Source organism: Diplotaxodon limnothrissa, linkage group LG16 (genome assembly GCF_057381915.1).
Source record: "Diplotaxodon limnothrissa isolate DT_005_m linkage group LG16, D_limnothrissa_male_GT1.1, whole genome shotgun sequence".
Lineage (NCBI taxonomy): Eukaryota > Metazoa > Chordata > Actinopteri > Cichliformes > Cichlidae > Diplotaxodon > Diplotaxodon limnothrissa.
In genome coordinates, this window is record NC_140611.1 from 21421029 (window position 1) to 21493117 (window position 72089).

At 37.8% G+C, this 72089-nt stretch overlaps 3 protein-coding genes across 4 annotated transcripts; 1 reads left to right on the forward strand and 2 right to left on the reverse strand.

Annotated features, from left to right (window-relative positions):
• Nucleotides 1–10458: 10458 nt before the first annotated feature.
• LOC146616128 (immunoglobulin superfamily member 2-like) lies at nucleotides 10459–18488 on the reverse strand. Its single transcript, XM_085374834.1, has 11 exons — nucleotides 18422–18488; nucleotides 17421–17795; nucleotides 16887–17303; nucleotides 16353–16760; nucleotides 15033–15398; nucleotides 13854–14219; nucleotides 12648–13019; nucleotides 12163–12546; nucleotides 11629–12042; nucleotides 10754–11146; nucleotides 10459–10658 (listed from the first exon to the last, which is right to left on the reverse strand). The coding sequence occupies exons 1-11, from the start codon at nucleotides 18486–18488 to the stop codon at nucleotides 10459–10461; spliced, it is 3762 nt and encodes a 1253-aa protein (XP_085230960.1).
• A 4945-nt stretch (nucleotides 18489–23433) lies between these two features.
• Nucleotides 23434–31612, reverse strand: LOC146616129 (immunoglobulin superfamily member 2-like). 2 transcript variants are annotated; one of them, XM_085374922.1, is made up of 11 exons: nucleotides 31540–31612; nucleotides 29910–30284; nucleotides 29376–29792; nucleotides 28507–28914; nucleotides 27951–28316; nucleotides 26763–27128; nucleotides 25906–26277; nucleotides 25422–25805; nucleotides 24883–25296; nucleotides 23720–24112; nucleotides 23434–23630 (listed from the first exon to the last, which is right to left on the reverse strand). In XM_085374922.1, the coding sequence occupies exons 1-11, from the start codon at nucleotides 31610–31612 to the stop codon at nucleotides 23434–23436; spliced, it is 3765 nt and encodes a 1254-aa protein (XP_085231048.1). The 2 variants fall into 2 exon arrangements, with proteins under 2 accessions (XP_085231048.1, XP_085231049.1); XM_085374923.1 differs by lacking the exon at nucleotides 26763–27128.
• Nucleotides 31613–35574: 3962 nt separating this feature from the next.
• On the forward strand, nucleotides 35575–41228 carry klhl6 (kelch-like family member 6). The gene is made up of 7 exons (XM_085374536.1): nucleotides 35575–35831; nucleotides 35912–36077; nucleotides 37527–37976; nucleotides 38071–38308; nucleotides 38702–38904; nucleotides 40498–40711; nucleotides 40930–41228. The coding sequence occupies exons 1-7, from the start codon at nucleotides 35575–35577 to the stop codon at nucleotides 41226–41228; spliced, it is 1827 nt and encodes a 608-aa protein (XP_085230662.1).
• The last annotated feature ends 30861 nt before the right edge of the window (nucleotides 41229–72089 follow it).

Sequence of the window (72089 nt, forward strand, 5' to 3'; positions counted from 1 at the left end):
TGATTGAATGAAAATACATTTAGTGACCAAAAAACTAAAAAAATATGAACTTTTACCAGATGTAAATGAATCAAAAAGAAGAGCAAGGGCTTCACTTGCGGTCAACCTCTTCTTCTTATCAGCCATTTTGCATACATCAAAACTGCCTAAGTCAAATTGATTGTAGCAAAACTGCCTAAGTCCAATGGTAAAACTGCCTAAGTCAAATGGTAAAACTGCCTAAGTCAAATGGTAAAACTGCCTAAGTCCAATGGTAAAACTGCCTAAGTCAAATGAATGACTTAGGCAAGTATGTTTTTTGACTCTTATGAGTGTTGTGATTGGCCAATGACATAGGCAGACGGACAGGATGATGCAGCAGTGGTAGGGGAGTAAAGTTAGGCAAAAATCTCAATTTGACCAAAAAATGACTTAGGCACTTATGCTATGAAGCTAACGATAGCATGACTGAGTAAAATCAATTAAATGCTTCTAACCTGTGGATGTTTAATTTTTTATTAAGGATACTGTGGTTTACCATCATGAAGAAGTGGCTGAGGCAGTGTGTACATGTCTTAACCATTTTCTTTTGGAGTGTGGCTCCAAGGCTCAGTCTTACTGTTTAAAGAAGAGGATAATCCTACAGTAGATTCAGAAAACATGGTGTTAAATTAATAAAATGTTCATGATTCTCTCAATGCAAGTAATAAGAGCGTGTTGGCATGATTCACTTTATTTTCCGTCATGCAGGAAACAGTTTTCCCCAACGATTGCAAACACTTATTGCTACTTTTTCATAAACAGTGAGTCATGAAAATAATTTGGAGTTAATTTAAGTTTATATAGCAGTTAGACTGATATTAAAACATAGAGACCAAAGAAGAATTCTCATTTATGAAACAGGGAGTTTAATCTCTGAGGGTTGTAATCATATAAAATTTGAAAAGGCAAGTTGCACACAACACAGACAACATATTTACTGATGGTGATTCTGTGTTTATCTATATTTTACTAAATAGCACCAATAGCACTACTTACTAACTCTTTCCTTTAAATTTTTACTTTTCAAGCTCATCATCCAAACCTTCAGCTACAAGCCCAACAATATTTCCTCAGTCAGTGTAGCTGTATCAAAATCTGTCTGCGCCTTTTCCCACCTTGATTTAGACTTCTGTGTTGAATCTTCCACTGTGGGCTCCCCCCACAAAACCCTGCGGCATAAAGTGAGACAGGCAGCAACAGTTGTGTTGCAGTTCAGTATAATCGATTCCTCCTGTGCACTTTTTGAATTTATTAGTGAGAGAAAAACAATCATATTATCAGTATAATAAATTATAATCATAGCATGAATGTCCAGAGAAAGACCCCCGCCCTGCCCCCCGTCCTAATCTTAAAGTTTAGCTTTAAGTTATAGCTTTGTAACTTTGTATGTGCATCTTTCACGTTTTCTTGATTCGATTACACATCGATTCAGTTTATAACTTAATTACATAACATGACCATGTTCATACAAGGCAGCTTGAGAGATAAAGTAGTAGTGGGTATTTAATCTGATTCCCCAATCCAAGTTTGCCCCTTTTGAACTGATTTGATTGAGTAATGCTGTAGATTCATGATGCAATGGTGCCACCTGGTGGAGAACCAAAAGAAGTACAGTTTTACCCAGTGTCCTTAAATTCTTCAGTCTCTCTTTTAGTTGCTTTATTTTTTGGGATGTTTGAAAAAGAGGAGAAATGTTAAGAAAGTATTAGAAAGACTGCAATAGTCCCTAAGGAAAATTCACATTTGAAACAAACAAGGAAAGACGTGTGCAAAACAACAACACATTTATCTGGACTGTTTATATGGACTATCGTTGCCAAGTGCTGGCTCAAAGAGCGTGTTCTGATTGTTGGGGTTTTCTCTGTATTATTGTTTAAAGAAAGAAATGATAATTTATCTGGCTTTTTAGCATGTGTGTGTGTTTGACAGGACATAAATTCATACAAACAACACATCTTATCCAACTACTGGGAGCCTGGTACACGTGGGGAAATCTAAAGTCAACTTCCATCTGTGCTTCCATCCTGTTGCGTTATCAGATTTAATATTAAACATGTTCACTGTCTCTTTGTGAATTTGCATGCTGATATTTGTATTTAGCACTAATGGGAATGTCCTTTCTTGCAGCTTTGTGGTTTCAAACATTGAAATCTTGATCTGATGATGACTCTGTCAAAGGTCACAGAAGTCATAAATGATGTAGCTGTTCGGAAGTTCATGACAAACTATGCAGCTCAGGAGCTTCGTGGCAGGTTATTAAGACCCTTATTGCCAACCTGATGGTGGCACCTTATGGTGGCACTAATCGCTTTGGTGCTCACCAAAGCAATTCGTGTTCATTCTCTGCACTCCCTTAATATCTGCTGCACATTTCATAACAATGATATCAATCAATCAATCAATCTTTATTTATAAAGCACTTTTCATACAGAAAAAATGCGCTGGTTATGTGGTTATTGATTATAATGATTCTGTTTACTTTGGATCAAGGGCGTAGATTTGGTTTTGACATTGGTGGGGACGGATAATTCAACCACCGAACCCTGCCCTGTTTCTTTTTTTTCTTCCTTTTTGTGTTTGCTTCTTGATTTAAAAAAAAAAAAAAAGAAAAAAAAAGGAGAAATGTACTTGCCTACATATGCTATTCTACATGCTTTTAAACCATTTAAAATTACAATTCATAGTTTTATATGTGAATTATATAATGTTAAATTACTATTAAATAAATGACTGACTAAGTATTTTAGGCTTTAGTTTACTTCAGCCATATTCCATATAAATCTGGTATCATACAAAAATAAAAACAGCTTCATATACAGTAAAAACAATAAAAGAATATGACTTTAAGGACTTAACAACATTACTTCAGTTATAGTACACCAACATCTCTGATACATTAGCAGTAAGGCTTGCCACTGATAAAACTAAACAGAGCTCCTTGAAAGGCACAGCCAATCACATTGGCCATATTTGTCACATGACGTAGGACTCCAGTAAAGAACGTAATTTAGCTCTTTCTGCTCCGCTGGGTGAATGAGACGCTGACAGATCGTTTTTCTTTTCTTTCTCTAGGTTTTGTTTTTCTTTACTCGAAGATATCAAATTATTGGTGGGGACAATTCAATAATCGCTGGATATTGGTGGGGACACGTCCCTTCCGTCCATGCCAAATCTACGCCCTTGCTTTGGATAATCACAGAAATCTCTCCATAGGATTCAAATGGTTCAAAATGCAGTTTCTCGTGTAATTACCAGAACCTTCTTAGGTGAGAAGAATATCCAAAAGTATCTTCATGTGAACTGATGATTTGGATCTCAAAGTCTGGGTTTGAAGGCTTCGTCATACGGAATTCAAAATGTTTGTCAGTGTTTTCACTTCTGAAGCCACTCACACTGCAGGTGATGTAGAGGGGAGAGCCTAACACACGATACAGAGGCCCAGCTTGTGCTTCAGTTTTCACTCTGAGTAAAGCAGAGACAAAACACAAATGAAGTCATCTGAATCCTGAAACTTTGAAGTGTCACTCATGTATTTATAAGTATTAAAGTATCATATACTGTAGGTTATGGCACACTATATAGACTGTGCATTGAACATCTATTGATATATCAATTTTTGCAGGTATAAAGAATATTTTCAAAAAGATATATTTAATTGTAATTCTGATTAAAAAAATGTTTGCACATTTTGTCAGAAATGTCATCTGTATCTTGGTCACAATTTTTCTATTTCTGAAAATTGGGAGTTCCTGTTATAAACTATATGAGATAATGTGTACAAGTCTAGACAAAGACCGAGCTTGTCAGGAGTATAGTGACATTATCTTGTTGTTTGGTTTCTTTTTTGCTTGTTTTTTTCCTTACATTCCTTACATCTATTTTCTTCAACCAATCCTATTGTTGTTCGTTTTTTGTTTTCTTTTTTGTTTTTTGTGGTATGTTGGCTTGATTCACTTTATTTGATGTGGGAAATCATTTTTCCCCAAAGAAAGCAAACACTTTTTACAACTTCTTCATGAACGAGACTTTTAAAGTAATTTACAGCCAATTTGTTTTCATGCAGCAATTAAACTGATATTAAAACTATGGAGACCAAGAAGGAATGAACATTTATCAGTGAGTTTACTCTGTTTTTGCTAAATGACATTTTATAAAATTTGAAAATCATTTTGCAAAAAGCACAGATGGCATTTTAGAATTATCATAGACATTAACCTTCATTTACATCTATTTTTACTTATTGGACTTTTATAAATTGGTCATAGTTAATATTCTGACATTTCCCATTACTCCTCATGATCATCAACCAGGCTCAAATGCAACTACAGGAATTCACTGCTACTTACCACAATGTAAAAGTTGACCCAGGCAGATCATCACTCTGACCCTCCAAAGAGACAGCAGGAAACGGCTCATCGTGAACCTTCAACTTCAGGCTCAACACTGTACGTCCTCCGCTGCGATCAAGCTCTTGGTTAATGCAACTGTGTAATCTGTGTAATCGCTCTGTCTGTTCACACCTTGATTTACCTGCACTTCAGGCTACGAACCCTCTGAAACCTTTCCCGCTGCAAATGGGAAAATGTAATTCTGTGTCCCGTTGAGGAAGACGGCAAATATTGTGATTTGGCCTGTTCAGATCGCTCCTGTGCATTCCCGAACTCAATAAAAGGATTCGTAGGATACATATCCAATGAAATTGCCAAGCCTGTGGGACTGGACGTGAGAAAACGTACGAAGAAGTGGAAAAACTGGAGGGACAAAAAGGAGTGGGGATCAAATAGAGAGAAGGGCATCCCAGACCAGCTCATAAATTGACCATTGCAAGACTTAGCATTAAATATAATAAATCAAAAATAAAACCTGCTGGACATTTTCAACTCTGAATGTAAACTAAATCAACGACTTTGCTTGTTTCCAGCAGGTGATGCAAGTTTTTGACAAATTCAGAGAAAGATAATTTTCCCCAGTCCCCCTGTCCTTGTCACAAAGATTGTACCTTTGCAGCTACTTCCTCTCTGACAATAAATACAAATACAAAAATAATTTGTAACTTTTAGATTTTTTGGATTCGATTATTCGTCGATTCAGTTAAAAAACGTATTTACATCCATGATCACATTCTTGCAAAGGCAGCTTGAGAGAGAAAGTAGCTAATTATGCTGCTTAGAACCACTCCATCTAAATTTGGCCCCTTTCTGCAAACTCTGCAAGCTTGAATTTATTTGTTTGAATGATGCTGTATATTAATGACGCAATAGTGCCACCTGGCGGAGAAGATAAAGACATGCAGTTTTAACCAGTCATATTCAAATTGGCAATTCAATAACCAGGCTGCTTGAAAATAGAGGGGAACTTTACTTTTAGATGTAGAAACATGAAGTGCTCATAAAATAAAGACAATAACGTTTTCAATTTTTGTCGGTCTCTCCTCTGATTGTTATTTTAAGGATGTTTGAAAAGGCATAAAGAGCTTTAGCAGCCGTTTCTACTTTTAAAAACCTTGGCACTGTGGCAGGCTGGCAACCTTTCCAGGGTACACCTCGCCCTGTGGTGCCTGGGAAAGGCTCCAGCCCCACAACTTTTGTGATAGAAACTTATTGTGTTTTCAAGGATAAGCCCCCCAGTACATCAGATCAGAAACTTTATTGTCATTGTCATGAGAACAACGAAATTAAGAATGGTCCCCGATCATTGCATCATCCCTAGCAATATCAAAATATAAATAAAACAATAAAATTCAATAAATAAAATAGATAGAATACTTAAAATACTAATAAGATATAACAGTAAAACATTCACATACATTCCCACACACATGCTTCAGACCGTGCATAGATTAACACAAGAGTGGCGTGATGGACATTTTTTTTGTAGTATTCAGATGTGTTATTGCAGTTGGATAACAGCTGTGTTTGAGTCTATTAGTCCTTGCTCTGATTGCCCTGTACCGTCTGCCTGAGGGCAACAGTTCGAACAGGGAGTGGCCAGGATGTGAGGTGTCTTTTATGATGTTTTGGGCCTTTTTAAAACAGTGGGCGTTGTGTAGAACTTCCAGTGTGGGGAGAGGGCAGCCAGTGATCTTTTGGGCGGTGTTAATGATCCCTTGGAGTACTCCTGTCTACTTTCTTCATCTAGTGACTATTCCCCTTTTGTCTTTGCTAACCGCTTCATTTGAATACTCTCCTGTACTTCCTTATTGCACCACCAAATCTCCTCGTCCTCTTTCCTTCTTGGCAGTTTCCCTCAGCACTTCATTTGTGCTCTCCCAGTTATCTGATAACTTTTTCCTGCAACCCAGAGCGTGTTTCAACTCCTCCCTGTACTCTGTGCAACATTCTTGCTTCTTCATTTCCCACCATTTAATCATTGAAGCTACCTTCATGTGCTTCCTTTTTCAAAATCATCCTACAGATTACTATCTAATCTTTCCTTGCTGCATTCTTACCTGTAAATGCATCATTTCTGTTACTGTTACATGAGGAGAAAACTTAATCTAAGGACGGCAAATCAACAACTGTTTGTTTGTTTTCAGCATTCTCATTCCATTACTTTTGTTAGTGCTGCTTTGTAATTCATCATGATGTTACTGAACATGTCATAATTAAATTGAGATACTTCAATTGAGTTGAATAAAATTGATCAGTTTTAACAATAGCTGAAAGCTAAAGCTTAACCCCCCCCCCCCCCCCCCCCCCCCCGCTTTGGAGGAATGTTTTTCTTCAGATTGATTATTTTTACTTTTGATATTATATACACAATTTTCTAGCGAAGTGATGAGTTTTAATATTACTTTTGTGCCAGCCCCTTTGTGGAACAGCACATAGCTTGTTAGCTAATTAGAAACACGAGTTGTGCCTTACATATGAGAAAGGCTGAGAGCGGATCATCATTTCTGTTTACTTGGGAGGAGGATGTGCGAGTGAAGACATCACCTTATTGGTACAGCTGTCTTTGTCACAGGTAAGACAGCCATCCAATCTGGTAGCATGGCATAAATGCAAATCCCCCATTCACTTTCTAGCTTCATACTCATGATCCTGTCTGATACTCTTAACCTCCACAACACCATGAGTACACTCTTCCTTCAAGAATACCCTACCCTATTTGTTTTCCTATCTGCACTATGGTAGAACACTTTGAATCCCTCTTCACTGTACCTGGTTTTGCTTCCCTGCCACCCGATCTTCTGCACACAGATTAGCTTCCTCCCTTCTCTTAATTATATTAGCCAGGTCTCTATCTCTATACCAGCCATATCCCCCACATTTAAATTCCTTAATCAGGGCTCCAACCAATCTGGTATGGAAATCTCATTGTGATGATCCACATGTTTGATTTGGCAAAACCTTTTTTGTCAGATGCCTTTTCCATACTCAGCCCCCTCACCCACTGTTTATCTGGACTGTTTATATGGACTATCGTTGCCAAGTGCTGGCTCAAAGAGAGTGTTCTGATTGTTGGAGTTTTCTGTGTATTATTGTTTAAAAAAAGAAATGATCATTTATCTGGCTCATTTGTGCTTTTTAGCATGTGTGTGTGTTTTACAGGACAGAAATTATTTCATATGAACGCCAAATCTTATCCAACTACTGGGAGCCTGGTTCACGTGAGTAAATCTGTTGTGGAGACATTTTACCAAAAATGTCCCCATGGTGTTGCTAGAGAGGTCACAGGATCAACAGAAGTAAAAGTGAAAATAAAATACATTGTGTCACCGTGCCATTCAGGTATGCTGATAAACCAGATACTGTAGAGTATAACTGTTGAGTGTACAACTGCCAGTTTGTCATGTAAACGAGTATGAACAGAGACTGGTTTTTGTAAGAGTGTTCTTGCCAGACACTGGATGCCTACTGCTATTAAATCACTGATTTCACTACAGCATTTGTGTGTTTTAAGTTCACAGCAGTGCTGTTCCTGTATTTAGAAAAGTTGTAATAGAAAAATGGCTGCACAATTGTCATAAATCAACTTTCATGGCAGATGAAGGCCGGTACATCAAGCTGATGTCAAATTAGGTCTGGAATGAGTCCGACAGCAATAACGATAACCAGCTCAATGTGTTCAGTTACATGCAGGCAAAAAGTACAAGTTGAGAAAAGAGAGGGATTGTACTGTAGATGTATGAACTGACTGTTTATTAAAAACTCAAACATTGGCATATTAAAGACAAATAACATGAAGACGGAGGTCAAATGGCTGCTGCTGTGGATGCGATTTTGCCTCTGCTAGCCTTTACTGCATAGTTACAAGCATTGCCTCCCAAATTCAGTGTTTCTTTGTTTGCACTGACAAGCATTGCCATGGAAACACAAGGGAGTGAAATTAGACAAAATTTTCAAGGGTAGCTGTACCAAGGAGCCCAGTCCACCAGGCTGTGAAAGGATGATAAAACCCAAGACCAAAGGCAGCACAATATCATCTCTCTGGGGCTGAGAGAACTACAGTCTGCCATAAAGTTCCTGAGTGTTCTTTCAGTCTCTCACATCTTTCAGAGAAACACTGCAAGTTTTACCTCAACTTGTACACAATCACCACACATGAGCCTCCCTCCATATGAGAGTAATCTGATGTCTATGGCTGTTCCCTCAAAAGCAAAAAGTAGTTTCTATTCCATTTTCTTACACAGGTTGCGTGTTAAAGATTTATAGAGCTGATGAAGGGAAAAAAATTGAGTCAGGAAAGAGGAGGAGAGAAAGAAGGAGAGTGTGAGACAGATGGAGGAAAAGCATTAAAATTTTGATTGGATTTATACAGTTTTGTGCCAGTGCAGCAACCATACAACCAAGGCAAATAACAGCAGACACTCAGAATCTCACTAGTACTTATACAAAAATATATGAGAATATATATACAGTGCATTGCAGTCTGAGTATTTGCAGAGCAACACATTTTATTTTGGTATGTTAGTTTATCAAAGTGCTGATTTTATTCTTCAAAAGTATTCGTATTTGTACTGAAAGTAAACCGGTAGAGCTATTTCATGGACTGTTATTGGCCAGAGGTCACCAACAGGCAGACTGCTATCCTATACAGACCTACAGCCAAAACAGAAGGTTATGATCTAGGTTCGGTGGCTGAAGAAATGCACAGACCAACTTGATGCGAGTTAAGCCATCCCACGTGATACCAGTCAGCCAATCAACTCAGTGCATTCCAGGTGGTAAACACTGACTCTACAGTGCAGACAGAATGAGTAAGGTACACATGAAAAGACAGTAGACAGAAGTGATGTAAAAAGAAGAAAGGAGAAATACAGATGACTGCAATGAGTAATGTTAAAAAAAGATACAGGTGACACGAAGAAAGGAAAGAAAGAATAAGGAACAAATGGTGCTCTGCCAGTAGAAAAGTAGAGTGAAAATAGACCAATGAGTAAATGCTGGGGCTCTCCTGATGCACTTTGTTAATCTTGAAGATGATGTGGACCTGAAAGAGCAGATTGTGTGAGATGACCCTTCCACTTTTAGTGCCCCTGCGCATTTCAACTATATTTGGCTCCACACAAAAGCGAGGCAGTTTTCTTCACAGTTAACATAATCAAAACTAGATATAGTTCTCAATTCATCAATGAGCACATCCTCATGTGTGTGAGGATGGCCCTGATTACATCCAAGGCTGACAGGACTAAGATTTACACCAATGTACAGTGATTTGTATGTAATTTTAGAGGACTCACAGTCGTGTGCTCCAATCCACACACAAATACAAAGCAATCTGACCACATGTTAAACTGTTTTACAAATGAGTACATGAAAACCTAAATAAATACTCATCATTCACGCACAAGTTAAGTTCTGCTCACAAATGGATAATTTTCTCTATAAAAACCCTTTCTGTGCATACAAATGTCAGAAACTACACGTAACACCTCTCCTCGCTCACAAAACCTTGAATACGTGTGCACCACTCACCTGGTACTCACAGATGATGTCGCACGCCCACGTGGGGTTTTCAAGCAAATTTTATGCTGTCAACTTTGCACAGATCCACAAATGTAAGCTGCCTGTATAGATGATTTTTGTTTGTTTATTTCAAATAAAGTGGACACTTGTAAAGGCAGAAAGTAAAAGAACAGTAAAGTAAATGTAAAAGTTTATTTATGTAGCATATTTTACAGACAGATGTCGCAAAGTGCTTCACAAGAGAGGTATCAAAAACACAATACAGTCATAAATACATCATACAAGCCCTGGTCTAATTAAAAGATTTTCGAAATAAAAATGTCTTTAGCTGCTTTTTGAAGGTCTCCACCGAGTCCAAACGCTGTACAAAGGAAGTGCATTCAACAGTCTGGGTGCAACAGCTTGGAAAGATCAGTCCCCTCGAGTTCTGAAACAAGTGTGGTGGACCACTTGTCTAAAACTAGGTGGAGTCCAACAGAAAACTTTTGCATGTGTGCGTTTAAAAAAAACAAAAAAAAGTTTCTGCTGTTCAGTCATCTCCACTTCGACTGGTGTTCATAGGCACTGATTCACCCCAGAGAGATGGCCCTGACTTGTTTCCCAGTGAGCCTTTACTTCTGCACATTGTGACTACGAGTAGCAATAGGACTAAAACTAAGACGATGAGAATTACAATAGCTATTATTATATAAGTCCTTGTGCTACATTCAGAATCGGCATTAGCATCACCTGCAAAGAAGAAGACAAAGAAAGGTATTTCCACATCTTTTGATATTTACTGAGAAAAATGACGTGTTAAGGGAAGTGTGTCAAGACATGCCTACCTTCTGTGAGAACACTGACATTGAAATGCCCTGACTTTTCCACTGCAACTTTTCTCCACCCACGAGACAGAGAAGGCAGCCACTCCTCTACCTCACAGAAATACAGGCCACTATTTTCAGGACCAGGATTCAAGAACGTGAGGCTGAATTGGCTGGGGTCAGGGTGGTCGTATCTCAGGCGAACATTCTCCCCAAACCTGTCCTGTAGAGTCGAGTTTCTGTAGACTGTAAATATGGGGCGCTGTTTCGTTTCTATTTCTTTCTGCCAAAACCATGTGACCTGGAACTTGGATTCATGGCTGGATTGTTTGTTGATGTTACAGGGGATAGTCAAATCCTGGTTTCTGCTTGTATTCATCTCTGCTTCCTCCTTTGGAATAGAGAGATTGTTTTCTGTGAATACGCACAAGGATAAAACTTTTGTTTAACAAGGTATCAGACCTGATAAGACCTGATAATTCCATTTCTTGAGAAACTTGATGTAAACCCTTTCAAAATGTTTTTCTCCAGTTGTTTTATAAATGTATTCTCACCTTACCAAATATTTAATTCTAACTTTTAGATACTTCACAGTATAGACACAGTTCTGATCAAATCACCAATGATTTACTAATGTCAGCTGTCTCTAGGCTCTTAAACATACTCGTGCTCCTTGATCTGAACTCTTCTTTCGATATAATCTCTCATTACAAATAAAGAGATTAGAATGCGTTAGTAATGTTACCTTGGGTGTTAAAGACTTATAGGGCTAATGAAGGAAAAAAAAAATCAGGAAAAATCAGGAAAGAGGAGGAGAAAAACATCCATGCAAACATAAGCTACAACATTAAGAACATTAACATTCCAACAGAACACTTCTAAAACTGTGATCATACCTGTTACTTTTACACTGAGTTTGATAGCACCACCACTGTCTGAGGCCTTCAGCTGCCAGTGAGCTTCATTATCCAGCTGGTATTGATCCACTTGGCACCAGTAGGTTCCACTATCCTCTTCATGGGCTTTCTGAATACTTAGGTAAAAGCTTTTCTGAGTGGGTCTGGACAGGCGTAGCCGCTCCTGCAGGCCTCTGGTGTCATTGTTCTCTGGGTAACTCACCAGGCCGGTGTGATCAAGCTCCACCAGGGAGGCTTTCTTCAAAGAAGAACTGTGTGCAGCATAATGCCAAATGACTCGATAGAAAACCGAAGAACCAGAAGCTCCTGAGGTGATGCTACAGTTGAGCTTGACTTCTTCTCCTTCTTTGGCAGTCAGCTGCTGCTCTTTCTTATCTAAACGAAGGTTGGGGGCTAGAAAATAGAAATAAGAAGATGAAGTTATATATTTCTAAATGGCATGTTTCATTTATTTTTGTGCTTATTGTATATGGCATGTGAAGTAATAAAGTAATGAAAAATAAATGTATTCACCAGGCTCAGTAATTGTTAGCACTGTGCTTTTGGACACTGTTGAGAGCAGATACCATTCACCACGAGGATCTTGAAGCCACTCGCCCACTTTGCATGTATATAAACCTTTATCTGAGATTCGAGCTTGCCGAATAATCAGTTCAAAAGTGGGTCCTTTGCTGCGCCTCATGCTGATTCGCTGACGCAGGTCCACCTGGGATTCCGTTACTATGGAATTCCGGTCCAAGCTTACAATGGTCTTATTTCCTGCATTTTCCTCATGCAGCCAGGTGATCGAATAGAGTGATGATTCAGACGTTTTTTTGACGATGGAGCATGTTATTGTTATGTCAGTGCTTATAGTTCTTGTCAACGCAGGAATAGGTGACACATCAAGCCTGCTTACTAGAAAAGGAGACAACATTTTCATTATTTTCTGAGGAAACAGGGACAAAAATGACTCTTTCTATTTAATGATGCCCCAAAATGGCTGCAGCTGGCAGTACCTGGGTTGTTTACTATCACAGAAAGCTGATTGGATGCTTTCAACTCCTTGTGCACATTCTTCAGTAAGACAGACACATTACACTGGTAGCTTCCTCCTTCTCTGTGGCTGGTACCAATGACCAGCAGATAGTACATGACTTCAGTTTTTCTGCTTTCTACTCGTAGCTGGTAGTGGTTCTGATCTGCAGACCAACTGATGGTGCCATCAGGAGAAAGTGTCAGGATGGTGTCTGGTGTTTTAGCCTCACGTTGCACGCTCCAAGTCACTGTTACCGGCATGTGTGGACCTTTGACCCGGCACATCAACTCCAATTTTTCTCCAACAATCACCCGAGTCTTGCGACTGATTAGAGACACTCCCATCAGCGTGTCTGACACAAAAATCCAAAATGGTCAGTGACAGCAAGTAAGAAAGGAGAAGCTGGTGATCAAGCAATCATTAGTGTTAAAGAAAAAAAAATCATGCATCATTTCATCTTTTAAAAAAGAAAAGGTTAGCTTGAATACACAAAAATGACTTTCATCCAATATGTGTCATGACATCTATGTCTCAAGCTTATAAATGCATGCATTAGCCAGCTTTAGCCATATATTTATGCAGCTACGTGTCATTTTTAAAAACTGTAAGCGAAACCTAAACCACATTTGCCCTAAAACAAAATATTCAGTCAAACACAAACATTCTAAGGATAGCTTTTTTTGCCTGAAAGCCTGGCTTGGCAAAAAACCCCATTTGTGCATGTGGTTTGTTAATGTGTAACCTACCCGCTGAGTGTTAATGTCTCCTGTCATATAGTTATGAAAATGCAAAGAAATTAAAATAATTCCTTTTACCATCCTGCCTATTAGTCTGATATTCAGCATTGTTTGCCTATTATAACCACTACCCTCCTTTTCACATATGCTGCTCACCGTTGCCTCTATAACTTATATGTCCAAAGAAACAGCTAATCCTGAGCTGCCCCTGTGATATACTCATTTGTAATTCTGTCCATCATCAAGATGCAATGAAAACATTAGCATCATCAAACCTGTTTTGACAGAGCCAACAAATCATACTTCACAGAAAGTTAAACCTTCCCAAAGTGGTTTTAGAAAAGCTCAACAAATCACACCACTCAATAAGAACAAACACCTGTTACAATGAAAGTAATATCATATGTCTTGAATAGTTTGTACTACACAAACACACAGACACATCTTACCTATAGAAATCACTGTCACAGTGGTAGTTTGTGTCTGGTTGTGAGTGTTGCCATTAGGTTTGCGCTCAGACACAGCACACTGGTACACTCCTGAATCAGACAGTGTGACCTCATCAAGCGCTAGGGTGAAGTTGTCAGTAGATGGACGCATCACCTTCACTTTGCGACTCATGAACTCCTCTGCTATCTCTGTAACACCCTCCTCATTTATACTGATGATGTCGGTGAACGAGGCCGTTGGTGTTGATTTGTGTTGCCAGGTGACAGAGAGCTGACCTTGAACCCCATCCACTTTACAGGAGAGATGCAGCCCGCCCCCTTCGGTGACATTTACAGCCTGCTGCATTTTGACTGTCAGCCTGTTTTCTGTGAGGAGATGAGGCAACAGACAAATAGTACTGCTGTGTTTGAGAAGACAAAATAATTTCCCTAACAGTAAAAAAAAAAAAACAGAAACAAAAATATGCAACCTAACACTTTGTTTAAGCCTTAATACCAACAGATTCAAATCAACAATGTAAAAAGGAAAGTGAAATAAACCCTGAATAACTGAGTGTGTGTGTTCACTATGACAAACCCTGGGGCTGAAATGCTACAACAAATAATATTCAGTCAAACATTCTGAAGACAGTTTTGTTTTCTGAAAGTCGCACTCACAATTCAGCTAAGAAACACACAAAACAAAACAACTTTTGCTTTTTGTTAATAACTGTGCAATCTGATTGTTGAGTGTTGAGATGTGGAAACCTAAAATTTTGACTCATGACAATGCAAAGAGTAAATCCACTAAACAACATGATTTTGCTTTGCAGATGTATTCCATCTAGATTTCCTGTGGGGAAATGTAACGTTTGATTTAATGTTGTTCAGTAAACAAAAGAAGGGTTCCCAAAGTATTACATTAAGACTCTCAATATCAGTATGTTTTGGATATTTGTCTGCCATTTTCTTGTAATATGTCACTACGGATTAAAGTGCTTAATGAATATATCTGCAAGTAAACAGCTAATTACTCAAACTGACCAAAATCCATATATTTACTTTGTTATTCCTTCTGTAATATTTGAAGTGTAGTTTAACAAAGAAGTGTTAGAATTTATGATAGAAACACCTGTTACAATGAAGGTAATATCATATCTTACATAGTTTGTACTACACAAACACACAGACACATCTTACCTATAGAAGTCACTGTCACAGTGGTAGTTTGTGCCTGGTTGTGAGTCTTGCTGTTAGGTTTGCGCTCAGACACAGCACACCGGTACACTCCTGAATCAGACAGTGTGACCTCATCAAGCTCTAAGGTGAAGTTGTGAGTAGCTGGACGCATCACCTTCACTTTGCGACTCATGAACTCCTCTGCTATCTCTGTAACACCCTCCTGACTTATACTGATGATCTCGGTGAACGAGGCCATTCGTGCTGATTTGAGTTGCCAGGTGACAGACAGTTGACCTTGAACCCCATCCACTTTACAGGAGAGATGCAGCCCGCCCCCTTCGGTGACATTTCCTGCCTGCTGCATTTTGATTGACAGCCTGTTTTCTGTGAGGAGATGAGGCAACAGAAAGAGTTAATAACATTCGATAAAATTAACCTAGTGTATGGGAACTTACAGGTTCCTGGTGCTGAGGTAACAAAAGGCTGTGCACCAGGTGTGGTAGGCCTTTGTCTTGTTCAGTGAACGGGGTTGATTAAATACCGGCCTTATCTTTGTGCAGTAAATGTACTATCAGCTAGATGAGTCACTTTAGCCGATTAATTACTAACCTGGGGCTGGATGTTTCTTTTAGAGCTATGTCATAAACTTAAAACAAAACAAAACAGTGTGTTAGTGAAGTACCTCTTGACCCATTTTGTTATTTTATTGATGCAAATTTATGTTAAAGCCCTTCCTCAGAACCTTAACCTGTAGCTGTGGGGATTTACATGTTTAATTATTGAGCATATTTGTAGCAATGCAGTCGTGTATGATGTGTTAATGCTATGCGTGATTCTAATTATTCCTTGCTTCTGTTTCGAATTCCAGTCATGTGCCAATTATTATCCACTGGAGTTTTTAAATGGTTCCTATTTAAAAAAAATTGTTTTAGATATTGTGTTAGTGATTTTAACCCTGGTCCTGCTGCTATATTTAAGGTTTCCTGGTAGCAGCCGGTGTATTCACTGGAAGTGGTCGGGTGTTAGGTCGGACCTGGTGAGGTGATGGAATTGAGTGTAGTGGGTTTTGGAGTGTGATAACTGAGTTAATACATAATAATTTTAATAGTGCTTCACACTGTGCCACAACCTCTGTGTGTGCCCGTGTCCAGTGAATTTTAGTAGGACCAGTGGATGTAGTCAATGAAGCTACTTATAACAACAGCTGAAGTGGATATTTTGACTGCAGTGTTTGTCACAACTTCTTCACTCCTCTCTTTGGGAGCAGACAAACAATGTAAAGGTACAGTGACTTAAACCCCTGAATAACTGAGTGTATATGTGTTCACTTTGACACACCTGTGGCTGAGACGCTGACCCGCTGTGGGCTGGAGTCTTTGGGTTCTCCCTCAATAAAAGTATCATCTTGGCCTCTCTCTTGAGGCCAGACTGTACAGATATACTCTCCCTGGTCCTCAGTTCTCACAGGCTTTAAGATGAGACGGTAATCTCTGTTCCCGCTTCGGGCGGCTCTGAGCTCTCCATTTTTCTGTCGAACACTGTACTCCGGTGCCACAGTGAGAACGCCTGTGGGACCAATGCGGGCCAGCTCCACACTTCCCTTGAGCCATGCTACAGAGAAGAATCTTTTCTCCACGTCCTGTGTGTTTATATTACAGGACAGCATCAGCTCCTGCCCCTCCTGCAGCGCTGCCGGCTGTGCTGAGATTTCCACTGCCAGAGACGGAGACGATGGCTCCACCACCTCTACTCAAGACAAAAAATGAAAACAGTGAGACATTCACACAGGTGTCTATAGGATAAGTAAACATTAATGTGCTGACCAATATCAAGATGTGTTATAAATATAGCACGACTGAGTAAAATTCCAACCTGTGGCTTTAACTGTCAGGGTCATTTCTTCTGCATTCTTCTGTATGATGATGTACCAGGAGCCATCAGGATCTTGGATCCACTCCTGAGCCTGGCAGTAGATCCTACCTTGGTCTGATGGCTCAACCTCAGCCATCTTTAGGCTGTACGAGGCCTCTCCCCATTTATCTAAGCGTATGAGACCTGCTTGGTAACGCCTTTCAAACCCCTGGCCTGGGCTCAGTGTAAAATCTCTATTCAGAGAAATGATAGGCTGAGCGTCCTCCTGTCCATCTTTATGGAGATACCAGGCAACAGACAGATGGGTGTGCTGGCTGGTGCTGCTAGAGGCCAGGCATGTTAAAGTCAGAGCTTCACCCTCGTTTAAGCTCAGTGGTGTGGAAGCAGATGATGAGACACTCAGGGAGTCTTCAATCACTATGAAACCACATCAGAGAAATCAAAAGTCATGAATGCTCTGACATCATCTGTACCATACCTACATGAAGACACATTCAAGCGTTATGACTGAAAATCAGGATGGTGATTGATTACCTTTAACGACTGTCTTAGCAGAATACTCTCCATCATAAGCACCTTCTAAGTTGACTGCAGTACATTCATATTCCCCTTCATCAGTTTTCTGCAGGCTTTTTATCTCGAAGCGGACTGAGTTTGGTGAGAGGCGTTTCAAAGCAATTTCATTTTTTCTCACACGGGTTAGGTGAGAAGAATATCCAAAAGTATCTTCATGTGAACTGATGATTTGGATCTCAAAGTCTGGGTTTGAAGGCTTCGTCATACGGAATTCAAAATGTTTGTCAGTGTTTTCATTTCTGAAGCCACTCACACTGCAGGTGATGTAGAGGGGAGCGCCTAACACACGATACAGAGGCCCAGCTTGTGCTTCAGTTTTCACTCTGGCCTCTCCTGAGTAAAGCAGAGACAAAACACAAATGAAGTCATCTGAATCCTGAAACTTTGAAGTGTCACTCATGTATTTACAAGTATATTTATAAGTATCTAACATATACTGTAGGTTATGGCACACTGCATGAATTGTGCATAGAACATCCATTGATATACAGGTGCACACAATGTTTTCAGAAAGATTTTGACATTTTTTATTTTTTGAGGTCTTATTTCCCTGTGGAAATATGTTTGTATGACATTTATGATTAAAAGAAAATGTTTTGTCAGATATCACCTGTAACGGTGTGTGCTGTTGGCTCGATTGGCTTTATTTATTTCATGCAGGAATATATATTTTTCCCCACAGAAAGCAAACATTACTACTTTGTCATAAAAGTGATTCGTGAAAAGTGAAAATAATTTGGAGGAGCTAATTTTCTGTAGCAACTAAACTGATATTAAACTATGGAGACCAAAAAAGAATTAACATTTATCAATCAGTGAGTTTACTCTGAGGTTTCTGCTAAATATAATTTCATAAAATGTGAAAAAAACATTTACAGACAACACAAACAACATCTTGGGTTTATCTGAGACATTAAAATTAATATTATGGAACTACAGGAATTCACTGTACTACTTACCACAATATAAAAGTTGACCCAAGCAGAGAATCACACCCGCCCTCCAAAGAGAGAGCACGAAACTCATCGTGTGCCTTCAACTTCAGGCTCAACACTGTACGTCCTCGGCTGCGATCAAGCCCTTGGTTAATGTGTACTGTGTGATCTCTCTGTGCCTTTTCATGCCTTGATTTGCCTGCGCTTCAGGTACGTTACGAACCTCTTTGAAACCTTTCACGCCGTAAATGGGAACATAATGACGTGCAATTTCTTGGAAATGTTATTGCGCGTCCCGCTGAGGGAGACGGCTACTATTGTGATTGGCCTGTTCAGACTGCTCCTGTGCATTTCCGGTGTTCTGACAAAACGTCCTACTTTGGCAAAACGTCCTACCGCAAGTAGTTTATGCACATTTCTGCTGTCACAGATTCATTCCAGCACAAATGTAAGTAGGTATAACGGTTTGCCACTTAACTTTGCCCATCAGAGTATGCTTGTAGCTCATAATTATAAAGCCAGGACGGTTTGCCACTTCATTTTAGCCGTTAAAGTATGCTTGTAGGTCACATTCACAAAGGTAGCATGATTTGACACGTAATTTACCTGTCAGAGTATGTGTCTAGCTGTTATTAACAAAGGTAAGATGATTTTCCACTGAATTCTAGCTGTAAAATGATGCTTCTAGCTCATATTCACAAAGGTAGGATTGTTCGCCACTTAATTTTAGCTGTTAAAGTATGCTTGTACGTCACATTTACAAAGGTAGGACGGTTTAGCACTTAATTTTACCCATCAGAGTATGTTCGTAGCTTATATTCACATAGGTAGGATTGTCCGCCACTGAAATTCGTGTTGTGCGCATGCGTAGAAACAACGGGTAGGATGGATTCCCAGAACACCTGGCCTCGTACATGTCAGTGAATTCCTGTCGGGAAATTGCCAAACAGTGTACGAAGAAGTGGAAAAACTGGAACGACAACTGGGCTTCTTTTTTTTTTCTTGCTTCCCCAAAACAAGTGGGGAGAGAGAAGGGCAAAACTGACCACCGCTAGACATTACAAATACATGTCTTAAAAATAAAACCTGCTAGACAGCAAGTCGCTTCCACCTCTGAATTCGTGCAAACGAAACTCATGTCTTTGCGCGTTCCCAGCAGGTAATGCACGTTTTTGACATTGACATTTACATCCTTGATCAGATTCTTGCATAGGCAGCTTGAGAGAAAGTAGTTAATTATGCTGCTTAGGACCACCCCATCTAAATTCGGCCACTTACTGCAAACTTTGCAAGCTTGAATGTGGTTGTTTGAATGATGCTGTATATTAATGAGGCAATAGTACCACCTAGTGGAGAACATAAAGACGTACAGTTTATCCAGTCATATTCAAATCGGCATTTTAATTTGCAGACTACTTAAAAATAGTGGGGGACTTTATTTTTAAATGTTCATAAAATTAACAAAATAACGTTTTATGTGTTTGTCATTCTCTACCCTGATGCCATAAAAAATATTCTTAGGTATGTTCAAAAAAGGCATAAAGAGCTTCACAGCAGCAGTTTCTACTCTTAAAAACCTTGGCACTGTTGCAGACTGGTGGCCTGTCCAGGGTACACCTCGCCCTGTGGTGGCTGGGAAAGGCTCCAGCCCCTCCAGGACCCTGAATTGGGCATGCAGATGAGAATGAATGGATGTATTCAACAGAAATGCTAAGAAAGTATTTTAGGTAGGAGACTGTATTAGTCCTTAAACAAAATACACATTTGTGAGACAAATACAGAAAGTAGTATGGGGAAAAAACATTTTATGAAGTGAGTATCAATCAGAAAACATCCATCTATCCTTATTACCGTATTCACCATATTAAATTCTGGTTAAGAGAAAAGAGACTTGAAATGATGAAAGAAAATGTATTCTAGTGTAAACTGTTCAGGACATGTGTTTAAGAATAAAAATATTAGAAATTCACTCTGAATGAGACAGAATAGAAACTGCAAACAAACCAGAAATGCTCTGTAGGCTAAACCGTGAAGCTTCTACAGGCCACATGCCAATCAGTGATGTTTTTAATTAGCAGCAAAAAAAGAAAACCAGCTAGAGATGCAAAGTGTTTTTACCTTTCCCTGCACTGCCATGCTTCGTCCCTGTTTGAATCAGCATGGATTATAATCATAACAGAAACTAGGGATCTATAGAAGTAATATATGGCACAGATTCCCAATTTATTCACACCTCCTATGGAACAATACATAAATAACACCAGGAGTTTTTTCCCAGTTCAAGTTGGCACATAATTAAGCAGAAGCCTGCTAATAATGGGTGAATTGCATGTAGTATCATGTATCATGAAACCTTTTCTTAGCTTCATTAGGACTTTGAGTCTTCTTTTGAGCTATAGACTGAACAATATGATATTCCTACATCTCAATTAGATTATCTCTTTGTCCTAAAGTCCTATTTTGAGACTTACAGTGTTTCACAGACCTGCATGTTTCATTGTCACATCAAGCTGCTGCTCAAAATGCAGGTGAAAGACACACTTACAGAAACATTGAAAGAAATAAGGGTTAAGTTTTCCAGAATTATAGATTTGATTAACCTCTTAAGCCCCAACGCCCCCTGATACGGGGGCAAAAGGCAGGAGATCAGGTAGGCTTGGGGTTTAAGAGGTTAAAGAAAATTGGGGGGGATGGAGATCTTGGCTGTGAACCAGAGGCTATGGAATCAGTTTGGAGCCACCCATAAGGACCAGCGGGTTTCCCCGGACATCTTCTGTTCCTTCAGGAAACTGCAGTCACCTTCTATGAGTGCTCACACGCTGTTGTTTTAGCAGACTTAATGTTTAACATGTTTGCAGTCTAAATGTTGGGGAATATTGCTGACATTTATATTTTGGACTAATTGGAATTTCTTTTCTTGCAGTTTTAGGATCTTGAACACTGGAATCTTGAGCTGATGATGGTTCTGGACTCAATATCGAAGGACCACAAAACTCAGTAGCTGTACTGAAGTTAACAACCATCAGATCGTCTTTATTATTATTGCCAACACGATGGAAAAGAAATATTGCATCCTGTTGTTGGAGCTAGATGGAAACCTAGGGGTTCGTCAACGTTATCTAGACATTTCACCCAAAAAATGCCCTCATGGTGGTGCTAGAGGTGAGGCCACGGGATCCACAACATTACAAGTGGCACTAATATTCTTCCTGGCACTTTGCCATTTAAGTGTGCTAAACAACCAGACAGGCAGCATGCACAACTGACATATGAAATCTACTCATTGTTTGTGTATGCAGGTACGGACAAACAGAGTCATTGTTTTTGTAAAAGCAGTGTTCTTTCAGTGTCATTTCCCACGAAAAGAAGGGGAAATGTGTAAGCCTACTGCTTTAATATCACTGACCTCTATCATATAAAATTATATAAAATCATATCCGTCAATGCAACATTTGTGCAGTGATTTGCCTCCCAAATTTTTTGGGGTTTTTTGTTTGCCCCGACAGTCATTGCCATGGCAACACAAGCAAGTGAAATTACAGTAACGTTTAGGGGGAGGCTGTACCAAGGAGCCGAGTCCACCACTTTGTAAAATTCAACCAATTCAAAAATTCAAAACAGCACATCTCTCTGAGGCCGAGAGAACTACAGTCTGCCATAAAGTGCTCTTTTAGTCTCTCACATCTTTCAGAGCGACGCTGCAAGTTTTACCTCAACTTGTATACAAACACCACACAAAAGCCTTCCTTTTCTTTCAGCTGTTCACTGAAAAGGAAAGGCAACAAATTGATTCAATTCTAGTCTTTTGCACAGATGGACTGTTAAAGATTCATAGAGGGTGATGCAGGAAGCATTGAGTGAAATAGAGAAAGAATGACAGAGTGTGAGACAGCACACATATATAGTACATTGCATCCTATGTGCCCCTGCATAGCCACACACTATTATTGTTTATGTCTTTTTATATTTTTTTTATTTTGACACATTGACACGTCAAAGTGCTGACTTTATTTTTCACTTTGAAAGCACTCACATCAACATAAAAGCAGTCCTTCAGGGGCAGTAGACCTGCCCAAGCCTATAACTTTTGAAAAAATAAAATTCATAGAGGAATACAATCCATAAAAAGTAACACTCAACTTAACAGCCAGTGGGACAAATGCAAGATGAATAACCATGAATTAAAATGCTTTAAATGGCTGACCAATACCTATGTCCACCATATGTGTGCAGTTCATTTTTACAATCCATTGATATTCAGTATCTTATCTAATGATGAACTGTCAAGGTCTATTCTTTAGATGGCTTTTATCTTCAGTTAAAAATTTAAATCAGAATTATTGTTTCAAGCCACAGCAATGAAAAAAATGTAATACTAGATTGCATGTGACAAACATAAAAAAAACGAGACACACACACACACATATATAACACTGTGCATCATGGCTCAGATGCAAATGAGAAATACTGTCATCACCAAACAATTTCGTAAGCTTTAGAAAAACAATTTTGTAACGATAGCAAAAAAGGGAAAAGTTTGCATTAGTAAGTATCTTGTGAAAATTCTTAAGAACATTGTGGCAATCAGTATCTAACATTTAAATGTCTGCCACATAGACAACTCAGCAGGATTTCAAGACCACACAGTCATTCTGAGCATTACCACAGCACTTCCCGGTTGAGTAATTGCTGAACTAGTTAGACATTCACCACAATTTATGCTTATAACTGCATGAAAACGTGCTACATTGCAACGTCTTCGCAGATGTGAAGCCACAGACTCACCACAGTTCAGCTGCTTGTGCATTCGGGCCTTAAAAATGAGCAGAAGTATCTATAAAATGAGAATTGCCTTTCTAAATGTAATTTCATTAACTCCTAAAGAAAAAAAATCTTCCTACCTGTACTAAAAGTAAATCAGCAGAGCTACTTCATGGAATGTTATAAACAAATGAATGGACACAATTATTTAAATGGAAAATTTTACATATTTTTGCATCATATCTAAAAGAAACCAAAAAAAATGTCTTTGCTGTTCAATCGTCTCCACTGGGTTTGTTGTTCATAGGTACTGATTCAGCCCAGAGAGATGAAGATGAGTTTTTTCCTTGTGAGCCTTTACTTCTGCACACCTTGAACATCAGTAATAATATAACCACCACCATAATGATGAGAACTGCAATAACGATTGTATAGGTTGTTGTGTTGCATTCAGATACGGCATTAGCATCACCTGCAAAGAAGAAGACAAAGAAAGGTATTTCCAGATGATCTTGTGATATTTACTGAGAGAAATGACTAAGTGTGTTAAGACATGCCTACCTTCTGTGAGAATACTGACATTGAAATGCCCTGACTTTTCCACTGCAACTTTTCTCCACCCATGAGACAGAGAAGGCAGCCACTCCTCTACCTCACAGAAATACAGGCCACTATTTTCAGGACCAGGATTCAAGAAGGTGAGGCTGAATTGGCTGGGGTCAGGGTGGTCGTATCTTAGGCGAACATTCTCCCCAAACCTGTCCTGTAGAGTCGAGTTTCTGTAGACTGTGAATATGGGGCGCTGTTTAGTTTCTATTTCTTTCTGCCAAAACCATGTGACCTGGAACTTGGATTCATTGCTGGATTGTTTGTTGATGTTACAGGGGAAAGTAAAATCCTGGTTTCTGCTTATATTCATCGCTGTATCTTTCTTTGAAACAGAGAGATTGTTTTCTGTGAAAAAGGACAAGGACAAAACTTTAGTTTATTAAGGTAACTAATCAGTGAGACCTAATGAAATTCAGTTATACTGACACACAAGGGAGAGCTTGAAGAGATGAAACAATCAACAGCAAAACAAGAGAGGTGCCCAGAAGACAACTGAGAAGAGTGGAACATTTTGTCAAGGTTTTGGGAATTACATTTGATTCCTTTTTTATAGAGTTAAATTAGATGATAACACTAAATTATATATGGTTGATACAAAGTTACAGCAAGAAGATTAAAGATAGTCTATTGTTCATTTCTAGCTCCATCTTCATTCAGTGAGGGGACTAGAAAGACCTTTGCATGCTTCACAGTGCAAACACATCTTGATTTGAGTCATATTTGGCTGCCCACTGAAGTTCATCTAGTTCCATTAAAGGTCTCCAGTCACAAGTGTGGATGGTTGGGGCTGCTTTACTCACATCCAAAGCTGTGTGCTCTCATATGGCTGTTCTGGGGATGTCAACTCTCTATGACTTTGTACAGACCCAGATTTAGAAAAGGCCTGAAGCATGAGCTTTTGACTTGAATTTAAGATTGAAACTTAAGTCTTGTTTGATGTCATCCACCACTATTAGGGTCAGATGGATTGACACAGAACTTGTAACTGAGGGAAACACATCACCCACTTCTTAATTGGTTTAAAATGTGCTTACAAGTATCCTTAATTCATACACCTCACAAAATAGCTAGACTATTAGGAGCCCAACAGAACACTTCTAAAACTGTGATCATACCTGTTACTTTTACACTGACTTTGATAGCACCACCACTGTCTGAGGCCTTCAGCTGCCAGTGAGCTTCATTATCCAGCTGGTATTGATCCACTTGGCACCAGTAGGTTCCACTATCCTCTTCATGGGCTTTCTGAATACTTAGGTAAAAGCTTTTCTCAGTGGGTCTGGACAGGCGTAGCCGCTCCTGCAGGCCTCTGATGTCTTTGTTCTCTGGGTAACTCACCAGGCCGGTGTGATCAAGCTCCACCAGGGAGGCTTTCTTCAAAGAAGAACTGTGTGCAGCATAATGCCAAATGACTCGATAGAAAACCGAAGAACCAGAAGCTCCTGAGGTGATGCTACAGTTGAGCTTGACTTCCTCTCCTTCTTTGGCAGTCAGCTGCTGCTCTTTCTTATCTAAACGAAGGTCGTTGGCTAGAGAATGGAAAAAAATTAATATGAAGTTATATATTTTTAAATGGTCTGTTTAATTTATTGTGGTGCCAACTGTATATGGCATGTGAACATGTTTCTGAAGTATGAAAAATAAATGTATTCACCAGGCTCAGTAATTGTTAGCACTGTGCTTTTGGACACTGTTGAGAGCAGATACCATTCACCACGAGGATCTTGAAGCCACTCGCCCACTTTGCATGTATATAAACCTTTATCTGAGATTCGAGCTTGCCGAATAATCAGTTCAAAAGTGGGTCCTTTGCTGCGCCTCATGCTGATTCGCTGACGCAGGTCCACCTGGGATTCCGTTACTATGGAATTCCGGTCCAAGCTTACAATGGTCTTATTTCCGGCATTTTCCTCATGCAGCCAGGTGATCGAATAGAGTGATGATTCAGACGTTTTTGTGATGATGGAGCATGTTATTGTTATGTCAGTGTTCATGTTTGTTGTCAACGCAGGAATAGGTGACACATCAAGCCTGCTTACTAGAAAAGGAGACAACATTTTCATTATTTTCTGAGGAAACAGGGAAAAAATTACTCTTTTTATTTAATGATGCCCCAAAATGGCTGCAGCTGGCAGTACCTGGGTTGTTTACTATCACAGAAAGCTGATTGGATGCTTTCAACTCCTTGTGTACATTCTTCAGTAAGACAGACACATTACACTGGTAGCTTCCTCCTTCTCTGTGGCTGGTACCAATGACCAGCAGATAGTACATGACTTCAGTTTTTCTGCTTTCTACTCGTAGCTGGTAGTGGTTCTGATCTGCAGACCAACTGATGGTGCCATCAGGGGAAAGTGTCAGGATGGTGTCTGGTGTTTTAGCCTCACGTTGCACGCTCCAAGTCACTGTTACCGGCATGTGTGGACCTTTGACCCGGCACATCAACTCCAATTTTTCTCCAACAGTCACCCGAGTCTTGCGACTGCTTAGAGACACTCCCATCAGCGTGTCTGACACAAAAATCCAAAATAGTCAGTGACAGCAAGTAAGAAAGGAGAAGCTGGTGATCAAGCAATCATTAGTGTTGAAAGCAAAAAGGAGATGTGAATACATGGCTACAAAACCACAACTGGCTTCTCAGTCTACACAATATGGCTATTGTTATGTCACCCTTCATTTCTTACGTAAAAGCAAAGAACATTGCTTGTAAATGTAAAGTTTGGTTTAATTGCAGGGGTACAGTAAACAAAGGAAGGATTCCCAATGGTGACAAGATCTCAATATCAGGTTTTGGATATTTGTCTAGCATTTTCTTGTGATATATCACTATGAGCTAAAGTGTTCAATGGACATATCTGCAAATAAACAGATCAATAGCCAAGCAGATCAAAATCCACATATTTACTTTGCTAATTTATTATTAAACAAATCAAAACACTCAATAAGAAGAAAAACCTGTTGTAATGTAGGTAACAAACACACAGACACATCTTACCTATAGAAATCACTGTCACAGTGGTAGTTTGTGTCTGGGTGTGAGTCTTGCCATTAGTTATGCGCTCAGACACAGCACACTGGTACACTCCTGAATCAGACAGCGTGACCTCATCAAGCACTAAGGTGAAGTTGTCAGTAGCTGGACGCATCACCTTCACTTTGCGACTCACAAACTCCTCTGCTATCTCTGTAACACCCTCCTCATTTATACTGATGATCTCAGTGAACGGGGCCGTTGGTGTTGATTTGTGTTGCCAGGTGACAGAGAGCTGACCTTGAACCCCATCCACTTTACAGAAGAGATGCAGCCCGCCCCCTTCGGTGACATTTACAGCCTGCTGCATTTTGACTGTCAGCCTGTTTTCTGTGAGGAGATGAGGCAAGAGACAAATAGTACTGCTGTGTTTGAGAAGATAGTCATAGAAAAAGTAATTTTACAAACAGCAAAAACATAAATAAGAAAACTAACACTTTGAAACTACAAGTGAGCCTTAATAACAGCAGGTAAAATCAACAATGTAAAAAGGAAAGTGAAATAAACCCTGAATAACTGAGTGTGTGTGTTCACTATGACAGACCCTGGGGCTAAAATGCTACAAAACATAATGTTCAGTCAAACATTCTGAAGACAGTTTTGTTTTCTGAAAGTCGCACTCACAATTCAGCTAAAAAAAATACATAAAACAAAATATTTTTTGCTCGCTGGTGATAAATGTGCAATCTCATTGTTGAGTGTTGAGATGTGGAAATCTAAAATTTTGACTTATGACAATGCAAAGAGTAAATCCACTAAACAACATGATTTTGCTTTGCAGACGTATTCCATCTAGATTTCCTGTGGGGAAATGTAACGTTTGATTTAATGTTGTTCAGTAAACAAAAGAAGGGTTCCCAAAGGATTACATTAAGACTCTCAATATCAGTACAGTATGTTTCGGATGTTTTTATGCCATTATCTTTTAATATATTACTATGGGCTAAATGGTTTAATGAATATATCTACAAGTAAACAGATTAATAGTCAAGCTGACCAAAATCCACTTTTTACTTTGCTATTTCTTCTGTAATATTTGAAGTGTAGTTTAACAAAGAAGTGTTAGAATTTATGATAGAAACACCTGTTACAATGAAGGTAATATCATATCTTACATAGTTTGTACTACACAAACACACAAACACAGCTTACCTATAGAAGTCACTGTCACAGTGGTAGTTTGTGCCTGGTTGTGAGTCTTGCTGTTAGGTTTGCGCTCAGACACAGCACACTGGTACACTCCTGAATCAGACAGTGTGACCTCATCAAGCGCTAAGGTGAAGTTGTCAGTAGTTGGACGCATCACCTTCACTTTGCGACTAACGAACTCCTCTGCTATCTCTGTAACACCCTCCTGACTTATGCTGATGATCTCAGTGAACGGGGCCGTTGGTGTTGGTTTGTGTTGCCAGGTGACAGAGAGCTGACCTTGAACCCCATCCACTTTACAGAAGAGATGCAGCCCGCCCCCTTCGGCCACATTTACAGCCTGCTGCATTTTGACTGTCAGCCTGTTTTCTGTGAGGAGATGAGGCAACAGACAAATAGTACTGCTGTGTTTGAGACGTTAATAATAAAATAATTAAATTTCACTAACAGTAAAAACAAATAAGAAAAATCACCTTGTGTAATCCTTAATAACTACAGATAAAATTAACAATGAAAAAGGGAAAAGAGTTAAACCCGGAATGTGTTCACTTTGACACACCTGTGGCTGAGACGCTGACCCGCTGTGGGCTGGAGTCTTTGGGTTCTCCTTCAATAAAAGCATCATCTTGGCCTCTCTCTTGAGGCCAGACTGTACAGATATACTCTCCCTGGTCCTCAGTTCTCACAGGCTTTAAGATGAGACGGTAATCTCTGTTCCCGCTTCGGGCGGCTCTGAGCTCTCCATTTTTCTGTCGAACACTGTACTCCGGTGCCACAGTGAGAACGCCTGTGGGACCAATGCGGGCCAGCTCCACACTTCCCTTGAGCCATGCTACAGAGAAGAATCTTTTCTCCACGTCCTGTGTGTTTATATTACAGGACAGCATCAGCTCCTGCCCCTCCTGCAGCGCTGCCGGCTGTGCTGAGATTTCCACTGCCAGAGACGGAGACGATGGCTCCACCACCTCTACTCAAGATAAAAAATGAAAACAGTGAGACATCTACACATTAAATCATGAAGGCAGTTGTCTAACATTAATGTGCTGATCAATACATGTAATTTAATATAGCATGTATTTAGTATTTAGTATTTATTTATTTATTGTCATTGTCAGAGAACAATGAAATTGCATTTGGGGCTTCCGTACAACCCGTAAATAAAATAATGAAGAAAATAATAAATACCCCTTAAAACCCAAGTGTAAATATTTAACCCAGTGTGACTCCAGTGCAATAAGACAATCCTTAGCAACAACATGAGAACCTGACAAGTAAGTTCAGTGCTATTAAGAAGTTGGATATGGTTATTGTCTGTGAGAGGGGGGCAGAGAGTTCAGGAGCCTCACAGCCTGTGGATACAGGTGTTCTGGCCTGTATAGACCTGTACCTTCTCCCATGGCTAAGCAAAATCAATGAAATGCTTCCAACCTGTGGCTTTAACTGTCAGGGTCATTTCTTCTGCATTCTTCTGTATGATGATGTACCAGGAGCCATCAGGATCTTGGATCCACTCCTGAGCCTGGCAGTAGATCCTACCTTGGTCTGATGGCTCAACCTCAGCCATCTTTAGGCTGTACGAGGCCTCTCCCCATTTATCTAAGCGTATGAGACCTGCTTGGTAACGCCTTTCAAACCCCTGGCCTGGGCTCAGTGTAAAATCTCTATTCAGAGAAATGATAGGCTGAGCGTCCTCCTGTCCATCTTTATGGAGATACCAGGCAACAGACAAATGGGTGTGCTGGCTGGTGCTGCTAGAGGCCAGGCATGTTAAAGTCAGAGCTTCACCCTCGTTTAAGCTCAGTGGCGTGGAAGCAGATGATGAGACACTCAGGGAGTCTTCAATCACTATGAAACCACATCAGAGAAATCAAAAGTCATGAATGCTTTGACATCATCTGTACCATACCTACATGAAGACACATTCAAGCGTTATGACTGAAAATCAGGATGGCGATTGATTACCTTTAACGACTGTCTTAGCAGAATACTCTCCATCATAAGCACCTTCTAAGTTGACTGCAGTACATTCATATTCCCCTTCATCAGTTTTCTGCAGGCTTTTTATCTCGAAGCGGACTGAGTTTGGTGAGAGGCGTTTCAAAGCAATTTCATTTTTTCTCACACGGGTTAGGTGAGAAGAATATCCAAAAGTATCTTCACGTGAACTGATGATTTGGATCTCAAAGTTTGGGTTTGAAGGCTTCGTCATACGGAATTCAAAATGTTTGTCAGTGTTTTCACTTCTGAAGCCACTCACACTGCAGGTGATGTAGAGGGGAGAGCCTAACACACGATACAGAGGCCCAGCTTGTACTTCAGTTTTCACTCTGGCCTCTCCTGAGTAAAGCAGAGACAAAACGCAAATGAAGTCATCTGAATCCTGCAACTTCAAAGTGCCACTTGTGTATTTATAAGTATTAAAGTATCTAACATATATGTTGCAGGCATGTTACAAATGAATGATAGAATGAATACACAATATTTTCAGAAAGATTTATATATTTTTTTATTTGTTAAGTTATTTTCTGCAAAAATATGGTTTTTATGACATTTCGGATAAAAAAAGAAAAAATGTTTGCAAGTTTTGAAAAAAGATATATTCACCCTCCAGGTGATGGCCACAATCAGCCATGTGACTGTGTTTTTTGTTAGTTCCTTTTTAAGGAAACTGTGGGTTCCTGTCACAAACTGTCTGAGGTAGTCTTACAAGTCTAGACGAAGATTACGAGGATAGGAGTGCTATTCAGACCGTGATAGAAATCTAATTAAATCAAATAATGTGTACAATCGTCTTCTTTTCATCCAAGTAAAAACTGCTTGTTTTCTTGAGTCACTTTATTTTCCTTCATGTAGGAAATATTTTTTCCCCAGAGAAAGCAAACATTTTGTCAAGATCTGCAGCCTGCAGATGATGTGAAACTGAATGAGGACCCCAATGCAGGAGACACTGACAGGCAGGAACAAGTTAATATAAAGTGAGCTTTCTATTAACACTGATCGTAAAGGTATAAAATAAGAGAAACCAAAATTGAACAAATTAAACTGGGAAATACGAGGAAACATGGAATCTAAACGACAGGAGGGCAGCTGAGGAAACACTCAGACTACAAGGGGGATAATATATAATAATATAGCCTATACACAAGGGGAATATTGAACACTTTAAATTCCACACTTTAAAAACAAAACACTGGGTCAAAATCCAGACCCATGAAACATTTATTGCTACCTATTTCATGATGCAAATGATGCATGAAAATAATTCGGAGCTAATTTGTTTTCGTGTAGCAATTACACTGATATTAAATATAGAGACACCAAAGGAGATGAATCAGTGAGTTTAATCTCGGAGCTTTTCAAAAATCACGACGCAAACAACACAGACAATATTTTAGCTTTACCAAAGACGATGAGCTTAACATGCAAATGTACTGATGGTAATTCTATATTTTTATTCTATTCAAAATGGACATACAGTGTGTTCTTACCAACAGCTTACTTTAACACAGTTAATATTCTGACATCTCCAGTGAATCCTCGAGGTCACTGACTAGAATCCACTCCAGCTAAAGGAAGCCAGTGTACCACTTACCACAACGCAAAAGCTGACCCAGGCAGAGAATCAAACTGGACCTCCAAACCGAGAGCAGGAAACAACTCATCATGAACCTTCAGCTTCAGTCTCAGCACTTTACGTCCTCGGCATAGCCTCTGTGATCAAGTTCTTAGTCTGTGTGAAAATCTGCCTGTGTCTTTTCACACTTGTTAAAGTGGTTTATGTTTCCTGTCGGTGACCTAGAGCAAGAGGAAGTCTGAGATATTTCCTGCATACTGCACATTATTCATGACTTTTGTGTATGTGTAGAGGTGGATTGGTGGAGATCAGTAACATCGCTCGTTTTTTTTCCATCCTCGATCGAAACATTGGATGGTTACACGCGTGGTTAGACAACCTTAAGCCGAGCGGGCTCATAAGTGGGTCACCAAACCGTTCATTCTGTTCATTTCTATGTAGCGTTTTCAGAGGGAGAAACGTTTTGTCACTCACCCAAGCGATTTCTTCAGTCTCAACTTTTGCATAATGACTGAAACTTGGTGCTAGTTTCAGTCATTGTGCAGAGCTATACTGTTTACAAGGTTGGGGGGAAACCTGCAGTCAGCTGCGACTGAGATGAGACTTCCAGATGGACGGAATGAACTTTTTGGGAAAACATATGTAACTTTTCGATTATTCATCGACTTCCTTTAAAATATATTTTCATAGCATGATCATATTGTTGCATAGGCGACTTGTGAGATAACGTGGTTGCGGTCAAGTTGCGTTGCTTAGAAACGACCCTTTAACGGTCCCCATCTGAGTTTGACCCAGTTTTTGCAAACAGTGAATGCGTCTGTTTGAACATTCCTGTAGATTAATGACGCAATATTGCCATCTGGTGGAGACCAGAAAGACGTACAGTTCTACACAGTCAAATCAGCGTTTCAACATTTAGACCGTTTAAACATGGTGGAAAACGTTTGATATAATAGAGACAAGCTAAGAAAGAGAAGGGGTAAACATTTTATCAAGTTCATACAAACAAGAAAATTTAATGATGTATGCAGAAGAAATACAGGATTTAAGAAGCCCATAAGTGATATTTCAATCCAGAATGACTATTGTGAATTCAAAAACAGTGGGGGAAAATGATGCCATGATGTAGCTTATTAATAACTAATAAAGTATTTTGTTATAATCTACACTCATCCATCACTTTGTTAGGTGCATTACTGTGCATACGTTTTAAAACACCCCTCATTTCTTTAACAACATCCCAAAGTGGCCAATATTATGCTGATGGTTGTTGTGGTATATACTGGAAAATGACAGATAGGTGCAGGAAGGTATTCATGTGCAAAGATAAATGGTAATATTGTATTTAAGGTCATAAATAGAGTTCTGCCTTTTTCTCCATTCTGTATCAAGATGATCCCTGCTTTAGTAATGTACAGGTCTGGGCTTTGGGGAGGCCAGTCCATGACTTTTACTGCATTGACAGTGAACTTTTTGTTCATAATTCCATCAATTTTAACAATTTTAGATTCCCAACACCACTGGCTGAAATTCAGCCCCAAAACCTCCACAGTGTTTTACAGATGTGTGTAATGACACATGTATAACACTTACTGTTTTACAGCTTTTAACCAAAAATTTCAAATTTGGAGTCATCACTCTATATGACATGTTGCAACTGATTTTCAGTTCAGTTCTTGTGTAATTTGAAATATCTCAGCCTTTTCTCCCTGTTTCCTTTCCTTAAGAATGGCTTCTTGACATCCACCCTTCAAAGATACCATTTCTGATGGTGTTTCAATGAACAGTAGATGACTAGGTGAAGGGCCAGATGCATTTTTCAGGTTTTGTGGCAGGTCCTCCAGGTCCTCACCCCTGGACTTTTTTCTTGTTAAGATATGATCTTCAAATAAGGTTCATTTGTGTCGCAAGTTTTAGTCTTGTCCTGTTTTCCCTAAAGGTTTTAAAGACATACTACACAATATGGTGAGATATGGAATATGGTATATGATATGGTATATGATATCTCTTTTAGAATCACTTTGTTGGTGCAAAAACAAAATTTTATGCCTGTTAAAAGATGTTGTCTTCAACTAAAGCAAATGGGGACAAATAAAGCATTGTTGTGTAGACACAACACTGATTGAAGTTCCTTTTTTTAATGCTTCAGTGATTCATTGAAGTCAAGTGGCTCAACAAACTTGTCAGAAATGCTCTGAAAATGGTCAGATACAAAGACTGGGCTAAAAATGAATGGAAAAACATCAACATGTCGAAAAAAAAAGGAGAAAAAAACTTTTAAAGAGCTGAAGAAGGACTATATAACCATTGCTTAAAAATACTTGAACAAACAAACAAACTATGAACAAACCAAACAAATCAGAATGAGAAAAAATATGATCTGAGTAACTTTGAACATGGTTATAGTGTTTCAGAAACTGCTAATCTGTTGGGATTTTGTCACAAAATCATCTCTAGCATTTACAAAGAATGGTCAGAAAACGAGAAGAGATCCAGTGAGACATCAACCACACATTTTTTGTATGTGAAAATGTATTTTTTGATGGCAGGGGTCAGAGGAGAATGTCAGACCTGCTTTGAAATGACAGGAACAATTCGTTACAACCAAAATAGGCATAAGAGCAACTTGAACGCATAACATATCAAACGTGTCAAGGTTCCACTTCTGTCAGTGAAGAACAGGAAACTGAGTCTAGAGTTTACAAAGACTGAAGATGGGGAAAAAAATGCTGTCTGGTCTGATGAGTCTGCTGGTAGCTAGAATCTGGCATAAACAACATGAAAAGATGGGTTTATCCTACCTTGTATCAACGGTTTACACTGCTGGAGGTGCGATGATGCAGGAGAGATTTTCTTGGGACAGTTTGGCCCCTTTACTACCAAATGAAAATCATTTAAATGTTGTAGCCTACCTGAGTATTGCTGCTGAACATGTCCATACCTTCATGACCACAATGTGACCATCTTGTGATAGCTGCTTCTAACAGGATAGTGCCATCATGTCAGTATGAACCAAAATTTCTGATGAATGTTTCCAACACCTTGTTGGATCTACAGGAAGAATCAAGGCAGTTATGAAGGCAGAGAGGAGGTCCAACCCAGAATGAGCAAAATGCATCTTACTCAGTTACCAGTGAGTTTATCTTACTACTTTGCATTTGAATGACTGCACAATACCAATACATAAAATGTATATTGGAGGGCAGAGTGCTGCCTTTTTGTTGTCAATAGTAATTAAGGACAAAAACATAAAACAATGTGGGGTTTTTTGTTTTGTTTTTCGGCTTTTTGCTGTGTTTACCAAGACACTTTTACCGTCTCAGGCTTCTAAATCTGGTAAAATGTCACAATCTAAGGCTCCTCTTCTGATGAATCACAAACTTACGCAACCACGGAGTTCTTTAGACTGGCATACGTCAAAATGGTCGTGAATGAATGCCTCTAGGGGTTTGAGGGACTTTCTCACGTATGGGAAGACAAGCACGTCATCTTTCATGATACAACCTGATACAACCTGCTGGTTTAGACATAAAAAGGTAGCCTTCTAGTTAAACTTGGACTTATGGCGCCAGTGTGATGGCGTGATGCAAGAAAACTCAAGATGAGGAGTTCACAGGAGCGTTCCGCTTATGTTTGAGATGAAATACTTTTATCCCACCTAAGTTAAGCTGCTGAGCAGACTTCTTTCTCTTTTTTCTTTTTTCTTTTTTTTGCACTCATCTTTTTCATAGAAGAGACCTGCCATCATTGTCTGTGAAAAAAACAAAACAAAGAAAGGCAAAAAAAACTGTCTAGCTTAGAGAGAAATTTACTCAGCTGAAGACGAAGGGGAAGTGTTATGCATACGCATGTCCCTTACAGAACAGGAATAGGAAGTATGAAGAAGACAGGAAAAAACACAAATCCACTTCTCAAAGCAAAAGAACTGCTGCAAGCGTAAACCACACATGTTTGTTCACTTTCTATGTAGGCTACGTGTGCAGGTGTTTCTGGAGGTGGCTGCATGCTGCTCTTCTGCAGAAAGGGAGTTTTGAAGCTCTGCTGGTTTGAAAGATGAGTGACACACTGGAGAGGACTACAGACTGTCCTTTGCCGCTTCTCGCTGAGGAGTCCAACGTGAACGAGGAGAAAGGGAATGTAACAGGACCAAGTGAGTTACGTTGGGAAGATGGAGGTCTGCCCATGGAGCTCCAGAAAGGGATGGAAACCCTACGAGTGAACAGAGAATTGACTGATGTGACACTGCGCGTTCAGGGTCATGACTTCGCTTGCCATAGAGCGATTCTGGCGGCTGCAAGTCACTACTTCAGGTAAATCATCATCTGGTCTTAACTGTGTCGTGATCTCGGGCCTACTTGTTTTACTCACAAATTATGGCCGGTCTCTACAGGGCAATGTTTTGCAGCGGTCTCAAGGAGAGTCATGAGGAACGTGTGGAAATGAAAGGTTTGGACAGCGGGACGATGCACTGTCTCTTGGAGTATACCTACACCAGCCGAGCTCTCCTCACACACTCGAATGTCCAGAGAATACTCGAGGCTGCCAGTCAGTTTCAGGTAAAGCAGCTTAACTGATCTTTGTTGCTCAATCAGGGTTTTTGTTTTGCAAAATCATTGTCTGGTGCCAGGTCATTGACATTTTTAACACCAATGTAAAGATGTAGTGAAATCAAACAGCGGAGGCAAAAAAGTTCTACAAATCGAGGTGTGAATTTAGACTTTAAAGCCCAAGTGAACCATTTTTTACAAAGACATTTGACCTTAACATGTTTTTCACATAAAGGCAGCACAGCTTGAATTTAAGTCCATAAAATAAATCAACCATAAAATTTATAATTAATCTGACTGAAAGTTGTTTTAGTCGAGTTTAACTTGAAAAAGGCTTTTGGAAACGATCTCTTTCAATGAATTTTTAAACCATCAACACCATCGGTTCATACAAACTTTTTTATATCTGTTACATTTTAACCACCTGCATGTAAAGTCAGTTGGAACAAATAGGCCATCAAAGGAATGAAGACGCCTCGTGCTGAGTTAGCAGCAGAAAGCAAACCATTTATTTCTAATCGGGATGATGGATTTGGTGTTGTGATGTGGAACTGTAATTAAATTTTTGAAACTGCTATCAGCTTCTTACTTCAGTTTTTTCCTTGCGTAAAGGGAACAAACACATGATTGAATGAGAAATTGGTTTTGCTAAGAGGGAAGTGAAAGTTGGTCAGTTGTTTACACTCAGGATCATTTTTCCATAAGGGCTTAAATTAACTACACAGCTGTGCCACACTGCAGAGGAGGCAGGTGTTTGTGTTTGTGTGCTTCTATTTTTGCAAAAACGCTTTGGGTGTTAAATTTTGATGATAATTTCTTCAGGCACTCTTGCTGGATTGTCAGCGTAACTAAGAAGCAAGGTTAAGATCACGTTAAGAGTTAGGGTTAAGATTATCGTATGAGGCTAAATTTTATTTTATTTTATATCCTTAAAAAAACTAATCGGGTATCTCATTTTATACTGGCTTTGTGAAAGAGCTTTGTGAATGCTTTTGCTGCAAGTGATAGATAAAAATATCCACAGCGAATCTGTTGAATTTCAAACGCAGGTTTTCAAAAGCTTATATAAATTCAGGCTATGGCAATTAGATAAGCAAAGTGGGCACTGGGGAAAACTGTGGGCCTCTTTAGTCCAAAATTCTATTACTGTCCACTGTTGGATTGTTTTCTTGCTGCAAATAAGAAAACAGTTGTTTGGTCTGACGCTGACAGACGTCTGAGGACTCACTGCATACAAATGTTTGACTGTGTTATACTTTAGAAGGCATTTTTTTGCAGAAAAAGTCCCCCATCGCTTACAAAGGAAGTGCACTGGGACAGAATTGATTTACAGCCAGTTTACCAACAAGAAAATTCTAAGCCCTTAAAATCCAACTATAGCTGTAATTGCCAATTTGGAGCAGCTTAATCAGCTACAAATAGCTTTAACCGATGCCTTTGTTCTTTTTGTCTCTTTAGTTCCTTCGTGTGGTAGATGCATGCTCTAGCTTTCTCAGCAAGTCTATGCAGCTAGACACCTGTATTGGCATCTTAAATCTGGCTGACAGACATGCCCTGTCAGCCCTGCGCGCCAGAGCTCAGGACTATATTACTTCTCAATTCTCTCAAGTGGTCCAGCAGCAGGACTTCCTGGAGCTGCCAGTGGAATCTCTGGAGACTATCCTGCAGAGGGATGACCTGGATGTGAAATGTGAGGAGTGTGTTTTTGAAGCACTCATGCACTGGGTGAGAGCCCGGCAGGATGAACGCTATCCCTCACTGGCCAGGTTGCTTACGCACGTACGGTTGCCGCTGCTGGAGCCGGCATACTTTGTTGAGAAAGTGGAGTCAGATGAGCTGATACGACGGTGCAGCGAAGCTTTTCCTTTGTTGCAAGAGGCCCGAATTTATCATCTCTCTGGCAGGGAGGTCAGTATAAACCGCTGGGCATATTGTGTTTTATTGTTGTTAATCACTGTTTGTCTCATGTCCAAGTTTCATATATGTTTGACCTTTTTAACAGGTGGTCTCAGAACGAACCAAACCACGTGTGCAGCACTTTCTGTCAGAAGTATTCTTGATCATTGGAGGCTGCACCAAAGACGAACGCTTCATTTCCACTGTCACATGTTTGGACCCTCTCAGACGCAGCCGCCTGGAGGTCGCCAGGATGCCAATGACAGAGTTAGAGGACGAGTCCCAAAATAGAAAATGGGTGGAATTTGCTTGTATCACTTTCCACAATGAAGTATACATATCTGGTGAGTGAACATATTCTTTTTTTCATAGAAAGGCTTCACTTGTGAAATTGTGACGATTGCTCCTTGTTGTTATTACCCGTGAAGTGTGCACTTCACTGGTATTCAAATGTAATGAGAATTTAGGAATTTATAGTATGAACAAAACAAAACAACAGGAAGTCGTGACATTATTTCTGCTCTAACAGTTGCTGTGGTTTTAGGTGTTTCCCAACGCAGGAACTGACACGCAGACTGTAAATGCTATGACTAGCACGCAGGATTTCTCCATCTTTAAACAGCATGATAACTTATGCAGAGTTATTACTAAAGACTTGGTGATATGTCAGTATTTTGGAATGAATGCAATATTTGTACAGATAATCACAGTTTTCTCTAATGGTCTTGTTGCTGTAGGAGGTAAGGAGACACAGCATGATGTCTGGAAATACAATGGTGCCCTGGACAAGTGGATCCAAATCGAGCCCCTGTCGACTGGGCGCTGGAGACACAAGATGGCAGTTCATTGTGGGAAAGTGTACGCACTGGGAGGGTTTGATGGAGTTCAGAGGCTTTCTAGTGTTGAGGCCTATGATCCCTTTCATAATCGCTGGATGCAGGTAAACACAATATATGTACTGTATATATGTGAAGCGTATAGTTTGTAGTTCCTAATAAAAAGTAAGCAAAAAGGAATTACCAACAACTTCAACCTGCGCAGCATTTTAATGCATTTTAAAAGCATTTTAATTCATGTTTTCAAATCTGTTTTATTTGGACAGTCTTGTTTTTATCATGTACTCTGGGTGTTGCTCCCAGTTTTCTGCACCACCATCTTCGATGAGCGATTTCTCATCTAATATATTCTTCTTTAACCTAGTGCAGTATATACAACTCCAGGTCCCCTCAAAAGTTGGGAAGGTGTGGAAAACATACATAAAAACAGAATTTGATTTTTTGCAACTCTCATAATAACACGTTTTATTCACAACAGAACACATAAAACATATTGCATGTTTAAACTTATGACATGTAAGATCTTGAGATAAAAATAAAATTATTTGGAATTTCACAAAAGCAACATATTTGATGAAAGCAACGTGTTTTTAAAAAGTTGGGGCAAGGAGATTTGTGATTGTGTAGCATCTCCTCTTCTCTTTACATCAGTCTGTAAATGTCTGGGAACTGAGGACACCAGTGTTGGGATGTTAAGGAAAAAATTTTCCTCCACGCTTGTCTGATAGAGGGTTAAAGCTGCTAAACAGTGTAGGGTCTTCTTTGTCGTAATTTTCATTTCATAATCTGACAAATGTTTGCAGTTGCTAAAAGGTCTGGACTGCATTCAGGCCAGTTCAGCACACTGACTCTTCTACTGTGAAGCCATGCTGCTGTAGGCTGCAGTTTAGCATTGTCTTGCTGAAATATGCAATAATTTCTGTGAGAAAAGGCTATCTGGAAGAGACACTTTGCTCTAAAACATGTGTCAATCTGTGTAAGCTGCCATTTCCAGCCACTATTGCCCCCAGCATACCATCAGAGATGAAGGCTTTTGAACTGAGTGCTGATAAGTCAGAGGTCACAGCGCCCATATGCTCTAAAAAGAATTTCAAATTGGAATTTGTCTCTTCTATTTTCCATTTTGTTGCAAAATCTTCTTCCAGATTTACATTTTACAGCATTTGTGGACTTTTTAGACAACTGTTGCTCAAACTTAAAATAAACAAATATTTTTTGACAAAATAGTAAAATCTCTCAGTTTAAACATTAAAATATGGGTTTGTGCTATTTGTAAATCATTGCAATGTGTTTTTTATTTACAATTTACATAGTGGCCCAGTTTTTTTAGAACTTAGGTTTTACTATACCTCACGTGTCACATAAGTTACTTATGTTACTTTCGAGAGTTCGGCTTTTCTGCTATTATCGGCATTTGTATTCTATGTGTTTTCTTTTCCTGTTCAGAAATTCCATCCCATTTAACTTTTGATCCTATGCCTGTTGCCTTCCTATTTTATTTACCTCAATAACTGACTTATCTCCAGCCTGAAAGTAAAGTTTTCAGTTTTGGACTTTCACCTGCCTGTGGTGTTCTATCATCAGTTGCAGCTAACATCATTTTTAAGTTAGCGTCTTTTGTTTAGATCTTTTAGCTTTTTAAATTGCCTTACTGTTTTGATTCAGACATACTTATATACGCCTCTTATTTACTGCAGGTGACACCTCTTGCAGTAGGTGTGAGCTCATTTGCTGCTGCAAGCTTTGACAGATGGATCTATGTGATTGGTGGTGGGCCGAATGGAAAGCTGGCCACTGATAAGGTCCAGTGCTGGGAGCCAGGGACAGGCGGCTGGGAACTGAAAGCACCCATACCCATTGAAACTAAATGCACTAATGCTGTTACATTCAAGAACTGCATCTATGTAGTTGGTAAGCTGTCAAATCCCACTAAGTACATTTACTTACTTAATGTTAATGGTATTTATATGTAACTTTTAGAATATTGCAGGAATATTGACATGAGCCTTTTCCATCACGACTGCTTTTGCTTTTGATATATTTAATGTATTTTCAGACTTTTATTATGATTCTGCGTACTGATATAGTATATTAATTTGATATCTGTCCAATTCTCTTTGTGGTCTCAGGTGGTGCCATGCATGCCATGTACTGCTACTCTCCTCTATCTGATTCCTGGACCCTTGTGACTCGTCTGGGGGAGAGGGCAAGCTGTGCTATCGCTGCCTGTAACAACAAACTTTTCATCACTGGAGGAAGAGATAACAAAAACCAAGTCATCTCCACAGTGATGTGCTGGGATGTCGCCCGGGGGGTTTTGACAGAGGAGTGCGTTTTACCAATGGGAGTCTCGCACCATGGCAGTGTGACCCTCATGAAGTCCTACACACATATACACAGAATAACACCTGCCTCAGAGAGCCAATGACACAGGCGTCTGTGAACAGGACTTATTTTGGTGCTAAGAGTGGTTGTAGGATTATGCATGAAGAGTAAAAACATGTTCAAAGATAAGAAATATGTTTGGGGGTTTTTGCATGCATTACAATGTTTACTTTATCTTTGTTACCGTTTTGTAATATATTAATGACTATGATGTTTTGAAAACATTGCGTTTGTAGTTAAGCTTTCTCAGAAAAGTGTGGATTACAACGTCACAACAGGTCAAAATAAGTCTACAAACACAAAAACGAAAATTAAACATTTGCTAAATCATTATCTTATAAGTTTCTTATTAACTGCCAGAGAAATTTAAAGTTGCAAATGAAGGAAAGAGCAATGCAAAAGCAATTAAATTAACTTTTGGATTTTCCTTTTATGCTTTCAATTAGCAAACGAACTCTGAACTCTACACTTTAATGCTGATTTATTAAATGCAATGGTATTTGAACGCAACACAGGTTACCTGCGTATTAACAAATAAACTGACATGTCAAACAGAACCTGTAATCCATTTCCTTGTGAGTGCTGCCATCAAGTGGTGAAAAGTACTCATGTCGTTATTAAGAGTTCCACACTTTGTGAAAGTCAAAACAATGCGACTGTTAAGACACGAAAACAGTCAAAGACATATATTTTTAAAGACGAACTATTGGCCGTATTTATTTCCTGGTTCTTCTTTAACGGGCCCTGAAAACCACCTGCGTTTCATTGTCACCGTTGTCGCGCCAAGGTACCGGAAACATTTAGATGGGGTGGTGCTTGTCCTACCTTTACTCTGCACCTGCGTGTTGTTTTTGTGGGACTTCGCAGCCAGTCCAACTGCAGGTTTCGGTTTAGATGCAGGTGCTGTGAAGAGATTGGTAGGCTGTGGGCCAACACAGACTTGTTCGATAAGAAGAGACTGATTTAGCTGGCAGAAGAAAGTGAAAGTATCTCTAAATAAGGGACACCGGCGACATTACTGCCTTTTCAGACGGTTTAGAAATGATTTATTGTTATTTCCTCGCCGTTTGGATCCTTACCTCCTCGACAGGTGAGTTTGAATAGCCGGAACTTGATAGGTTCGATACTTTTCTGTGTGTATGTATACTACTGGTGACCAGACCTCGTCACACAGGCCCGACTGAGGACACCGGGCAGAGATTAAACACGGTGTGCCACAACCACTTGTAATTTACAGTTTAACATCGTTTATACCGTGAAAAACAAGCTTCACAGGAATGTTGCTTACATTAATGTGTAGTTATACACATTAACACAAAGGCCAGCTGCTTGCAAGTTGTAAAAGCAGCAATTGGCACTAAATCAGAGCAGTTAAACGCGAAGAAAACGTTTAAACGTTTAATTAGTATGCGATTTGGAGACTATGCGCACACTGATTTGTTCATACTGTATGTCATATTAAGTGTTCAACGCCCATGATCCAAACCTATTGAGAAAGGCGAGACTCAGGTATGGCTGCTATTTCCTACTGTTTTTTTTGAATGTTTATCTCCTGCCCAGGGTTGTTGTTTTTTTTTTAAGATCGACTAGTCTGCAGGTATGAAACATTTTGGGCATAGAGATAACAAACGTCTGTGGAGTGACTGTGATTTGTGTAGCTAAAATTTGCTCCCACCCCCACTCCTGGTTACTATGTATTGAACTCAATTTTTTACAACTTGTTTTGTTTCTGACCTTCTGAAGTGAAAAATACACCAATACATTAATCACTGTGGAAATAGAAAGAGATACTTCTTAGTGTTTTTATGTTTATTGCAGTGGTTGATATATTGAGAATGTTAAGCTTAACGACCTCAATAGCCTCTCCTACCCCTGAATGCTTCACTGCTCCTTTAAATTGGATGTCATCACGTTTTCTGCATCTCAATCCTGAACTGAGAAAAACTGAGGATCTTGTGTTTGGCCTTAACAGCTTCTCTATGGAGGTCAGCAGTGGAGGTCCTAGCCTGTTTGGCACCGTGAACACTCCCTATGCGTCCCCCCCCCCCCCCCCCCCATACACACACACACACACACACACATACACACACATATGAAGAGAGAGAGAGTATGCATAGTATGCAAACGGCTACCAATCAGCCATCATAATTTGTCATAAAATGAGAACAGGACAAATCAACAATTGACAATGACTAATTAATATTCAAATCTGTAATATAATGTATTGTTTGGAGTTTGGTCTGTTACTGTTACTATTTTTACCATTTCTTCTTGGAGCAGGTGTAACCCACATAATTTCCTTAGGGGTTATTAATAAAGTATTCTGATTCTGATTGTTTCAGGATGACCTGCCATTATCCAATGACACATCTGCTTACCTGTATCTTTTGCTCGTTTCTCCTCCTCTTCTTTTCTCTTTTTTCTAAACTGAGGACCTGATGGTTTTGAACTTTTCTTGTCCATCTTGGTTTTAATTTTGCACTCAAGTATGAACACCCATCCCTCAACCCGAGGATCACCACAACATAACCTAATAAACCTACACCTTAGTTCACAGATTAACTTTGTCTAGGGCTTATTTCTGAGGTTTTGCACAACCCAGGATTCAAATCATGAATACATAATGAGCTTGGATTTACAACACTATGAATGAAATGTTTTCTATTTGGAAGAAAGCCGTCCTCCCCTTTCGATGGGTTGTGTGTGAGACTTTAAAGCATCAAACTATAAATTATAAATTTTAAATTGTTATTGATACCTTTACCCCTAGTCCTAAAGTGTATATACTGTACTGTATGTAGCGGAGATGACAATAAAGTTTACTTTGACTTCAGCAGCGAGCAGGCGCACCGAGGCCTCTCACGCTCACTTTTTCGTATAGAATTTCGAAAAAAAACATCGGTGCAAATTATAAGTCTGTATCATAATGTCTGGTGTTTTCGTGTTTGTTGGTTTGTTTTTATTTTGTTTTATTTTGCGAGTTGGTTATTAGATACTGCTCCAGCCAGCCAGAGAATCCCCCTGCCCCGCCCTCTCCTCCCTGTGCTGCAAGCAGCAGGCGCACCTCGCAAACGAAGGGCGCCCTTACTCCCAGCAAATGGGCGATAGAAAACTGATCGGTGCCTATGCCATTCCCAGTATGCGCTGGCATGACATCGGGGCAGCATGAGTACGAGCAATTGTTTTTTGTTTTGTTTTGGGTTTTTTTTTTTGCCGATGTCCGTGATGCCGCCCCCCACCACGATGCCGCCCCGTGCAACCGCCCGTGTCGCCCGTATCAACCGCTAATGGAGGTCAGTCTTTAGATCAGTCCAGAACTTTGGTATTATTTTTGACCAGGATTTTAATTTTTTAAGTCTCACATATTGAAACCCATTCAGCCTCATTTCTTTCATTTAAGAAACATTAGACATTAAGCATTCCAGTATTAGTCTTTTAAAAGTTCCTGATTTCTTAAGCAAAAGTATTTTTGATCTTCCATTCTTATCTGGTGTCTGGTTTCGTTTACATTGACAGAGCAATCTTTATGGCACATAACACGTCCTTACATCTGTTTTTATAGATATGTCCATTTTTTTTAGCTTCCTTTCACTGTAAAATGTTTAGAAGTCAGCGTGTAAACTTTGTAAAGTTTACACGCTGACTTTTTTTAAATAATATTATTTAATAAATCTTGTTTAACTCTTTTAACAATTTATCTTTTGAACGCCATCATTGACTGATACTTCTAGTAAGTACTATTTAAAAACTTTCATTGAAAGGTATTAAATAAAATATTTCAACTAATAAAATGAGATTCAATTATATATGGATCATATAAAATCATATACAATTGTATTACACTGTACTAGCATCTTGGTGTTTATTGCTGAAGTCTTGACACTGAGCTGTCACCATGCATGTACTGGTCATACTAGTCTAAATTATTTGTATTTTGCATCTTTCTTCACTTTTCTGTTTTCTGTTTCTAGTTTCTGGGCAATCAACACAATATGTACTCCTGGGTGAGACAGTCACCTTCAGGACAGATTTCACACTCCCCCCTGATGACATTCTGTGGAAACATAATGGGAATAAAGTGGTACAATTTGATGGCAATGAGCAAACTGAATACAACCCATTTCAAAAGAGGATCACTCTCGACTGGCACTCTGCAGACCTGGAAATCAACCAACTGACACACAGTGATAGTGGACAATATCAACTGGATGCAGCAAAGAAAGATGGTTTGAATCGTCTTAACTTTGAATTGAAGGTCTTAGGTAAGTTCATTTTATACTACCTTTTTAACAACTAACAGTGGCATCCAAGGTCAGTGCAGTTTTTTGATTTGTTGAACAGAAGAAACAGATCACTGATGAATATATATTTTATTATTGTGTGTAATATTTAAAATTTTAACTTCAAAAGTTTTTTATAAAAGTAATTTCAACAGTAATTTATAAAAGTAATTTATAAAAGAAAAAAACTTGAGTCAATTTATAAAACAAAGCATCAGTGGTGTGGAGTTTCTAGACTGTACTGATTGTACATCACTGATTTCAAATTAAACTATTTAGCTGTTTTTCTTTTACCTATTCTGGCAATTTATTCGTTCTATTTATAACTACATTACATTTCCAGCTGAACACCAATTTGTTAACTCTGCTTCTGACTTTCATAACTGTAAAAAATACGATACATATGCTTTTATTCTGAAGGATTATGAATGCAAAGCTTGTATTTGGTGAATGTTTTTTGTACTGTTGCACTGTACCTTAAGCATAAAAGCTCTTGGTGCTTCCACCAAAACATCCCACAACTCATCATGATAACAACAGCTTATCTCTTAATTAGTCACTTATTATGCGTTTTATTCTCCTCATATTTGGTTCAGAGAGACTCTGCCCTTTAGAAAGCTTTAGTTATTTGCTAAACAGCCTAACACAGTATATACTTGATTTACATTGGATTATAAGTCCAACTATTAATGTTGAGGTAGTGTCATATACAAGCTGCTATTATGCATTTTCAAACCAGTCCAGCCTTAACTTCCTCAGCCTCAAACCAAATACTGATAGATGAGTTTACATTTCAAACTCAGCGCCATTATTAAACAAACATCAGCTTGAAATGACTTAGCCCTTTTCACACTTGGATAATTGACAGTAACACGATGATTGTATTAATTCATGAATGCAATATAGTTCATGCAATATATATATTGTTGGATGATTTGTTTTTAATATATTTTAATTTCAGATTTGCTTTTTTGTATTTATGTATGTATATAGACAGAGTAACCAAGCCCACCATAACCTGTAACATGAGCGATGGCAGCAGCTCTGACAAATCTGGAAGTGAAGCCACACTGAAGTGCTCTGCAAAAACATCACAATCCTTAAACTACGAGTGGAGCCAACCTGGAAAAATTCAACCTGGCCAGATATTATCGATACCTCTAGGGACAGAACATGATGATAAAGTATACAGCTGTACTGCGAGCAACCAATTGTCCAAAGAAATAGCTACATTCACTGCAAAGGATTGCTACCCTGGTAAGGTTTTACTAATTAGCTCTACTATATGTTTATAATTAATGTGATGGAATAGGGCATTTAACCGGATTATTTTCTGAAACTATTTTATACAAACTGCTTTAATCAGTGTGTTACGACCCTTGGTCGGGTTTATCCCACCAAAGGCCACTGGTTTGAAACAACACCTACACTACTGCACTGATAATAGCAGTAACTTTAATTTCAAAGAATGCAGTTTTCTGTTAACTTTACTGTAATATAAATAACAATAAAACTGGACAATGATGTGCAGAGGGCACATCCTACTGTGTTATCAATTTTATTAATGGAAAAATACATATTTTATTAATTGCATTTTAAAAAATGTATATACATATCCATTTGGTCATTGATAAGGGAGACTGTAGAGTTCATGTTGTCTAAAATCTCTGGTTTTATGGAAATATAACTGCATTGGAACTGTGTATGGCTGTTAGAGAAGTTCTTCTATTTGGATTTCTGTGTTTCTGTGCAGTTGGAGCCTCAGCTGGACTCATTACTGGACTGGTTATTGGCGGGATAGTAATACTCTTGTGTGTTTTGGGTGCAGTGTTCTGTGCAGTAAAGCATAAAGGTAAAATAAAGCAACAACAAACAATGAAAACTTATTGAGAGAATGAGTCCAAAAATATTAACTTATCATGACATGGAGATAACCAAGTGATACACAGGATATATGTTAGATTCAGAGAATATACTGTGTATTCTGTGTTTAACCTAAGGTTAACAGACTTGACTTGATAGTGTAATACATTCTCTGGGACTGATGTTATTTTATTATTTGGAGATCAAAATACTAATTGGATATTTAAAAATATATTTATATGGAGTACTGTTGAAAAGCTCCACATTTTAGTCACTTAAACCTTCATAGTGCACCATAAGAAATAAATCATTCCTTGTTTATTATTATTTCTCTTCTTTCTTGATTCCAGCATGCTTTGCAAAAAAGGAAAAAACAGACGTGGAACAACAGCCACATAGTAGTAAGGACAAATGTCTAATCTTGAGTGTGTGTGTTTGTTTGTTTTTTGGTTTTTTTTAGCTCTGCATATTTTTTGACATCATGAATTTAATGATTACTTCTACAATTCATTGACATGGGACAGTTAAGCAGTGTGCAGCGTGCTGTGGTGTTCTGAGCAACAAACAGACCTAAAACCTGTTATCACTTCAATATCACCTATTATCTTTGATTTTAGAGGAATTTATTAATACCATACATTTTACATGAACTAACTCAGAAAAAAAGTAGGTTAATTTTTTCTTTAATTTATAAAGGAAATTAGGAAATGATAAATTAAACTTTCTATCACTAGACTAATGGGGATACTCACCTGATTATTTCAGTATTGTTGAGATAAAATTAAAGAAGTTACCTGGAAGAAAATTAGTATTTTTCCTTTTTAATTTTAATTTTGGTTTTGTGTTAATTGTTAATTAACATTATACACAAAAGGTCTTTATTCTGGGATGCATTTCTTTCTTATCAGTAAGTTACTTTTAAAAAAATGTTCATCTATTTCAAATTATACATCTAATCATGCATCTGATCAACCATCAGAGCCTCTTCTTCAAAGAGAAGAAACAATACCCTCTTCCCAACCGCTTCGCCGTTTGGCAGAAATTGTAAAGAATCACAATTTTGATCACAATGATGAAAAACACAACGAGCTGGACCTGGGCACTAGAGAAAGTAAAGGTAAAGGTTCCTCACTGTTTTTCCAGTTCTCTGATTTTGAATGTTTTATACACCTATTTTGGGCTGTAAGCAGACTTGTCTACTAGTTTTTTTTTACTGTTTCTATTAGATTTAGAAAGTGTTCTTAAATGCTGTAACAAAGGCAAAATCTTATATAGGTATATAAAGACAATAGGTTGTCAGGGGTTTTAATAGCAGTGAAGAAGCTCTCAGTGTGTGTGTGTGTGTGCGTGTGTGTGTGTGTGTATGTGTATGTGTTGTCTTTTTGGTTCACTAAATGTATTCTTTACTTCAGCTGAATGATTAAAAGAAAGTTAATTAAAAAAAACATTTTTAAAAGTAGAATTAGAAATAGTATGAAAAATAAAACTTCAACAGAAGTGTATGGTCTTAATGTGTATGGTCATGACTTGGTCTTACTCTTTATTAGTGATTAACTTTTATTTAAAATATTTTCAGGAAATGGCATATGTACCAAACTAGTAATTAGTAACACTGTAACAGTTGCAGACTATCAAAATTCCTCAGCTTAGTTAGCTGTAGCATGCTTGCTGTACATGTCAATGTACTGAGTGTGGGGATCCTGCAGTTTTAACAACCTTGCTGTTGATGTCTCAGTTCACATATATACACTTTTCTCCCCTGCTAAGTTCAGTTTTTCAGTTTGTCACCTTATTAAATACATAATTTTGTGTTAGGTACTTCATTGCAGTATGATAAACAAGCAGGTCACAGTTAAATGGAACAATTCTGAAAAAAATGGCAGCTATAATAAGACACTTACTAAATACGCAGCTGATGCACCTGGAGTACAGCTAATCGTAACCTAAAATCTCAAGTTTATTAGTCTAAGCCATCTTAATGCCTCCTAATGCTGAAAGCCACATAAGAATGAGAGGTTTTCAAGATTAGTTTTTCAAAAATATTTGTTATTTATAATCATTGTTTAGTGGTATGATATTGCAGTAGACTATTTTTCTGTGTGTAATTCATTCCTTACAGTAAAGAAGATTGTTAAAAAAACTGAACAAGGAGGTACAGGTAACTTCGTTTTTTTCACTTATGCTAATTGATCAAACCAGTGAAATATAATAAACAACTTTTTTGGAAAAACAACTTGTTTTACTCTCTCTCACTCTCTCTCTGGTTTAGAATAACCCACATTTCCCTCCAAACTATTTAATCCTATGACCATCTTTTAACAGACTAGTACTTTTTTTTTTTACTTTTCCCCCCCATTTGTTTCAGTGTCAGAGGGACAAGAATATGAGGAAGCAAATAATTTTATTAATTATGGTGATGGTGCTTCTGCAGCCCAGCCAAGTTCTCCTTTGATCAACAAGGAAGCTGTTGTTGGGAGAGATGTCAACTCTGGAAAAAAGAAAGAAAATGAATCAAGTGGCTCAGGTGAAAAAAAAGTGTTGTCCACCATTTCTAAACAGATAACTTCAGAAAATAGTAGTAATAACGTGTATTTCTCCCTGATATACAAAGAATCACTTGTTGAAAAAGATACCAGAATAGTTATGAGCAAATTTTAAAGTTTCTAAAAATAACAGTAGATAAGATAATAAGATTTGTCACAGGAAAAAAAAAAGGTTTTAATTACACTAAGAATTTAATTCTTCAGAAATTCCTTTGTGTATTTTCAGTTATTATATCGAAAACGTTGATATTATCGCTGTATCATATTTTTGTCAGTTTATATATTTGTCTCGGTAAAATAACTTGTATATTGTTTGGTTGACACTGGAGGTCTTTTTGTTATCAAAAAATTTGAAATACCTACCAGCATTGAAAATAGTTTGTTACTCTTTGAACCAGTCATTATCCTTTGATGATTACAATAGCGTTTCCTAGTTTAGATGGGAAAATGTCTTTAACATTTGCTTTACTTGGTTTATTTTAATATATTTATTTGGAAATGGCTTCATTGTTTTCTTGACCCATTTTTAGACCTTATTGGATAAAGACTGGTTTAGAATAAACCAAGTTACCTTCCAAATGTAATTTATTTAATCCTATTGCCATCTTTTAACAGACCAATCCAGTTTTTAAACTTTTTTTTTTTCATTTGTTTCAGAGTCTGAGGAAGAGACATTTGTAACTGCACCGGAGTATCCTAATAATGCGGATGGTGCTTCTACTAACCAGCCAAGTTTACCTTTGCTCAACAAGACAGTTGTTGTTGGGGAAGATCTCAACTCAGATCAGGTCACTGGAGAAAAAAAAGAAGAAAATGAATCAGATGACACGATAAAGAAGAAAGAACCACCGACCATTCCTGAAAAAACAGGTGCAGAAACCACACCAATAACCTACTTTTTGGTTTTTCCTATTACAGAAAGCGTCACAGTTTGAAAATGACTTCTTGAAAATAATCAGCAACCATGTATCTAAAGATAACAGAGAATAGGATGGTGTAGGTGTCCAGGAAGACACAGAAAAGGGAAACTGCCTTTATATAGTTGTCTGTAGCCTTGGAGCGCCATAATGTCAAAACTATTCAACACCAATACCTTTCAATACTCTTCTGAAATTATACATACAGTCCCTCATACAAAAGATCAGGACAGAATAGGCAAATCGCCAGACAGACAGACAGACAGCAGCATAGAAGAGGCAGACGAACATGAATTTCTTGACATTAAATCCAGTGAAGCATAGAAAATATAAAATGAGCTTTTTAATAGGATTAAACAGGATTTAATAGGATTGAACAGAGTAAATAAACTGTACATTTTAGAAAATGACATCAGACAGTATTTGTATTAAATCATCAACAAATAGTATGAAGAAACAAAAAATTATTTGACACTCAAGTCCATAAGATTTTTTGTGGCCAATGAGATGTTATTTTGCAATTTTTGCCTCTGCATACCACCACAGTGAAACTTCAATCAAACAGTCAAGATGCAGGGCTCTAGGCTAACTTTCTGCCACGGTTGTACTGGTGCACCTTACTTTTTTTCTTAGGCGTGCCAGCACAAAAGTTAGTCGCACCCAAAGTTTTCAACCATATCGCTTAACACCGCAGGTTTACATGTGGACTTTTTTTGGGGGGGAAATTGCTGAAGCACAGCTTAATAGTGGTTGTTGTAAGCAAGTATCAGTTTCAACTATAAAGAGAAGACTTCAAGCTACAGGTTTGACAGGACGAGTTGCAGCAAGAAAGCCAGCAAGAAAGACACACACACACACACACACACACACACACACACACACACACACACACACACACACACACACACACACAGCATACATGCATAATTTTACTGTTTTGAAAAAAGGACAGCTAAAAGGACAGCAGAGCTAATGCTAACTGAAGCAGCCATTGCTGAGTAAATAGAAACAAGTTTTATTAGCTGGTCAGAGATGTCTCAATGTCCTTTTATGGTAAAAGACAGTTTAAAAAGAGAGATTTCGTTGATGAGATGCCACAAAAAGGTTGCACAAAAGCAGTTGTTATTTATAAACAATTATTGATGGTATGATGTTGCTAAAAATTAATTTTTCGGTTTGCAATTAATTTCTTACAGGGATTGTTAAGAGGCGTATCTCCAAATATGAGGCCAAACAAAAACCGACAGGTAACTTTTGCTTTTTCTCTTCTACTGATTGATCACACCAGTAAAAAACAATAATCCTAAAATACTTTACCCAACTTTTTGAGAAATAGTTTGTTCATTTAATTAACAGCTCTAACAAATTCTTATTTTTATTAATAACCTTTTCTACTTAGATATCACATTAACCTTAAATTGATGCTTTGGAAACAAAATAGTAGTATTATTTGCTTCCGTTATTCCTTTTATTCAAATGATCTTATAGAAAAGTTCTTTATGTATTCTATTTGAATAACTTTGTAGGTTTTTTGCATATCATTGCAAAAGCTACATTTACTCACACAATAAATATTCAGTTAAAATAATGGTTTACTGTGTTTTGCGGGTCAATGAAAGGCCAGAGTACAGTGTCACTTCTTATCATAGACACCACAATTTTAGCATTTTTATTTTATTAACATTCTAAATTAATTGTTTGTGTTTCCTGGTTTAAAGAAGAAAAAACACACAACACAGTAACTTGATCCAGTGGTCATGCTTGGAGAAGTACAGTAACACTGATTAGTTTCAATAGAGAAAACTTGATTAATACAAGCATATGTTGCAAATAACTTTCTTGTGTGTTTTCATGTAGTTTTCTCTAATTTCTTTACCCACTTTGAAACCTTGAGTTTAAGGGCTGTCAAAAATAAGGTTCGTGGCTAGAATCGACCCAGCAAAGACTCCAATCTGAGTCACTGGATGTCTTTGGAAAATGTGGAGGTGGTCATAGATTTTGGACTTGTAACTGTCTTTACATAGGTTGTACAGCTTTTCCTAATGATAAAGACCTCCCCCATGGCCATTCATACTACACTAAAGTAGTTAATTAATGGATTAAATGATGGAAAAGTTCCTGTTTTTTCTCCATCTACTATAGACATGTCTGTTTTTTTGCAATTGATCCACATTGCCAAATAAATAAATAAATAAAATAATAATGAAGTAATTAAAATTAAAAAACAAAATCACATTTTCTGTGAATTAACAAACATTTTTAGTTTTGTAATTACACAAAAGCTACTAAACGTTTTCTGTAATTTTACTGATTTATTTATTCATTCTGAAAGATTCTTTACCATGTAGGGAAAAAATGATACCTAATGTTTAATTTGCTCCTCGTTTTAATTAAGATATGTAGAATAACTTTAACAAATCTGAATTTAAGAAATAGTCATTTCAAAGCAGGTCAGTCTAGTGCAGGTTTTAAATCCTTCTTTTTTTGGTACTTTTTTTCAGACTCAGAGGAAAAGGCAGATGAGACAGAACATCTTGCCACTGAAGCTACTATCTTTCCTTCCCCTGCCCAGTCTATATCGCCAATCCCTCCAAGCATGACAACTGCTGATGAAAATAAGGAACAAAAAGAAGTTGCCATCGCAGATCAGGTCACTGGAGGAACTAAAGAGGAAACAAAAAAGGAAAATGAAGAAAATGAATCAGGTGACGTGAGAAAAGAGGACGAGTCTCCCGCCATTTCTACACAGACAGGTACAGAAACAACAGCAATAACCTTTTTGTTCTTTTTTCCCTGGTACAGAAAGACAGACTAAGAGTTTGGAAAAGACACCATAAAAATAATGAGCAAATATGGCTTTTAAAATAGAAATGAATGAGCTGATGTAGGTGACATTAAAGCTTTTTAACAGTGCTTTCTGAATTTTGTGCCAAAGTACAGTGTCATAGTACCTTAAAAAAACTGATATAATACTCAGCATTTTAGATTATGCATCCATCTGTGAGAAACACTACTAAAGATTCAACATTAGCAGTTTCATTTAAGAATGTTTAAGCACAACTTGAACCAGTGGCCACACTTTAGGAATAAGAATGACATTGCTTAGTTTTAATAGTCAAAAGTGTATTTATAGAAGAACATGTAACAATTTAACGAGTGGCTTTATTCAGTTAAATGTATATATTTGAATGCAGTCCACTTGCTTTTATGGGAAAATCTGTCATGACTTTCTTGACCAGACCTGTAGAAGGAAACTTCTACAGGGCTTTTCTGCTACTAGTCTTCTCCACTGGGAGAAGACAAAGTCTCTGAATGTGGTCATTTGAAAGAACACAGTGGGGCTACAGAGTTGAATCTTCAATCATCCCCTGCTTCTGAATTTTTACTGTTATATGTTTGCTAATTAGTCCTAAATAAAAAAAATAAGCATAATCACCTCCTTCTTACTTAAAGCAGCCACATATGCATTATTCATTAACTTATAAAAGTTTAAGCTAATTGTTGTAAAGATTCAGACTGTTTAGTTCTGGTGCAAAGGTCAGCATTTTGATATCAGTGTGTGTGGGGACTGACTTGTATTTGAAGTCACCCTCAACTGGCAGTTTAAGGAACTGCAGTTTTTGGCACCTGGTTTCAATTATTTAATACTGGTAGTTTCCTTCTACTAACTGGGGAATGGAAGAAGGAAACTTCTACAGGGCTTTTCTGCTCTATCTGAGCACTCAAAGCACATTACACATCTTAGCTTATTAACAAATTTACACAAGCAATTTTTAGTCTGCTGTTTCTGTGTAACTGCTTTTTATCTAACCTTCACACACAGAAGCAGCATTTGGTGACAGTTACAATGAACTTTGTATAAACTTGTATAAGCTGGATTTTCAGCTCCTTGTCTGGGTGCTGTGTCTTCCCTTCCCCATGTTGGTTCCTGTGGTTCAGTGTGGGGTGCAGATCTGTGGGGGTCTCTCCTTCCCCCTTTCGTCCTCTCTTTTATGCCTTGGCTAGCTGGCCTCCATGGTTCAGGACAGGGGTCCTCCCTGCATCCCTGCGTCTGGCTCTCTGAGGCCCATGCTGCCTGGGTGGGACTGGGATGTGCTCACTGCCTTCTTTTGGGTCTCTCAAAAACTCTCACGTCTATACTGCAGTTTAAAATGAAAAAAATAACCCTATGACTATCAACCTAAGCTTTTGTTTGGTTCTCATTAGCAATGAAAAGTTATGATAGCAAACATGTAAAGGATTACACATTAAAAACAAACACATGTTAGCAATGCCTCTGTACACCACCACAGTGAATTTCAAATCTAATATATGACTGAAGTGCAGACGTTTGATTTAAATTGAGTGGATTCGATAAAGTATTCTGTTAACTATAAGTATTAATAATTATTCTATCAACTGTCTATTAACTTACAGCCATTTTTATACATAGTGATGCTTTTTATAATCACTGATGGATGGTTTAATGTTGCTACAAGTGTATTTTTCTCTTTCCAATTCATTTCTTACAGTGGGTGTTAAGGAGCGTGTTAAAAACATTCAGCAACTGGCAGGTAATCTTTGTTTTTTTCCTCTTACACTAATTAAAAACCACTGAAATAAAATCATCCTCAAATACTTTAAACAGATAAACTTTTAGCAAATGCATTGTTTATTTAATTAACACCTGTGACATTAACACATTTTCATTAATGGCTGTTGCTTTTACTTGAAACTATCATTAATTTTAATTTGTTGGTACGTCACAGCTTTTTTTTTCTTCAAAGTTATATTAAATAGTAACCAATTTATAACATGAAAACAAGCATTTACATGAATAAAATAAGTCATAAACCAAACTAAGTTTTCAGCAGTCTTGTTAAAAATTTGTTTCTGAATCCCAATCCAGGTTTTTATGTTGTTTAATCTCCAGAAAGAAATTCTTATCTTTGTTTCATTCTTTTGTTTTTCCAATTTAGAAAAAAACAAAGATGGACCTCATGTGGTCACAAGAAATCCTTCTTTTTTAATCGATAAAGGACAACTGGATAAGAAAGTCAAGAGTGGTCAATTGGAAGAACATACTGAGGCCACACAGCCTGATCTGCAAACACAGATTCCTTCTAAAGGACCAGGTTTGAAAATTAAACTATGCCAGTTAGATTCAGAATAACTTTGCACATGAATTTTTCTGACTCATTTCTGAATGTGCAATAACATAATTCAGTTTAGGGATTATTTGCCAAATGAATGTCTTTTTCTTTTACTTTATTATATTACATTGCATTGCCTGAGTTTTTATTTGTATATATATATATTTTGATTTTGTGTATTTTTAATAATCTTATAGGAAATTTTATGTAAATTCTATCATCCAGGTATCATATTTGTTATCAGTTTATGTATTTAACTTGTTAAAATAGTGTTGCATATTGCTCGGGCTTGGAAAAACTACTTTTACTCTCAAAATAAGAATTTACACCAAATTGAGCAACACCAGGTGCTCAGTTGAGTACAGTGCCAGGAATAATCACTTGAACTCTTACAGATGTTTAGGTGTTGGTGAGCTCACCAGCGCATGTCTACATTTTAAGGTCGTTGATTTGATGATTCCTAAAAATGTTTGTTGACTTTCTGATAGATTTGCTTTGGTATTTTAGCTTAATTGTGGCCTCTATCACTTGCATCATCATCATCATCATCTCTTTAAGCCTCATATTGAGAGTTTCAATGAAACAAAACCAAATACAAATTCAAGGCTTAGAATTCCAGAGCTTGTATCTGTGTCATGCAATAGCAAACTGACCTCACCTGGCCATGAAACTGCTTGTCAGTAAGTTTTCCAGGTACTTTGAGCCTCTGAAAAATCAGGGACTTGTGGACCTGGCTGTTATTGGTCAGACTAGTGAAAGACAGTAATCCTCAGATGTTTGGGATAACTATGGCAAATGGGTGGTTTCCTTAATTAATCTTCTTCTTTCAGCTACTCTATTTAGGAGTCGCCTTCATGTATGATCTGTTCACTTACTACAAATTCCTATTTTCATAACTTTTTTTAGAGTACAACATTTTGCTTTTAGTTTGAATCTTTTTCTTTTTCTTTTCCAAAAGTGAATTTAAATAATAATCAGTTCATTAAATTAATTGAAGTATTTTATACATAAACTAAGCCGTTAACCAAACGAACTTAACAATACTACTAGCTACTAACGTCCAACCTCCAAGGTAGCTTCCATATGGTCTAATTTTGTAAAAAAAAATTTTTTTTGTGTCAGATTTAGAAAACGACAAAGATAAGCCCAAGAAAATTTAGCCCTCCATTCTGTTTTCCTGATGCAAAAAGTGCAACAGCAACATTTTTATTTCACAATAAAAAAAAGCAATTTTTGAACCAGTGGTCTTGCTTTAATAACAAAATTTACATTGTTTAGTTTCAATAGTCAGAACTAAAATTACAAGCACATGTCACATTTGAAAAAGTGCTTTTCTTTCAGTTACATTTATTTCTTATTCTAATACTGTCCATCCTTTCTTGGCGAATGCTTTCTTGACACATTTTTAAACATTAGTAGAGTAAGACAGGTTCAGTTTAAACCAGTACACTCGCCAAATCATTCGATTTTCTGCTATTTTTAAACAGACTCATGCACTTTTATGAATGTATTTATATTCTCTTTAAATGTATTTTTTGAACCAGTGGTACTCTTTTTTCTTTTTTCTTTTACGTTTTTTCAGAGTCAGAGAAAATGGAGAATGAAGAAGCAAAGTTTGCTGATGAAAGTTCGACCCAGATCATACCGCACAAGCCACCTGCTGAAGAACAAAAGCAAGATGTAATCTCAGATCAGGACACTGAAAAAACTATAGAGGAAACTGAAAAGGAAAAAGAAGAAAAGAAATCAGATGGCATGAGAGAAAAAGGAGAGCTACCAACAAGTTCTGGTCTGACAGGTGCAGAAACACCATCAATGAACTAAATTGCACTTCTTTTTTCTTACATGAAAATATCAGGAATTTTAAATGTGTAGTTGAACTTCTTTACACTGACAGAACTTGGAGTTTCACTGGTCTGGCACACTTAAGATCAAAGTGGCCTGCATATGGCCCATGATGTAAAATGAGTTTGACATCCCTAAAAACATCCAAAGCAGACCAGACTAGTGTAGTTTTTAAACTTTTTACTGTTTGTTTCAGGCTCAGAGCAAGAGACAAATGAGGAAGCACATCCTGACACTAAAACTAGTATTCTTCCTTCCCCTGATGACGTGAGAGAAGAGGACGAGTCTCCCACCACTCCTGCACAGACAGGTATAGAAGAAAAAAACAGTAACCTTTTTCCCTCCAGGCACAGAAAGACTACAATTTGGAAAAGACACCATAAAAATAATGAGCAACTTTTTTCTAAAAACAAAAATGATTGAGATGGCGTAGGTGACCTTACATATTTATATATTTAAAGATTCAATAATTTCTTTCATAGGCATGTTAGCAATGCCTTTGTAAGCATTTCAATACAATAAATCAGAGTATTTATATTTAAAAAAGCTTTTGAAAAGCAGCAAAGGTATGCCTAATACAAATAAGCCTGCTGTGCCTCAAAAGCCATCTAAAAAGACAACTGATGTAAATCCACTAGGAGAAGACAAAGTCTCTGAATGTGGTCATTTGAAAGAACACAGTGGGGCTACAGAGTCGAATCTTCAATCATCCCCTGCTTCTGAAAAGCCAGGTTTGAAATTATACCATGTCAGCTAGATTTAGAATAGTCACAGGAATAAACAGTAAGCAAGACAAAGCCAGATGAGCTTTTGAACTTCATCTTTTGAAACATGAGCATATATATTCGTACATGTACATTTTTACTGTCATATGTTTGCTAATTAGTCCTAAATAAAAAATAAGCATAATCACCTCCTTCTTACTTAAAGCAGCCACATATGCATTATTCATTAACTTATAAAAGTTTAAGCTAATTGTTGTAAAGATTCAGACTGTTTAGTTCTGGTGCAAAGGTCAGCATTTTAATATCAGTGTGTGTGGGGACTGACTTGTATTTGAAGTCACCCTCAACTGGCAGTTTAAGGAACTGCAGTTTTTGGCACCTGGTTTCAATTATTTAATACTGGTAGTTTCCTTCTACTAACTGGGGAATGGAAGAAGGAAACTTCTAAAGGGCTTTTCTGCTCTATCTGAGCACTCAAAGCACATTACACATCTTAGCTTATTAACAAATTTACACAAGCACTTTTTAGTCTGCTGTTTCTATGTAATTGCTTTTTATCTAACATTCACACACAGAAGCAGCATTTGGTGACAGTTAAAATGAACTTTGTATAAACTTGTAAAAGCTGCATTTTCAGCTCCTTGTCTGGGTGCTGTGTCTTCCCTTCCCCATGTTGGTTCCTGTGGTTCAGTGCGAGGTGCAGATCTGTGAGGTCTCTCCTTCCCCTTTCGTCCTCTCTTTTATGCCCTGGCTAGCTGGCCTCCATGGTTCAGGACAGGGGTCCTCCCTGCATCCCTGCGTCTGGCTCTCTGAGGCCCATGCTGCCTGGGTGGGACTGGGATGTGCTCACTGCCTTCATTTTGGGTCTCTGTTGTGTTCCTTAGCAAACTGGTATTCACTGTGGCTTGGTCTTCACTTTTGGTTGTGGCCTTTAAAGGTTTTTGAGTCATGTAGATTCTCACCACTGCTCTCATCACTGTCTTCTTTCATGTAGGTAAAAAAAGCGAAAAAACAAAAAAACTCTCACATCTATACTACAGTTTAAAATGAAAAAAATAACCCTATGACTATCAACCTAAGCTTTTGTTTGGTTCTCATTAGCAATGAAAAGTTATGATAGCAAACATGTAAAGGATTACACATTAAAAACAAACACATGTTAGCAATGCCTCTGTACACCACCACAGTGAATTTCAAATCTAATATATGACTGAAGTGCAGACGTTTGATTTAAATTGAGTGGATTCGATAAAGTATTCTGTTAACTATAAGTATTAATAATTATTCTATCAACTGTCTATTAACTTACAGCCATTTTTATACATAGTGATGCTTTTTATAATCACTGATGGATGGTTTAATGTTGCTACAAGTGTATTTTTCTCTTTCCAATTCATTTCTTACAGTGGGTGTTAAGGAGCGTGTTAAAAACATTCAGCAACTGGCAGGTAATCTTTGTTTTTTTCCTCTTACACTAATTAAAAACCACTGAAATAAAATCATCCTCAAATACTTTAAACAGATAAACTTTTAGCAAATGCATTGTTTATTTAATTAACACCTGTGACATTAACACATTTTCATTAATGGCTGTTGCTTTTACTTGAAACTATCATTAATTTTAATTTGTTGGTACGTCACAGCTTTTTTTTTCTTCAAAGTTATATTAAATAGTAACCAATTTATAACATGAAAACAAGCATTTACATGAATAAAATAAGTCATAAACCAAACTAAGTTTTCAGCAGTCTTGTTAAAAATTTGTTTCTGAATCCCAATCCAGGTTTTTATGTTGTTTAATCTCCAGAAAGAAATTCTTATCTTTGTTTCATTCTTTTGTTTTTCCACTTTAGAAAAAAACAAAGATGGACCTCATGTGGTCACAAGAAAGTCTTCTTTTTTAAACAATAAAGGACAACTGGATAAGAAAGTCAAGAGTGGTCAATTGGAAGAACATACTGAGGCCACACAGTCTGATCTGCAAACACAGATTCCTTCTAAAGGACCAGGTTTGAAAATTAAACTATGCCAGTTAGATTCAGAATAACTTTGCACATGAATTTTTCTGACTCATTTCTGAATGTGCAATAACATAATTCAGTTTAGGGATTATTTGCCAAATGAATGTCTTTTTCTTTTACCTTATTATATTACATTACATTGCCTGAGTTATTACTTGTATATATATATATTTTGATTTTGTGTATTTTTAATAATCTTAAAAGAAATTTTATGTAAATTCTATCATCCAGGTATCATATTTGTTATCAGTTTATGTATTTAACTTGTTAAAATAGTGTTGCATATTGCTCGGGCTTGGAAAAACTACTTTTACTCTCAAAATAAGAATTTACACCAAATTGAGCAACACCAGGTGCTCAGTTGAGTACAGTGCCAGGAATAATCACTTGAACTCTTACAAATGTTTAGGTGTTGGTGAGCTCACCAGCGCATGTCTACATTTTAAGGTCGTTGATTTGATGATTCCTAAAAATGTTTGTTGACTTTCTGATAGATTTGCTTTGGTATTTTAGCTTAATTGTGGCCTCTATCACTTGCATCATCATCATCATCATCATCATCTCTTTAAGCCTCATATTGAGAGTTTCAATGAAACAAAACCAAATACAAATTCAAGGCTTAGAATTCCAGAGCTTGTATCTGTGTCATGCAATAGCAAGCTGACCTCACCTGGCCATGAAACTGCTTGTCAGTAAGTTTTCCAGGTACTTTGAGCCTCTGAAAAATCAGGGACTTGTGGACCTGGCTGTTATTGGTCAGACTAGTGAAAGACAGTAATCCTCAGATGTTTGGGATAACTATGGCAAATGGGTGGTTTCCTTAATTAATCTTCTTCTTTCAGCTACTCTATTTAGGAGTCGCCTTCATGTATGATCTGTTCACTTACTACAAATTCCTATTTTCATAAATTTTTTTAGAGTACAACATTTTGCTTTTAGTTTGAATCTTTTTCTTTTCCAAAAGTGAATTTAAATAATAATCAGTTCATTAAATTAATTGAAGTATTTTTATACATAAACTAAGCCGCTAACCAAACAAACTGAACAATACTACTAGCTACTAACGTCCAACCTCCAAGGTAGCTTCCATATGGTCTAATTTTGTAAAGAAAATTTTTTTTTTGTTTTTGTGTCAGATTTAGAAAACGACAAAGATAAGCCCAAGAAAATTTAGCCCTCCATTCTGTTTTTCTGATGCAAAAAGTGCAACAGCAACATTTTTATTTCACAATAAAAAAAAGCAATTTTTGAACCAGTGGTCTTGCTTTAATAACAAAATTTACATTGTTTAGTTTCAATAGTCAGAACTAAAATTACAAGCACATGTCACATTTGAAAAAGTGCTTTTCTTTCAGTTACATTTATTTCTTATTCTAATACTGTCCATCCTTTCTTGGCGAATGCTTTCTTGACACATTTTTAAACATTAGTAGAGTAAGACAGGTTCAGTTTAAACCAGTACACTCGCCAAATCATTCGATTTTCTGCTATTTTTAAACAGACTCATGCACTTTTATGAATGTATTTATATTCTCTTTAAATGTATTTTTTGAACCAGTGGTACTCTTTTTTCTTTTTTCTTTTACGTTTTTTCAGAGTCAGAGAAAATGGAGAATGAAGAAGCAAAGTTTGCTGATGAAAGTTCGACCCAGATCATACCGCACAAGCCACCTGCTGAAGAACAAAAGCAAGATGTAATCTCAGATCAGGACACTGAAAAAACTATAGAGGAAACTGAAAAGGAAAAAGAAGCAAAGAAATCAGATGGCATGAGAGAAAAAGGAGAGCTACCAACAAGTTCTGGTCTGACAGGTGCAGAAACACCATCAATGAACTAAATTGCACTTCTTTTTTCTTACATGAAAATATCAGGAATTTTAAATGTGTAGTTGAACTTCTTTACACTGACAGAACTTGGAGTTTCACTGGTCTGGCACACTTAAGATCAAAGTGGCCTGCATATGGCCCATGATGTAAAATGAGTTTGACATCCCTAAAAACATCCAAAGCAGACCAGACTAGTGTAGTTTTTAAACTTTTTACTGTTTGTTTCAGGCTCAGAGCAAGAGACAAATGAGGAAGCACATCCTGACACTAAAACTAGTATTCTTCCTTCCCCTGATGACGTGAGAGAAGAGGACGAGTCTCCCACCACTCCTGCACAGACAGGTATAGAAGAAAAAAACAGTAACCTTTTTCCCTCCAGGCACAGAAAGACTACAATTTGGAAAAGACACCATAAAAATAATGAGCAACTTTTTTCTAAAAACAAAAATGATTGAGATGGCGTAGGTGACCTTACATATTTATATATTTAAAGATTCAATAATTTCTTTCATAGGCATGTTAGCAATGCCTTTGTAAGCATTTCAATACAATAAATCAGAGTATTTATATTTAAAAAAGCTTTTGAAAAGCAGCAAAGGTATGCCTAATACAAATAAGCCTGCTGTGCCTCAAAAGCCATCTAAAAAGACAACTGATGTAAATCCACTAGGAGAAGACAAAGTCTCTGAATGTGGTCATTTGAAAGAACACAGTGGGGCTACTACAGAGTCGAATCTTCAATCATCCCCTGCTTCTGAAAAGCCAGGTTTGAAATTATACCATGTCAGCTAGATTTAGAATAGTCACAGGAATAAACAGTAAGCAAGACAAAGCCAGATGAGCTTTTGAACTTCATCTTTTGAAACATGAGCATATATATTCGTACATGTACATTTTTACTGTCATATGTTTGCTAATTAGTCCTAAATAAAAAATAAGCATAATCACCTCCTTCTTACTTAAAGCAGCCACATATGCATTATTCATTAACTTATAAAAGTTTAAGCTAATTGTTGTAAAGATTCAGACTGTTTAGTTCTGGTGCAAAGGTCAGCATTTTAATATCAGTGTGTGTGGGGACTGACTTGTATTTGAAGTCACCCTCAACTGGCAGTTTAAGGAACTGCAGTTTTTGGCACCTGGTTTCAATTATTTAATACTGGTAGTTTCCTTCTACTAACTGGGGAATGGAAGAAGGAAACTTCTAAAGGGCTTTTCTGCTCTATCTGAGCACTCAAAGCACATTACACATCTTAGCTTATTAACAAATTTACACAAGCACTTTTTAGTCTGCTGTTTCTATGTAATTGCTTTTTATCTAACATTCACACACAGAAGCAGCATTTGGTGACAGTTAAAATGAACTTTGTATAAACTTGTAAAAGCTGCATTTTCAGCTCCTTGTCTGGGTGCTGTGTCTTCCCTTCCCCATGTTGGTTCCTGTGGTTCAGTGCGAGGTGCAGATCTGTGAGGTCTCTCCTTCCCCTTTCGTCCTCTCTTTTATGCCCTGGCTAGCTGGCCTCCATGGTTCAGGACAGGGGTCCTCCCTGCATCCCTGCGTCTGGCTCTCTGAGGCCCATGCTGCCTGGGTGGGACTGGGATGTGCTCACTGCCTTCATTTTGGGTCTCTGTTGTGTTCCTTAGCAAACTGGTATTCACTGTGGCTTGGTCTTCACTTTTGGTTGTGGCCTTTAAAGGTTTTTGAGTCATGTAGATTCTCACCACTGCTCTCATCACTGTCTTCTTTCATGTAGGTAAAAAAAGCGAAAAAAACAAAAAAACTCTCACGTCTATACTGCAGTTTAAAATGAAAAAAATAACCCTATGACTATCAACCTAAGCTTTTGTTTGGTTCTCATTAGCAATGAAAAGTTATGATAGCAAACATGTAAAGGATTACACATTAAAAACAAACACATGTTAGCAATGCCTCTGTACACCACCACAGTGAATTTCAAATCTAATATATGACTGAAGTGCAGACGTTTGATTTAAATTGAGTGGATTCGATAAAGTATTCTGTTAACTATAAGTATTAATAATTATTCTATCAACTGCCTATTAACTTACAGCCATTTTTATACATAGTGATGCTATTTATAATCACTGATGGATGGTTTAATGTTGCTACAAGTGTATTTTTCTCTTTGCAATTCATTTCTTACAGTTAAGGATAAAGTTAAGAATTTTGAGGAAAAGCAACAAGCAGGTAATCTTTGTTTTTTTCCTCTTACACTAATCAAATATTCCTCAAATACTTTAGACAGATAAGCTTTTAGGAAATGGATTGCTTATTTAATTAACGCCTGTGACATTAACACATTTTCATTAACGACTGTTGCTTTGACTTGCAACCATCATTAATTTTAATTTCTACATAGTGATGCTATTTATAATCATTGATGGATGGTATAATGTTGCTACAAGTGTATTTTTCTCTTTGCCATTCATTCAGGTATTATGTTTGTTGTCATCTTATGTATTTAATCTGTTAAAATAGTTGGCCTGGATATTGCTCGGCCCTGGAAAATTTATGACTCATTGCAGTTAGATTGTAAGTAATAAATGTGTAAAATAACAGGAAAATTTCTGGAAGCTCATTGCCCAGACTGTCCAGTTTTTTGTTGTTGTTTTGTTCTTTTTAACTGTAGTAATAAAAAAAAAAAAACAGACATTTATTTATAGTAGAAAGTTACAAAGCCATTTGTAGCACAACGTAGGCTTTCTTGCCAGAGGTCATTTTTGGGAACAACAACAAATAAAACAACTGACCTATTTCAAGATTTATCATGTCTAATGTTTTTTATGTGCTTCTGAGTATGGCTGATCACGGTAGTATAATAACTTGCACAAAAATGAACAAGCTTAAAAACAAACAAAGAAACAAACAAAAACAGGGCTGTCAGTATTAAGGCTGCAAAATTAATGTCAGCTGTCAGATTTATGCTGAGGTTCTTTCAGGCTTTCTCTGTGAATTCTTGTACTGTTAAACACTTATTTTAAACACTTTCACTTCATTAGAGCAACACCATACAAAGTGAATCAATGCAAGTAACTAATGGGAGGAGCATTTATAGTTAACCTGTAAAATATATCCTGACCTGTAGAGTTTGTCTGTTTATGGTTTAGTGTAGGGAGAGTGTAACACCATTAGATGAAACACTCAAATTTGTATTATGTGTGCTTAGCGTTGTGATGCAAAGTACAAAGTGTGTGGCAGTAGGGCTGTCCTTTATTGTTTGTACTTAACCCTCAGGTATTTCCTCATAATTGCAGTAGAGAAACACTAGCATAGACCCAAGCAATTGGTTATATATTTTACATATAATAATATTTTCTAGTTTTATAACTGGATTAATACACAAGTTAGAAATTGGAAGAGAGCAAAATTTTGTTGACTTTTATTTTGATTATCCATTTTAATGCAGTCTGAGGCTTTCTTGAAAACATTTTTTTTTTTTTTTGGCTGTGACCATTTTGATTAAATGTCTACTTAGTAGGACTAGTTTATTTTAACTGCAAAATATTCTTCCCCTGTTAAAGATTTATTTTTATGACAGGACAGTAGATCAGAGAGGAAAGGAGGGTCAGAGTGCTGAGAGACTGACAAATGTCCCAGGTCAGAATCAAAGCCAGGCCCCTGCAGTAGCTTTTTGGCATATGGGTCACCTGCTCAACAAACTGAGCTATACTGGTGTCTTTGACTACAAGTTATTAACAGACTAGTGCACTTTCATTGCTAATTGTTTTTTCCTCTTTCTACTGTTTTTTTCAGACTTGGACGAAAAAAGAGAAAAAAATTAGTGTCTGCTCCTGAAAATGGGCCTCTCCATTTGCTGCAGAGCCGCTTTCAACTTTTGACCCCAGCCAAGGAGGGCATCTAACAATGATGCTGGGGAACATGTGGATGACTCCAACTCAAAAAAGGCTATGGGACAACCTAATGAGGAAAATGTTGGGAAATCATCAGGCTCAGGGGAAGGAAATTAATTGAATGTCATAAATGAGAAAAAATAGTAATCTATCATTCCTGAACAGAAAACTGCAGAAACATGAGGACAAAAAGAAATAGAAGACAATCAGCAAGAAAAGGACGAACACGTTTCTGATCCTATCAGGTGGTAGAGGTGATGAAAGCAAAGAATTCTGCCTCGGGACAAGGCAATAGTAACTGTAACCCTGTAGCAACAGAGCCCGATCCTCAAAAAAAGGCTAAACTAATGAACGTCTTTCTAAAGCTTCTGATGCAGCACATGCAGTCCTAGTAGCATTGTGTCATTTACATACCATTTTCTCAAAGAACTGTCTTTTCACAAACTTTAGCCTTTCTCTCTCTCAGTTCAGTTGACCTTTCAGACAGACTGAACTTGCAATGCTACATTCACCCCACATACATGTAAAAAGAGCAAAAAATGATTTTACTCATTCAAGTGAGTGCTTCCATTTGCTTATAAGAGATCCCTTTACAGTGATTGAGTGTGTACCCACTAAATGTTATTAGTTTGGTGCTTGATTCAAATCATTCATCCACAGGGTACATGCACATGTAATCCAGGCATAAAACACACAGGTGAGGCAGATAAAGGTGAAACTACAAAGGATAATAGTAAAGTCCACCGTGAGGCGTAGAAGAAGAAAAAACCAGGGCGGAAAAGCCTTAGTGGAGATAAAGGCTTTCAAAAGAAAAGTGAACCTGTTGATTGCAATCCAGAAGGAAACAGATCTCAAAACTGAAATTGTAAGATATTTATAAAGATCTAGTCTACAGTTGAAAAGAGTGTAGAAGTCCTTCAGTCTGAGTCAGAACAAAGGCAAACAATTATTTGCTCAGAGAGGCCAGAAAAACAGACAGATTAACGGTAGGAGACACTGAAAACAAAAACAGACAATTATATCAGAGACTTTAGATCGGAGGTCACCATTCATTTTATTCTTTCAAAGTAGATAAGATATCAAAGACCTCCTATGAATCAGCAAATACTATTATGCTAACAAAACAGCTTCTAAAAATACCACAGAGTTAGTCATCTTACAGACCACTGCAGAGGGCTGGTCTGAAATTATGCAACAGAAATTATATGAAATAATGTATTCTTGTGTATCTTGGCACTTCTAGTTAGTGAATGTGTTTGTTTGACAACTACATGTAAATATATTCTTTTGTAAATGATGATAAAAAATAATGATGATGATGATACAGTATGTTCAATAGTATTTTAAAAGCTCTAGTTTTATGTATATGTGTTAGGGGGAAATTTCATTCAATTAAAAGATGCACTATCACAATCTTATACAGTACAGTTTTACTGTGACAAGATTAAAATAAATTAATGAAAGAAAAAGGGTATTTGTTATGCATATCTGTAAGAAAATAAAGTCATAATGGCAATTTGTCTGCATATCTACGTTTAAAAGGTTCTTTAGAATATTTTTATGCAATTTTTTTAAAACACTTTTGCAATAACAACTGAAATTTCTATTAACTTATGATATAATTGCTATCTTTCATTAATTAATTGTAAATTAAGTTAGAATGGTGCTGTGGCATTTTGGTTTTCTTGCTCTGCTCTTTTTGTATTAACTTTGTTACGTTTCTTTCAGTTTTTCACAAAAAGATACTACAGCAGTATCTGACTTTGATGTAAATGTGCTATACATGTCTATTGACATACCTGAGTGAAGTAAACTTAAAAAAAAAAAATCCTTCCGTGTTTGTCGAGTTAAGACTGCAGATATATAATATACCCTCATGTATTGCATCAGTTGATATAAATTGTAAAACTATTGTTCTGTCAATAGGTGGCAGTGTTTATCAGCTGTTACATTAAGCCATCAGCTGATTTTTTCTGAGAAATTATTCTTTTTTAGACTTCAGTATTGAGATGATTGAAGGACATTTGTTTCTCTAAAGGCAGGAAAACAAACTGAGAAACATACAACAATGAAATATTGATTTTCAGAAATGTATTTAATGTCATTTTTTAAACATTCAAACATTCAGATGTGTGGTTGAGTTCAGGGTAGTGTACCTGTGAAGTGTTGCATAAATCCATTGTGAAGATCTACATGAATCCAGACTGATGTTGAAAGGATGTCTTTCACAGCTTATCAGTGAAATAGACAGTTTCATCACTCCATGGAAATAAAGGACTGCATAGCTAACGGTGAATTCAGCGAGGAGCAGGTCAGTGACACGAGAAGCATAACCATCAGGCCATCTAAACCGCTCAGTGATGCAAATACATGAAAGGCAGGTTCGACCCACTGCTGGATGACAAGCTGGTGTAGATTTCTAAGGGCACTGCGTGGGCCATGTGAGAAAGTCATTCATGATTAGTTTAACCTCTGAGTCACACAGAAGTCTGTGATCTGCTACCATGTGACCCGTGGGTTCATGGCACAAGCGGAGAATGAACGCTATCATATTTCTACGGCTATAACAAAAAGCAGGGGAATATTAGAGGTTTGAATTATTTGTTGGCGCTGGTCTCTGCCTCTCCGAACGAGTTCAACTGAGATGCTGTGTCGATGGCAGCAGAAACACGGACTCTCGCATCCTACCTTATAATCTTCTAGAGGAGTTGCTTTGTTTTTTTTCACATTAACAGTCTTTGTTTGTAGGAATTGATTCTCAGTATTGATTGTTACAGCAGAAGGGCATTTTAAGGTTTTCCTGTATTTTGAAAAATGGTTTGTCAACCTATTATATTGTACAACTGGCCGAGGCATGCCCTTTATTGTAAGAAGAAGTCGTTCTCTGTGTCACTTCATATAGCGAGATTACGCTGGAGTGTGATAGTGCCTGTATAGACACTGGCCCAATTACACTTTCCCCTTGGATTGTTTATGTCCTTTTGGCCTTGTTGCAGTAAGAGAGAGTGAGAAAAAAAGAAGAATGGGCTACCCTCCAGAACTGCTTTTTATACCAGGTTGATTAGCATGCTGGGTTGTTTAAATTGCCTCCTGGAGGGCTGACGTGAAATCGAACAATATCCTCTGGCTTTAGAGACTAGCCCCAGAGCTTCTCATTTATTTTTATGCAGAGTTAGGACAGAGCCTTGGCACTGCTCCACTGAGGAGGCTGAGCCCAGGGAGGCCAGGCCTGGGTAGATCAGGACAAATCAATTAATATCAGCTCAGTAAAAGTTCTTGGCTCTCTCTCTGGGCCATACTTTACTGTGACACTGCAACCTGGGCGCCACTGTAATGATGTGGCTAAATTGTTAAGTGAAGCTGAGACATAATAATGAAATAATATCCTGTTCTTGCCTATCTCTATAAAAGGCCTCTGTTAAGGCTTGATTTGTCTTCAGACCCTCCGCTGTTCCAGCATTAATACCAAAGCCAAAGCATTGTTTTTCACTGTTATTATTATACTTCATCATACAGGCTTTTCCTCTTGGGTGAGGATGTTTATGACTATACTTGGCAGAATTCAGCCTCTATGCTTTACTAACATTTGGTCATCATGTAAAATTCAAGCGTGCCCAAGGCAAAAGGATTATTATACCCACGGTAGTAAGCACACAGTGGAAACACTCATTAATATCCTACTTACATACCTATAAGGGCTACAAATGGGATAGATAAAATAAGTGCAAGGTAGAAGAATGAAACTTGTTTGGTTGTCCTCCCTGAACCAAAAATGATCTCAGTAGTAAGGAATAATTCCCATAGCTTTATCTTGGTGTCTCTTAATGAATGAGGCCTTGCTGTGTGATTGGGTGTGGGTGTGTGTGTGTGGGGGGGGGGGGGGGGGGGGGGGGATTGGACATACAGATCATAGAGATTTGTGAAGGTTTAACGTTGTCATTATGCCGCTAATAAAGAATTTAATTTAACAGTGCTATCTACTGTTTGCTTTTCTCTGAACAGCACAAACAGATTATTGATGTATTACTGTTGACTTTAATAATCAAAATAAATTGCTGTTAGACCTGCAGGGTCAGTGAAGGTGTGCATGGTAGCAGCGTCACGGTGGATTCCTTCACACATCTGTTACACTTAAAAATAAGAAAAAAAATTCTTAGAGCAAGTCCTTATGGTCTGGCTAGACTTTGAAGCATTTTTTGTACATGCACACTTTCACTGTCATAGATCTTCCCAATTATTTGCCTTCTGATGCATCCATCCATCTGTTTTCTTCTTTGCTTATCCAGTTCAGGGGTGTGGGAAGCTGGAACCGAGTTCCAAATCTATAGTGAAATCAGATAGTATTTTCTTCAATGCTTTTTTTATGGTTCCTTTGGATAATTTGCTTTAGAAACATGTCTCATTTATATGGTATGAAGAGTATGTCTTTTGTCAACCATTTCAAAGCATTAATTTAAATAGCAGTTTTGGTTTGGGTGAAGAAATCACAAACTGCATGTGACAGTTTGACTGAACCATCGTGACTTTTCATCTGTTACACAGGTACCCAAAAATTAGACCTAAATGAAGATCAAAATATTAGCACACACACAAAAACTGGAGCACAGACTTCCTGGATGGTCTGTTTGTGTAGTTATCACACAGCAGGTCTTATTACTTGCAAGAAAATTACATTAAAAATGCTCCAACGACACAAACAAGGTCAAAGGGTGAGTTGTGGCAGACAGCTGGAAGCAAAGTTAGCACCTACCTGTCACATAAAGCAGGAAAACATAAAATAATGCATAACTTCAAGCCTTATTAAAATGTAAAACTATAGCTACAAAGGACAGTAGCTTTTGGCTAGGTCAGTATTTTAGCATCAGCGTTTATGAGGACTGGCTTGTTCTGAAGTCACCATCAAGTGGTAGATTAAAGAAATCGGCACACACTGATTTGATTTAGTATAAACTTTCAGCTGCACTTCTATACTATTGTTTAAAAGTTCCTTAAAAAACATATTACCACCAGCCTAAGCTTCGCGTTTGGTCCTGATCACCAGATGAATATTTATAGTGGTGAAGATGGGAAACATGAGGCGTTCAAAACAAAGGCGTGTTAGCATTGTCGTTGTGAGCATGTAAGCATTTCAAAGTGACAAATGCGCTGCAAAGCATTAACAGCCCTTGAAAGAGAAAAATAAAATTGATGACTATCACATTTGCACTTTGATTTACATGCTGTACGCATCAGATTTCACACAGTTTCAAACAATCACCACTGTTTGTCAAACATAAGGTCCATCCAAGCTTACTTTGCAAAGCAAAAAACATTTTTCAAACTCTCCAGCAGCCATTGCTAATTAACTGAGGAGGGAAACAGCAATTAGAAATGTATAAATGCATGAATTCAGCACCATGGACAGACAGTTTCTGAGAAGCAGCAAAGGGAATCGCTTTAATTTTGTTTCTCAACAGCAGAGGTGCTAAGCTCCAGTTCTTTATTTGAACAAGCTGCCTGTCAGAGTGCCACGCTGACGTATCTTTGCTTGTGCACTTGCAAAACCTGACACAATTCTCTCGTGGCAAAATGGAAAACACTTGCAGCACAATGCCTGCTTCATATCGTCTGATGGGAAGATTAAAGCCAAGCCAAACAAAATTCGCTGTCTTCGGCTCGGAGTCGGTCGATGGCGAGACCACCAGAGGGGAACGACTCACTCAACTGCATATGTCATCAGATCACATTATCATTGATCTTTGTTTCCCAATCTCGTCCTCTGTCTGTCTTTACCTTCTCCAGTCTGCCCTGTGTGTTTTCCGTAACATTTCCCATGGCTCAGTGGTGCCTCTTGTCTCAGTGTGTGCGATAGTGTGATAAGAAACTGCAATGACTTCAC

What these genes read in the sequence shown, in the direction of transcription:
- LOC146616128 (XM_085374834.1), bottom strand. Translation starts at nt 18,488, where the DNA reads ATGAGTTTCGTGCTCTCTCTTTGGAGGGCGGGTGTGATTCTCTGCTTG. An exon ending in GGTCAGCGTCTCAGCCACAG is followed by an intron (nt 15,399 to 16,352) that starts GTGTGTCAAAGT and finishes ATCTCCTCACAG; the next exon opens with AAAACAGGCTGTCAATCAAA. An exon ending in TGTGATAGTAAACAACCCAG is followed by an intron (nt 12,547 to 12,647) that starts GTACTGCCAGCT and finishes CTCCTTTTCTAG; the next exon opens with TAAGCAGGCTTGATGTGTCA.
- LOC146616129 (XM_085374922.1), bottom strand. Translation starts at nt 31,612, where the DNA reads ATGATGAGTTGTTTCCTGCTCTCGGTTTGGAGGTCCAGTTTGATTCTC. An exon ending in CCTGACAGTTAAAGCCACAG is followed by an intron (nt 28,915 to 29,375) that starts GTTGGAAGCATT and finishes TATCTTGAGTAG; the next exon opens with AGGTGGTGGAGCCATCGTCT. An exon ending in TGTGACAGTGATTTCTATAG is followed by an intron (nt 26,278 to 26,762) that starts GTAAGATGTGTC and finishes TTTTTGTGTCAG; the next exon opens with ACACGCTGATGGGAGTGTCT.
- klhl6 (XM_085374536.1), top strand. Translation starts at nt 35,575, where the DNA reads ATGAGTGACACACTGGAGAGGACTACAGACTGTCCTTTGCCGCTTCTC. An exon ending in ATCATCTCTCTGGCAGGGAG is followed by an intron (nt 37,977 to 38,070) that starts GTCAGTATAAAC and finishes CCTTTTTAACAG; the next exon opens with GTGGTCTCAGAACGAACCAA. An exon ending in GAACTGCATCTATGTAGTTG is followed by an intron (nt 40,712 to 40,929) that starts GTAAGCTGTCAA and finishes TTGTGGTCTCAG; the next exon opens with GTGGTGCCATGCATGCCATG.